Genomic DNA, 72089 nt, shown 5'->3' on the forward strand with positions numbered 1-72089 from the left:
CTAGCAGTGTTCTCCATGACAGAAAAATGTGTTTGATATCATCTACTGTTTTTTCTCTTGTTTGCAAAATGGCCCCAAAATCGTTTTTGAGTATGAGTGAATTTGGTTTGTGTGATGGCTGCAAGTAGTGACTGCTCATGACAGAAAATGATGCCTTTATCCTGCTGTCTTGTGGTGCTGAATCAAAGCCAAGAAAATGTGGATGTAATTGGTGAAAATTGTACTTGCATTTCCACACTTCAAGCCACTAGGGCATGGCCTCTTTTCTGTTGGTTATGGCTGCAAGATAAGGTCTCAAATGACAGAAAAAATGCTGCATAATTGCTGTTCTTTTGAGGTACAAGGCAAAGCATGGTGGATGGTATGGACAAGTATGGTGAGATTGTACTTTTCTTACAATTCAAGCAACCAAGCCATGGCCTCATGTACTGCATATTTTGACTTTGCAAACACATTCTAAATGACATTTCTGAGCTTTCCCAATTGGCCAAATGTTGAAAATATGCTTATACCAAAAAGTCAACTCTTGGTCAAACTTACATTTAAATGAGAAATGTCAAAATATGCCATTTTGATTGGTGAAGTTTTGGCTCATGAAATTTATATTTTTGGAAAGAGGGGATCAAATGTGACTTGTAGGAAAAAACCCCACCAAAATTGGCCAAACGGTTTGAGAGATATGGCCCTTTGAAGTTCAAGATTTTCTGAAATCGATTCGATCATAACTTGCCAACCACACATGGGAATTGAGAGTTCTAGGACTTTTTGGAAATGGGAGAACAAGATCTTCAACTTTCATGTTGGGCAAAAATTCATTTGAGGCTTGTATCAAGATGTAAGTTTGAGGATCAAGACTTTCCATTTATGGCAGGTTTCAGTTACAGGCCCAGTTTCCGTTTTGGGAAATTTTTGATCTGGCTTCAAATTCTTCCATGATGGTGTTTGGCATGATGTATGATGACTATTTGGACATGAATGAACTCTCACAAACCAATTCCAATCATCCAATCACTGATTAAATGGACAGTTGACCAACAGTTGACTTTTAGGGTTTTTGGCTGACTGTGCATTGACTGAGGACCTCCAAACCCTAATTCCTTGAGAACTTGACTTCAAATGATGTCCCAAGTTGTATGAACTCTTGATTATTGATCATGGTGCCCAAATTCCACAAGAATGACCACCATCCACTGCTTTGACTGACAGTTGACCTTTTTTTAGGGTTTTGACTGTCTGTGTGTGAACTGCTGACCTCTGAGCCCTCAACCCTTGACCAAAATACTTCAAATAGACCTCCAAGCCATGTGAACTTGTTGGACAAACCCTAAGGTCTTGGCTCAATGAAAAACACACTTGCTTGATTGGTTGACTGATCTCCTGATCAGTTTGACCTAATTCTTGATTGGCTTGCACTTGAGGCAAAGAAGGCAATGCAATGCTATGCAATGGATCATGATATGCAATGACCTAATATGAAAATGTATGTACAATGATAGGTGCAAATTTGAGGTGCTACAACCGTACCTTACGATGCTCCTTAATTATTCTATCTCTCATCAATCTGTCCTTTGTGTGTGACCCTATAGGTTTTCGCGGCGTTGGCAATTATATTAAATCACGCATTTAACATAATAAACAGTGAGCGGTATCTAGCAACACATCACTGATACCCAAGTCACGAAAATGTCATGTGATCTGACAAAACCTCCTGTGATAATAATTATGTGTATAATTACCCCTTTGCCCTTATGTCTATATTGAACACAAGGTATAGACCGTGTCATCCTTGTCCAGTTCAATATTGGGCCCATAGACATTTATCCTGTTACGCAGGATGGGCAAATTCCATCTAGGACACTCATGTCCCTCAGCATGCTTTGTGGAGTACCCATCAATTGTCTTTATGGTTATCCAGTTACAGACAACGTTGGATCAGCAATAAAGCACTCGACTCTACATCTAGGATCCATAGTGGTTTCAGGTCGAAGAGTGGTATACACTATTATCACCATGAGAATAACTTATGACACTTTGCATAACTTTCTATATAGTATTCTCATAGCGGGTCAATCCGGTATAAATATTACTCCTAATATTCATACCTATGTTTAAGACTTGATAACTCTTTATCCATGATCCATGAGATGTGATCATCAGTCTACAAACATAATAGTCTTAATGCTTTAATGTTATCCCACTTCACACTAAAGCTCGACTACGGATACTTTAAGAATAGTGTCCTTATGTTTAATGTGTTCTCATGATTAAGTCACACTTAATACATTAAACGGACTATCTATTCCAGGGACTTTATTAATCAACCATAATAAAGAAAATGCCTTTTATTATTAATAAATAATTCGATACAAGTACCAAAAGTATTGGCCTCTAGGGCTTACACCAACATATGAATCATATGAGACATGCAGATCTTGTTTAATTGGAAAGATGACAAAGTCTCCATTCACAGGAAAAGGTGAAAGAGCTAATGATTTTTTGGCCCTCATACATACTGATGTATGTGGACCACTGAACATACCAGCCAGAGGAGGTTTTCAATACTTCATCACATTTACTGATGATTTCAGTAGATTTGGTTATGTGTATTTAATGAAACACAAATCAGAGTCCTTTGAAAAGTTCAAGGAATTCAAGAATGAAGTACAAAACCAACTAGGTAAGAATATTAAAACTCTTCGATCAGATCGAGGTGGTGAGTATTTAAGCCTAGAGTTTGATGACCATCTGAAAGAGTGTGGGATCCTATCCCAACTTACTCCTCCTAGAACACCCCAATGGAATGGTGTATCTGAGAGAAGAAATCGAACCCTGTTAGACATTGTCCGATCCATGATGAGTCACGTCGATCTTCCAAACTCCTTTTGGGTACATGCACTATTGACAGCAGCTTACACACTTAATCGTGCTCCATCGAAAAAGGTTGAGAAGACACCATATGAGATATGGAGTGGTAAGAAACCACATATGTCTTACATGAAGATTTGGGGTTGCGAAGTTTATGTGAAACGATAAATTTCAACTAAGCTTGAGCCCAAATCTGACAAATGCTTATTTGTGGGGTATCCTAAAGAAACAAGAGGGTATTAGTTCTACAATCCTTCCGAGGGCAAAGTGTTTGTCGCTCGAACTGGAGTTTTCCTAGAAAAGGATTTTATTTCCAAAGGATTAAGTGGGAGGAAAGTAGAGCTTGAAGAAATTCAAGAATCACAAAGCATCGATACACCTATGGAGGAATTAGAGCAGGAAACACAAGGAGTTGTGGAAGAGAAACCTGCTCAAGTAGAACAAGACCAGCGTAGGTCAAGCAGGATACGTCACATACCTGAGAGATATGGATATCTCATAACTGATCAAGGTGATGTATTACTCATGGATCAAGATGAGCCTGTGACCTACCAAGAGGCCATAACTGGTCCCGAGTCTGAGAAATGGCTAGAAGCCATGAAATATGAAATGGATTCCATGTACACAAACCAAGTTTGGACCTTGGTAGAGCCTCCTGTAGGATTTAACCCTATAGGATGCAAGTGGGTCTTCAAAAAGAAGACTGGCATGGATGGTAAGGTACATACCTATAAGGCAAGACTGGTTGCAAAAGGATATAAACAAATTCATGGGGTTGACTATGATGAAACCTTTTCACCAGTTGTAATGCTTAAATCTGTTTGGATTTTACTTGCTATCGCTGCATATCATGATTATGAAATATGGAAGATGGATGTCAAAACTGCTTTCCTTAATGGGAATCTTCTTGAGGATGTGTATATGACACAGCCTAAAGGATTTGACATACCAGAAGAAGCCCAGAAGCTGGAATCTTCGTTTTGATGAAACGGTAAAACAATATGGATTCATCAAGAATAAAGATGAGCCTTGTGTCTACAAGAAGGTTAGTGGGAGCATGATCTTTTTCCTGGTATTATATGTAGATGACATATTACTCATTGGAAACGATGTCCCTACCCTGCAGCAAGTAAAGTCTTGGTTAGGAAAATGCTTTTCTATGAAGGACCTAGGTGAAGCAGCCTATATATTAGGAATCAGAATCTATAGAGATAGATCACAAAAACTGCTTGGCCTAAGTCAGAGTACGTACATAGATAAAATGTTGAGACGCTTTAATATGCATGATTCCAAGAAAGGATTCATACCTATGCAACATGGCCTGTGTCTATCAAAAACACAACCCCCTTCAACTAAAGAAGAAAGGGATCGCATGAATAAGATTCCATATGCATCTGCAATAGGATCTATCATGCATGACATGTTATGTACTCGACCAGATGTCTCGTATGCTTTAAGTGCAACGAGTGGGTACCAATCTGATCTTGGTGATGCTCATTAGGTAGCTGTCAAGAATATCCTTAAGTATTTGAGAAGGACTAAGGACCCATTCTTGATATATGAAGGTCATGAAGAGTTGGTTGTAATTGGATACACCGATGCTAGCTTCCAGACAGATAAGGATGACTTTAGATCGCAATCTGGTTATGTGATTTGCTTATTCTACAACCGAGGTCGAGTATATTGCTGCCTCAAGTGCAGCAAAGGAAGTTGTTTGGATCAAAAAGTTCATTAGTGAACTTGGCATAGTTCCTAGCATTGTGGATCCCATTGCTCTCTATTGTGATAACAAAACAAATAAATAAAACAAATAAATGGTTCTCTCCCCCACACTTAAAACATACATTATCCTCAATGAAAGAGCATAAATATAAAATAAGAGTTGTTTTCCCAAAGAGAGTTCTTCTACAGTCTCTTCTTCCAAAGTCGGGTTCTCATGTAGTAGCTTTGGGTAGTGTCCATTGACCTTGAAATTTTGGTTAGTGCATTCGCCTTGTATTCCAGGATCAAAGAAGAATCTTTGATAAGTAAAAGTGTTGAATGGGCGCGTGAAAGTGATCTCCTTTTTCACAACATCAAGAATCAAAGGATTACGGGGCTGCCTCACTACTTTTATTTCATCTTTAAGTAAGATCTTATGCATATATATGGATGGGCTAAGATCACGAGTGTCAGCCATGGTCCATCCAATTCCCTTCTTATGTTTCTGCTTAAGTTGAAGCTTTGATGAATAATATGAATCTTTGGGAAGTGGTTTAGGCTTTACAGAATGTGGTTGTTCAATGGATGGTATGTTTGGGGCAGCCGGGATGTCAAGAGCATCAACTGCAAAAACAGGTTTACTGGTAACAACTTCACCTGTAGGAAATGTATCAGCCTGCAAGGCAGCATCAATCTCATCATAGACAACACAAACGTTAGTGTCAGTACAATCAGAACATGAATAAATATCATCAAAACCAGAGAGAGATGGAAAATCAAGTGCAAATAGTTTAGAACTAGCGTCATTAACAACTTCAGAAACCAACTCTATTTGAAAAACAGAATGCTCTTCCTCGTCAATCTTCTTATTTTTTAGTACTCCTTGTGGGAAAGGGAATGGTGATACATACTTTTTTTCAACCTCAACAACAATAGAAGGTTCAGGTTTATTTTCAAGTGTTACACTAACAATGTTTTTATTTTTTTCTAGGGCTGGTTCTGCAACTTTTTCGGATCTCAAGGAAATTTCACTTACATTAGCATTAGAATCCTTTATATTGACAACTGTTTGGGCTGGAAGCTGGTTTGACCCTTGGGCTTGCATGTTATTTATTTGAGTAGTAAGTTGTCCCATTTGCGTTTGTAAAGTCTGAATACTAGAATCTGTTCGCTGCTGAAATTGGAGACTGTTTACAACCATTTGCTTGACAAGTTCCTCTAGTGAAGGTTCAGAAGGTAAAGAGGTGGTTACCTGTGGAGGGTTATATGGTGGTGGTGGTGGAATGGGTAGCATCAATTGTTTCACTAAAGAGGTAAGTTCATCAATTCTGGTTTCTAGAGCTTTGTTGGAAGAAGAAACCTGAATCTCATTCACACCTTTTGCTTGGACCAAAAAATTATTTCTTGTTGTGAACTGTTGGAAGTTAAGTGACATCTTCTTAATCAAGGATTTGGCCGCAGCTGGAGTCTTATCAATACACAAATCATTATAATCAAAATCAGGGGCAACAAGTTCTCTGAGAGTTCTTTGGTCATCCATGTTAAACTCAATAGAAAAGAAAAAAAAATCAACAAACAATGAGAAAACACAACTAATTCAACAATGCAGCAACAAATAGGAAAATATCGACAATGTCCTTATTAAGAACAAACAATTAAAATACGAAAAAAAATGATTAAAATAAAATACAAAAAATACAAAAACATGAAAATTAATCTAATTACGTCAATTAAGAATTTTGAGAATTTTTTCAGATTTTTTTAAAACTACCAAAACAGAAAATAAATCATAAAAAATAGAAAAATAAGGAATTTCGGTTTTTTAGGGCGGCATCCACTATTTATTCCATAAATAAAGGCTTTTGATTACTGATTTCTTCCTAATGAATCGACAAAAAATCGGAATAATCTGAGACAATTTGTTTAAAAATAGATTTTTTTTATCCTAAACCGCAAAAAGACCAAGACACAAGAAGTTTAGAGAAAAAAAAATACTAAAACACAATGCCTAAAATTATAATATTGGTTAAGATCTACAAGGGTCCCCGGCAACGGCGTCAATTTGATCCGCTGTCACACACGGGTCAAAACGAGTAATAATATATAGTAAACGGAAAGCGACACCTCGAGTATCGTATCGCAAGGACTCTTGACAAATTAACCAAGTATGAAAATAAAATATGAGGGTTTCAATTCGATTTAGAATAAGTGATTATGAAAAGTGATTAAAAAAAGTGATTATAGAATAAACTAATCTATTATATCGATTTCCGACTTATCATCGATTCTTATAATTTCAATTCCCTAGCGGATTCAATCCCATTCGATTACAATACCCACTGACAAGCGCAAATTGGTATTATATGATGTATGTTCCTAATTTCCGAATTAAGCAAACAGATTTAAGCAGACGCGAATTAAGCAAACACGACTTAATCAAACACGATAACGAAAAAGCTACGCTAACGTGATTATAGTTAAGGATCATACAAACAATCAAATTTAATCAATTCTATCCTATAAGAAACAATCGAATTAAGCAAACGAAAGTAATTGAATTAAGCAAACGAGTTTATAGGAAGAATTGAAAAGAAATCGAAATTAAAGTGAAATTATTAAAACCTCAAAGTGGAATTCGAATACAACAGATCAACTCTTTAGGAATTAGCTCTCCATGAAATCTTCTAAGCAATAATGTCTCATCAAAATTCAGAATTCCCATTTCTATAATAGTAAAAGACCTAATATAATAAAAGGTAAATTCGGGCCCTTATAGGATCCAACCCGAAAATTACAAAAACTGGCCCAATACACTAACCCAAACAAAATATAAAAATAATGCAGCAGCTTCAACGAAATTTCTGGCCCTACTACAGTTTGATTCAGCTCTCGACTTCTGAACAAAAGTTGTAGATCTTTTTCTTAGCTTTCCATCGACTGGTAGCACGTCTCAATCTGATACTCCTAGCTCAAGATATGATTTTTCTCGCGAAAGCTGCTAATGCTGAAAATTAAATACGAAAATTAAATAAGTGCAAAAATAAAATAAATTATGAAAACACATTAAAACATAAAAATAATCAAAGTAAACTGAAGAAATGCTTAAGTACAAACATGGAAGAACGTGCATCAAAATGCACTGATCACTCTCTATTGTGATAACAATGGTGCTATCGCACAAGCTAAGGAGTCTAGATCTCACCAACGATCCAAACACATACTTAGGCGTTATCACCTCATTCGAGAGATAATAGATAGAGGAGATGTGAAAATATGCAGAGTACCTACACTTAACAATATTGCTGACCCACTGACAAAACCTCTTGCACAGCAGAAGCACGATGGTCATACTAGATCTATGGGCATTAGGGGTATGCCAGATTGGCTCTAGTGCTAGTGGGAGATTGTTGGTGTAAGCCCTAGAGGCCAATACTTTTGGTACTTGTATCGAATTATTTATTAATAATAAAAGGCTTTTTCTTTATTATGTTTGTTTAATAAAGTCCCTAGAATAGATAGTCCGTTTAATGTATCAAGTATGACTTAATCATGAGATCACATTAAACATAAGGACATTATTCTTAAAGTATATGTAGTCGAGCTTTATTGTGAAGTGGGATAACATTAAAGCATTAATATTATTATGTATATAGACTGATGATCACATCTCATGGATCATGGATAAGGAGTTATCAAGTCTTAAACATAGGTATGAATATTAAGAGTAATATTTATACTGGATTGACCCGCTATGAGAATACTATATAGAATGTTATGCAAAGTGTCATAAGTTATTCTCATGGTGATAATGGTGTATACCATCCTTCGACCTGAAACCACTATGGACCCTAGATGTAGAGCCGAGTGTTTTATTGCTGATCAAACGTTGTCCGTAATTGGATGACCATAAAGACAGTTGATGGGTACTCCACGAAGCATACTAAGGGACATGAGTGACCTAGATGGAATTTGCCCATCCTGCGTAACAGGATAAATGTCTATGGGCCCAATATTGAACTAGACAAGGATGACACAGTTTATGCCTTGTGTTCAATATAGACACAAGGACAAAAGGGTAATTGTACACATAATTATTATCACAGAAGGATTTGTCAGATCACATGACATTTTCGTGTCTTGGATAGCAGTGATGTGTTGCTAGATACCGCTCACTGTTTATTATGTTAAATACGTGATTTAATATAATTGTCAATGCCGCGAAAACCTATAGGGTCACACACAAAGGACGGATTGATGAGAGATAGAGTAATTAAGGAATACTGTAATGTACGGTGCCCTTAAGTGAATTATAGAACATCGTAAGGTACGGTGTACTTAAGTAGAATACGAAATATGGTAAGGTATCACGCGCTTAAGTGATTTTGGCATATTATAAGATATGGGTCATATACACTTGAGTGGGCTTTTTAGCTTGCAGCCCACACAAGTGGTTCTATAAATAGAACCCTTGTGTAGAAGCATTGTTACACTTGCAATTTCGTTTCTCTCTCTCTCTCACTCAAAGCTTTCATTCGTAGCAGCTAACACTGAGATTGAAGGAATCCGTTCGTGTGGACTGAGTAGAGGCGTTGTCATCGTTGAACGTTCGTGATCACCACAAGAGGTAACGATTCTATCATTGATCATGCTCATTCGTAAGGATCATTAAAGGAGAAATTTTAAATTCCGCTGCGTTTTCGATCGCTATTCTCCTTCACTATGGTCATGGCAAATGAAGTTAGACATACAAAGTATTCATCATCTAAATGGAAATGGGAATTTCAATTTAATCAAAATGATCATAAACCAACGAATCGATTAAATGAACAATTAAAGTGAACATTAATTCTACGAATTAAAATCTACCTAAACATGGATTAGGATCACAATTAATCAAATGTGACATTCACAATCAAGAATTGAATTCTAACCTACATGACCATACAAATCACCATAGAAATCAAATCGACTGAAAATTAACTTAAGGTCTAATCATGATAAAATCGAAAATTAGCCATATTAATCCACACAAACTTTACAAGAGAAATATCAAAACCTAATGACTAAATTCTACCTATGGCATGGTTAAAAGCAATTGCACTAATTCTAGAAATAAAATCCTAAAATCAAGATTAACCTAATGTTTAACCAAATTAGAATCACAATTAATCATGAATTAACCTAATTACTAGAATTAATCCACTTAATCAGTACAACTATGTTAATCCTAATACTTCTAAAATTAGGAATTAATCCTAATCACAATCTGGATTAATGAAACAGCATCCATGTTAATCGAAGAAAAAACTACACTAAACCATAAATTAATTAGTATTATGGAAAAGATTATCACGAACACGGGCCTGGGGGGTTTATGAAGGAGTTGGGAGGATGTATGCAACGAAAGGCTTATTTGTTCACTTGTGCTAAGGGCCCAAGTCTTGCCCAAAAGGACCCAAGAACCAGCTTCATGAAAGAATTCCTGAACGTACCTTCAAACTGAACACAAATTGAATGCTCGTGAGAACTCACAGATCGAATGAAGCTGCTCGCGTAAACCTCGCGTCGTTGTCGTCGACGCGTCTTTGACGAGGAATGAGGATCAATTTAGCCGGTAACATATAGTCAACGACGGGTGAAGATCAACTTCAATCGGTAACGCGTAATCGACGGAGAATGAGGATTAACTTCGGTTGGAAACGCGCCGTCAACGAGGAGTGAGGATCAGCTTTGATCGGAAATGCACCGTCAACGAGGAGTGAGGATCAGCTTTGATTGGATGCGTCTCCAGGTAACGTATTCGCCCTTTTGATTTCTCTCCTTTTTCTCGCACTCTGTTCTAAACTTCTTCTTTTTCTTCTATTTTCTTTCTTTCTGCTTCGGTTCATCTTCTGTTGCCTTCCTTCTTCAATTTTCTGGTTTTTTGAGTTCGGTTCGTTGAAGTTCTCTTTGAAGTTTCTTTCAATGGCGTTTTGTGGTGAGTCTCTGTTTTTGAGAATTGGAGTGATTGAAGGTCTTGAAGGTGTTCTGTTATTGAGGTTCGGTTGGTTAGCAGGATTCTTTTGCAGGTTATGAGTTGGTTGGTTGAAGAAGAGGGTTCGATGGAGATGAGTTAAGGGTCAGAGTGGTTTTTCGTGAGGGTGAGGATGAGGGAAGAGGTTGAAGAGTTGATGGAAGCTATGGATGTGAAGTGGAGGATGAAGAGTGTTGAGTAGATTTATTGATTGTGCAGAAGTGGTTCAAGAGAGAAGTTGGAGGAGGTTGGTATTGTTAGAAGGTTGCAGTTGAAGGGAAGTTCTGTTCAGAAATTTTTGGGGAAGGAGAGTTGGTTGAAGGGGTTTTGTTCTATTTTTCTGAATTGGTTCCATTACGGAAGTTGTTACAGGAACTGTGAAGAATTTTTTAGAGGGTTTATGCTTTCTGTTGAATGCTGTTATTTTTGCATTCTGGTGTAGTATTGTGCATGTAAATTTACTGGTTTTTTGTGTGTAATATGCAGGTTCTTGGTATGGTAGTTTTTTTGAGGTCACTTTGAAGTTTGGAGGGTGATTGTCGGTGAACTTCCTTCAACAATTACCGTGATTGATCGGCTAGGCTCAACTAAAGAATTAATCCCATCAAGAACCGTGGGACTACATAAATTTGCATTCTCCAATGCCATCCATTTCCTTCTGTCTATATAGCCTTGATCAATAATCATGTAACCTATTCAAATTTGTGGAAGCTAACCTTTTTGATCATCTGCTTTGAATTTCCAAATTGTATGCTACTTATGATGTAATTACAAAATGAATCAACATTTGTATAGAATGATTTTTTATGGACATTTAACTAAAATTTCCCACCAAATTCAAGTTTGAATATGCATTATGAAACATGAATATTAATTGGTTTTAAAATTGGATTTAAAATATGGACAAATGGTTTATGGATATTTGGTTTTAAAATGTGGATATGGGTTATTAATTGGATACCTACATGGATGTGGATTAAAAATGGAAAATTGTTATGGATGTGGATATGACTGAAAAGCCCAATATTCTTAAATCAAATAAAACATGTCAACTCAAGACTCAAAATCCGATTTCAAAGCCAATCAAATGATACTTAATCAAGCAACCGATTGTAGCACCTTGAATGAATCTTAACCAATGAATCAGAGCCAAGAATCTTAAGCAAACAACTGAATCATTTATAATGAACCAAACGAATCAGATGCAACCTCCCTAAATCAGGGTTTCCTGATGAACACATGTAAGATGAAAAGTTCCAACACAACCATGTCCATCAGATAAACCCTAACCCGGTGACTTAACCTTCATTCCACGCCTTGTGGATAAAACCCTTGAACCCATGATTTTATGCTTTTTCAAATGTAAGTGGAATGTGCTATGATACAATGGATATGTAGATGAGATGAATGCTTATCAGGATATGCAGATGCTTAGGGTTAGTGACCTATATGAACTTGTGAATGGTAGGGTGAATTTTGGGGTATAACAGCGAGTGAGCGAGAATTTGCTTACCCCCTTTGAGCCTTGTGTCAGGATCAATTTTGATGTTAACTTTTGGAACTTTTACATAACTAATTAGTTCATTGTTGATTTTAGATTGGATTACGAACTTTTTCTTGAACCCTAAACCATAAATTGGGGTTTGAATATTTATCTTTTTCTTAGAAAGTTTGGGAGCATTCACATTACAATGATTGGTTGCATTCGAGTTGGGGAGAAAATGTTGGTTACTAAGAGGTCGAAAAAGAAAAAGAAAACTTTGAAAAAAGAAAGAGAAAAATGAAAAAAGAAAAGAAAAAAGAAAAAACCTTGAAAAAGAACAAAGAAAATAGAAAATAAATTGTGCTAATAAGTTGTGTGCAATGGTATAACAATTGGGAAAAGAGAAAAAGGTGAATGAATTTGTGAATACTTGAGAATTTGAGAAGTAGTCACTCTCATTTGTTTAGGCAATAGTTTTTTTTTCAATTACCTTGAAATATGACCCTCCTTTGTTAACCAAGCCACATTACAACCCTTGAAAGTCTTTTGTGACTTGTGCTTTTATGCTTTCAATCTGAAAATTTTTTAGATGAATGCATAATTTGTTCAAGATGTTAGCAATGTTAGTCAAGTCCCTCATGTTTATTCTTCATCCATTGATGAAGTTGTGTGTAAGTGTGATTCATCTTTGAAAATGCATTATTTTAGAATTTTTGACATGTGCTTTGTGCTTAAAGTTTGTTTCATAGTCATGGTGTCGTTGTAGTATAGTGGTAAGCATTACTTTACTTGTACTTTTGAAATTTGAACCATGCATTTGTTTCCGTTTTTAAAAACTTGTTGATCATGAAGAGGTGGCAAAATGGATGGATTGGATGGATATGGATTGGATCGTTAATGGATGGATCAAAACAATCCATTAGTCCATTAACAATCTACTAAAAGTTTTTAAAAATTATCCAATCCAATCCATCCATTAAGAATAAAATTCATTCAATCCATCCATTATCATATTTTTAGCAGATGGATATCCATCCAACCATTTTTTTGAAAAAATAGTTTTTTTAAATATATTATTTTTGTATTTTTGAAAATTTTCAATTTTTTTAGTTTTGAAAAAAATCACTTACTTTTTTGAAAAAATAATTTTTTGTATTTTAATAAAAAGAAATCAATTTTTTTTGATATTTTTTTTTTCGGGAAAAAAAACAAATTTTTATATTTCCGGAAAAAAATAATTTAAAAATTATTTTTTTTTCGATTTTTTTTTCTTTCTATATTCGTAAAAAAATAACTTCTTCGAAAGTAAAATCGAATTTTGGTATTTTCCAAAAAAAATGATTTAAATTTTTTTGGAAAAAAACAATTTTTTGTATTTAAAAAAAATAATTTTGTATTTTTCAAAAAAATAATTTTTTAATATTTGAAAAAATTCATTTTTTTAAAAAATTAGATAAAAAAATTCATTTGATCATTAAGATGTGTTGGATGGATTGGATCAATCAATGCTTATAAATGGATGAATTTAATCCAATTCATTAACTTAATTTTTATGTAGTGGATGGATTGGGTGGATGGATTGGATGGATTTTGTCTTAATGGATCTAATTGTCACCCCTAATCATGATTGCTTGGTGATTGCTTTTATTTTCTTTAGGGTGGTTGATTCTTGTTTGAGGACAAACAAGTTCTAAGTTGGGGAGTATTTGATAAGTGCTAAATTGGAGTAATTTTGTGTGTGAATAATTGGCACTTATTGATTTGTTTTAATTGATTTTTATGCATAAACCTCAACTTATGCGTATATATTGTATAGTTTGCATTATCATATAAATATCACTTAGTTTGATAGTTTTCATCTTTTTTTGGGAAGGAAATAAAGTTCCTTCTAAGGCTAAGCACGGTCCTAGCGCGCTTAGAAACAAAAGGCAGAGGGAAATTGCACTTTTCGTGTTAGGAACATGCTTTGAGCGCGCTTAGCACACTTATGCTAGGAGCGGGCTAAGCGCAGTCCAAGCACGATTTATGGTTGTTTGCTATTTTTTATTGTGGTCGCGCTAAGCGAGCTCTGCACGGGCTTAACGAGATTCCACTTTTCCATCCCCTATTTATTCATTTGTATATAGAATTTTAGGGTATGGTTTTCGGAACTTTTAACCCCAATTCCATCAGAACCATTTTTTAGTTAGCAGAGTTAGAGTAGCTTAGAAAACAACAAGAGAGGGTGCATCTTGAAGATCCAGAGTTAGAATTGCTTCTATCATTGGGAGATCACGGTGGATGTTTGTTCATCTTCATTCTTCTCCTTGTAATCTCTTTCTTGTTAGGTTTGTAAGTAAGTTCACTTTTATAGTATGTATTTTTATTAATTATAGCGTTATGATCTATGCACGAATTTATATCGATGTTATCCTTGTTTACTTGTTAATCTATTGATTTGAACCGTTATTGAGAAATACTCTTTGAATCTAGATCTAGGATAATCATTGGTTAGATTCTAAACTCTAGACATAGATTTAGGTTTAACAATTGTGTGGTTATCGAATCTTAATGCTCCATATTGTTTGATAGGCTGAGAGATCGTCGATTATACAATATGATAGAACTCTCGACGGAAGTTGCAGACATGAATTCTTTTATGAGTGATATGTGATGATATTGATAAGTGTTTAGAATGTGCATAATTGGTTGGTAAATTACATGTTCGTATGGTGGATGAAATACAATTATGTAAAGCTCTCAAATCTTTCCAATGTTTTATTTATTTATTCATTCGTTTTACTAAGTTTAGCTTTTAAATTAAAATTTTACAAACCCAAGCTTAGAAACATAGAGATCGTTGAATGGCTTTTGATGTCGCACTAATCTCTGTGGAAACGATAAAACAAAATTCTTACTTTTGCTTTTTGCTTTACTGCAACCAACAACGTCTAGAGGTCACCCTCGTATGGGTAGAAGAAAATGTCATCTGGTACCATATGGTCAAGAGAGAGTATGATGGTCGACCGAACTATTCCTCTAGTACGGAATAAATGCAGTTGCACATGGCCAATCCTCATCATAGACAGTCGCAGTTTCCCATCCAATGATGTGAGGGAAGTGGGAGATGATCAATCCCTGAAAATGGTTTGGATAAAATATTAATAACTAGTGTAACAAATGAATTATAAAAATATTTGTCATAACAAATTACCCTAAGCAACGTGCAACTCCCTGTCATCTGCTTTGTCTTCCAAAGACAACTTTGGCCCAACTTAGAGTACAGATAGACCAAATAGGCAGCCCCTCAGTTGCACTCCTGAATCGAAGTCATGTCGACAAAGTACTTAAGCTAGACCACATCGACATAGGTTGCATTTTTGTCCACAAACATGGACATGTCAACCATGAACAAGAGGTAGCACCTCAATGCGCAATGGCAATGGTACTCAACCTGTATATCATCGCTTACGGCATCCAGGGCCTACTGTAGATGTTATTTTATAAAGTTATTCCAAAAAACTAAACCTAGCATGAGTACCTCTAGTGTCATGTGCATCATGTGTGGCCTCAACTAGGTTAGCTCCCAAATGGGTGACCATCATGTCGACCCCTTCATCTCGCTCGATCCTCCCTAGTCCTGTAATCTCCTCCTAATGGGAAGATGGAGTAGGCATGAGATGTCATCCAAGGTGATGTTCATCTCTCCTATATGTAGATGGAAAGATGACGTCTCAGAATGCCACCTCTCAGCAAAATTCGCATGCATGTCGTGGTTTATTGTCATGTAAATAAAAGAACATGAGTCTGCAAACCTGGAATAGCGGATAACATCAATGAACCAAGCGACAGTGGGTTGTTCCAGCTCCAAAATCTTTTTATCGTGGTTAATCGATTTCAAACAATCATGCTCCTATAAAAAGAAAATATAACCATCAGTATGGATTTAATTAGTTGACAACATGTGTATTTCTAAAGAAAAAAATTATACCTCTCCATGCCAGACATGCCAAACAGCATGGTCTGCATAAAGATGAAGTAATTAGGTGTTAAATTTGCCTCATGGGTAACTCTCTAATGGGGCATCTGCATCGGCAACGACTTGTTCTTGGGCTTCGGGAACTTTAGGCTTTGCTGCATTATATGCTTGAGAGGCCTAAGAGAGTCGGCTACGAGAACCAGACGGGTAGGAACCTCGGGGTTGTGAAGTAGATGCATCGTCAAATGAGTTATCAACAACTCATCGCCTCGTGATTCTCGTTGCGGCCTTCTCACATCGTACCGACGCGGTTTGAGACACACGCTTAAGCCTAATTCGACCAGTGTTTTTTTAGCCATTGCACCTGCATTAGAAACAGAGACAAGTATAAACAGCATGTCAGGAGAAACTCACAAATTTCACAAAATCAACCAATTTTTTATCGTCAATTCGGGAGATGTTTCTTCGAAAACAATGCAGGCAAATCCAGAGATGCATCTTCGGACAAATCTGCGATTGTATCCCATCGTAGAAACCCTTTTTCTAGCCTACCAGTCCCAAAAAAACCTTAATGCATGTTCTTCTAGCCTACCAATTCGTTTACAATATTGTCTATCATGCTTAATACAACTAATGTAGCCTAAACAACTAAGTACAAATCAAAAAATAAAAAGAGATTAAATTTTGAAATACTTACCTAATAAAAATAAATGAGAAGTATTTTGAATGTTTGAGATGCTGGAAAGGAAGAGAAGTTTCAATGTTGCAGAGCTCCAATGAATGGTGTTTGAATTAATAGACGACAAGGTTGAATGTTGTAGAGCTCAAATGTTCGGTTTTGCGATTTTTTTTTAAAATGAAGAGGGAGAAAGAAGGGAGGTATGACGTGTGATATGAAATAAAAACGTCCGAAGATGAATCTCCGGACCACCCATACATTTTTGAATAAATGGTGTTTATGGAGATGCATCTTCGGAATAAATGGTGTTGTGGAGATACATTTTTTACATACTTGTTAGATATATAAAGATGCATCCCCGAATTAAATTTTAACATAGTAGGATGTCTCTTCAATTTGGTCTGAGAAATGACTAAAATAAATATGTTCGGAGACGCATCTTCGAACATTATAGATATTTTGAACTTTTCATGGTGGTGTAGGATAACACTTAAGGGTGGAAAGAGCAACCCTCTAAAGTATACACTTATGAAACCTAATATTTTGCATATGGCAGGGTAATATCAGCATAGGCAAAACCATTTGCACGCACACGTTTACTGCCTTCTTTTACTCCGTAAGCAACATTTATTTATATAAACTTTTCTCAAGTGAATAAATTAAATTTTATTAAAGAAATCAATTTTATGAAAGTCAAAATTGTAATTATTAAGTTGAGATTAAGTCTGCCGGTGTTTGGCTTATTGCGCCCACTTGCAGGTAAAAGGTTGTGTTACAAAAGTTCTCATTTAGTTCACATTTAGCTCTCTTTTAAAGGATTGTTATTACATTGTGATCATAATGCAGAGGGAGGATCTGGTTTTCTTAAATATTTTTTTAGTTTGTAATCGTCTAGTTTGTGGTTGCCAAGCCTGCTTTTTTTTTCTTTAAGTTACCACGGGTTATATGTTAAAAACATATATCATTAGTTTTAGTAATGCAACAATACTATCCCAAAAAAATGCAATAGCACCCTCATAATGAAAACATGCACACTCATACTATCGTGTGATTAATTGAAGTTAAAAAAAGAATATATTAACCTCAGTGTATCCTACCAAACGCTTCTAATAAAATCTAGCTTAAGGTTGTGAGAGCCCAACCTGAAAGAAGGAAGAACAAAAAATTGAAGATGTTGTTGCAACATTCAAAGAGTTCAGAAGAATGTGATACTATATTACAAAAGTATAACAAGCCAAATTAATGGGGAAGTCTATCCAACGGTTTCACTCCTGCTACAGCACTGAGTTCCTTTCTGGAATATTTTTCATAAGCCACTGTCAACTTTCCCTTCCCAGCAGCTTTATGGAATTTCAACATCATATCAGCACAATCCCTACATATATTGCAGTTAGCATAAACAGAAATCACAATTTTGAAACTGAAAAATAAAATGGTAGAACAAGTGCCTGATCTGTGAAACGTCATAACGCGCATGCTTTTGAAGTAGTGGTGTCCATGATGGGGTTATTTGCAGCGTACAACGTGCAAGATAGAGAGCTGATGCACATAGTAACGAAGGCTTGAATGCTAAAGCTTCATATTCAACCAAGCACAGGTCAATGAGAAAGAATGCCATGTGTTCAAGCTGTGAAAATAAATTAGAAACAAACAATATTAGATATCAAACATATTGTTGTCATGCATAAAAATTCAATTAAAATGAGCAATTTCTCATCCAAAATAACTGGTCATATGTATGTAGATTTTGCATTCTGAATTAAATACCTTCATATTTGATTGTGCGGCCTTGATAAACCTAACCATAAAAACGTAAGGAGTGGGAGCATTAAGACGGAACTTCAATTTTCTAAGAATAAGTTTTTCCTGAAAAGAAAAATCCATTTAACACATTAGCATTAGAATACAATCGTAAGAACCATGTTGAACCTTATACAAGTGCAAATTGAAACAGAAAATTGAACAAAACCAGAAGATTTTGGAACTTATCAACTGCATAAGACTCCCATGTACCAGGTAGAACTGGATCGGTTGTATCAAAATGGACCAGAGGTGGAAAATAATACACTATTCAAAAGACACTGACCCTCTCCCAACTAACCCAAACCAACTGCAAGCCTTTCAGACTTAGTTTCCCACTTTCTCTCCTACACTCAAGTGGGGGTTACCCTCTGCTCCTTGTCTATTTCTCTGGTTGTAGATCAATTCGTTTACTTCCCAATTTAAGGTGTTTGTTATTTTGGATAACATACCTCCTATGCATGAAATGTACCGAAATCATTCTCAAAGTTAAACATTACAAGTTAGAACTAAGAATTGCTTACCATTCCAAGCATTTGATCTCTAGTATAAGTTTCGGCCGAGATGCTAATCAAATCCTTTACCTGGAACAAAATGAGACAAAATAAAAATTAGAACCATCACAATGAATCACACACTCTTTTCTTCAAAATAAATGTTTGAAATGGCTTCTAACCCTTGGATGCCAAAAGTCTTCGTACTTCGAAGCCAGTAAAAGTGCTGTAAGACCAACTAACTGCATGTCACTCCTTTTTACAGTCACTTGAGAAAGATATTGATCCAACAATGTCACTGTGAGATATAGTGTTTCCGGCATCAAATCATATTTGAAGTGTACCTGTGAAAAATCCCAAGAAATAGGCAATAGGCAAGGATAAGGATAAAAGAAAATAAATCTTAAGGGTGACCAAGAAATTAATTATGTACCTCAATCAGCCAGTTGACCAATACTCCCCGCATATGAGGAGTAATCTCTGTCTGAATCGACATGTAATTTGACAGAGCTTGACTATGTGCCTGCCATTGAAAGCAATTTTTTTATAAAATAATACAAACAATAGCTGAAATTAAAGAACAATTTCGCCAATAGATTATATAAAATACTAAGGCTTTTTTTTGGGAGTTAAGAAAAGGGAGAGAAGGGCTTTGAAAAAAAGGGAAGGATGAAGTGAAAATAATGGAGGGGGATTTAGGTGGGAGAGGGTTTGGGGGGTTTGATTTTATTCATAATACAAAAATTCCCTAGTTTGGGGGAACTCAAATTGTATTAGAGGAGAGATTTGGAGGGTTTAGATTCTTCAATTATAAACTATGTTGCTATAATATTTGGAAAATTAAAATATATTAATAATAATCATTCATTTATCATTCTATATAAAATTATTCTTTCAAGAAATATTAAAGATTTCCTTATTTTCTCTTCAAGTCTCCTTTCTCCGAAGCCTTTCCTTCCCCTCCCCCTCCTAACCCGCAAACATCAAAATCATTATATAAAAGTTAGTGGCAGCGTTATGTTTATGCCAAGCATCAAAATCATTGAAACCATGGCACAACTAAAGAATTGCCTCACGATTTCTGATAAGAAAACCAAGTATCTAGTAATAACATATGGGATCAAAAGTTGCATCAAAATAAAATTTGTGCTTCATTCATGTTCACAATTTTGGAACTCCAACTCCAATACACATGGATAACAGATGTAGACATTGACTATAGTGACATTCACTAAAGGTCCAATTGTAAGCATTAGCTATGATAATTCCGGCTCGATTGGGATGACTTCCAGCCATAACCTTCAAGAGAAGAGAGACAAAACAAGCTAGCAAGTGACATTCACTAAAGGTCCAATTGTATGGTCTTTAAAAGCACACATCTCAAGATTCAGATTCTTTAATGTAAAATTATTGACCAATTCTATAATCAGTAAAATTAATTAAAAAAACAAAATGGGTGTCTTCTGTGGTAAACAATTTCAAAATTTTCAATATGTGAGTAAGTGAAATCAGAAACTTGATCAGTATTACCTCGGTGACCCAATAGTAATGATATATATCATCAATATATTCAGAAACTTCTAGATGATTACATTTATCATCTATATTTGGTAGGCTATCTTGCTTCCTGACTTCACCATTTTCCTTGAGAATCTGCAAATTAAGTCTTACTCTCATTTTTATTTTTAAAAAAAGTAGTTTAATGCATTGAGCAAGATTGATACCTTAGATTTTTCAATTAGTGAAGTTGTATAAGATTTCCGACGACTGGAACTTTTTCTTGGAATCAACTCTGACAAATCTGTTTTTAGACTACTATCTCCATCAGTTGGTTGAACCACTGAACTATTCTTAGGAAGAGAGAAAGAAACGCCTTCCTCGTCTTTAGGAAGAGACGAAGAAACGTTTTTCTCATCCTTAGGAAGTGAAGAAGAAACGTTTTCCTCATCCTTAGGAAGTGAAGAAGAAATCTTTTCTTCATCCTTGGATGCTACGGCAGTAGTTGATTTTGATTTGTTCTGATCTGCTATGGATTTGGATTTTAGAGTCCTCTGAGATGCACAAGCCTTGAATGTGGTCTTCACAATAGGCTAGGTACAAAATGGAAAAAAATTTAGCTTCCACTATTAGAAAGGTACTTTTAAAGTTAATAAACAAAAAAACATAAATGTGGTGGAAATTATTGACTGATGAAATAGCAGCTTAAAATCATAAACTGAACCAAGAAAAATATTGAGCACAACATCTTTAAGAGTATGTTAACCGAACTTTGGCAGCAAATTTTTCTTACATGCACACTAGACAATAGTACAAAATAGAAGCTTAAAAATCACAAATTGAAACAAGAAAAATATTGAGTACAACATCTTTAACGAGTATGTTAACCAAACATTAGGGGCAAATTGTTTTACATGCACACTAACAATAGTACAAAATAGAAGATTAAAATCACAAACTGAACCAAGAAAAATATTGAGTACAACATCTTTAACAAGTATGTTAACCGAACAATAGCAGCAAATTTTTCATACATGCACCCTGTACACTCTTATTACTTATAGGAGCAAAAGAAGGAAATTCCTAACGTAATACAAAATAAGCATAGACATAAAAATGACTTCAAAAATAAAAAACCAAATGGAATGAAATTCTGTAGAACAATTGCAACACCAATCAACCAACTAAATCAATTAGAGCAGACAACAAACTTTAAAGTACAGCCAAAATACCTTGGTGGAATTCCTTGAAGATGCTTGGTTAGCATTACTTGTAACCCTACACCCCAGATGAAATGACCAATTTAATAACAAATCACATCCAGCAATTAACACAACTATGATAAAATTTAAGCGTAGTAGTAGTTATCAATGCATAGCAAAGCGAAATAGTAGTTGTTGAAATAGACAAGCAGAGTTAGCTACAAACAGAGATGGTAGCTCAGAATTCCGAAAAATAAAAAATAATAAAATAATAAAATAATAATAAAATAAAATAACTATTCATTAAAATATTTTGTTAAAATATGAAATCATTAATATGCGAGTGCATTGCATGCATTGCATCTGTTAATATCTGATTATATATATATATATATATATATATATATATATATATATATATATATATATATATATATATATATATATATATATATATATATATATATATATATATATATATATATATATTTGTGTGTGTGTGTAATGTTGAGTATCATATGGTTCTAGCTCTCACTTAGAGTTAGTTGAAGTTAGTGCTTTTTGTTACACTGTTCGAGAAGAATCTGAATTGAGTGCACCAATATCTTTCATTAATGAGTCAAAATATGTCATTCCCTCTCTCGCTCTCTTTGCTTTGAAGCTTTTGTTTTCTCCCTTTATTTGTATCCTTAATATATCTAGAGTCATATTTTTAGGGCTTGAACCTCGCGCTCTCTCGCTCTCTTTGCTTTGAAGCTTTTGTTTTCTCCCTTTATTTGTATCCTTAATATATCATCTAGAGTCATGTAGTGACCTAGGCTTTTATGAATTTTGGGCTTGTTACATTTCTTATTGAAATATATACTCATATTCTTTGAGGAGATTTAGCCATCAGGACAGTTCAAGCCCTAACAAACTTGTCCAGATGGAACTACATTAAAAACTTTGATCTTAATGTTGTGTTTTTTTCAAAAAAATTGCAGACACTTTTCAAAGATCAGTTAGTGTTAGAAAAATGCTATAAAATGGTTATAAAACAAAGAATCTAATTCTAAAAGTTCAGTTTTTGATAAAGAAAAATATAGAAACATTATTTGCTAACGTATACTTTATTCTGATCATATATGTACTAAATGTGGTGAGTTAATTTTCTTCACTCCTCCAGTTTTACAAACTTGAAGACCAATCAAAAAGACAAAAAGTACTAAAAGTACGCAATTATCATAGGTGTAAAAATAACATGATTACTTGTTAATTATTAACTGTCACTTACGTTCTAACAAAGCCGTCACTAACTCGAGTCTTCATATGGCTCCTTGCATTGGTTAGTTGCGAACTAACCCTTCTGCCTGTTGTCAGCTTACCTGAAATGAACGGTAAATTAAGTTAAATCAAAATAGGTAAGTCAACTCATCAACATTTTCAGAGTTCTTATTTTATGTCATGGCTTCTTACTTGGTAGACCATTTTGGCTATTGGATGATTCAGAACTTCCAGCATTTTCCTAGAAGGAAGTAAAATAAGAGACAAGAAAAAGAAAAGTATTTCAGAAAAAACAATTAAAAAAGAAAGAAGATCTGGCAATCTTATTAAGCACAACTTTATGGAGGAAAGCCATAACCAGGAAAGATAAATTGTAAACAAAATCATGCTAACCTTTGTGTTATTCTTATCTACCCTGTTTACCCTCCTAGGAACTGGCAGAGACTTCCTTGAAGTGCTTGGAAAAGTCAAATAAACGTTCTGGTTTTAGTCGTGTGTTGTTCATAAGACTTACACAAATAACAATATGAAATTCACAAAACCTTGTAGTTGTAGGTAACATATGCTTCCTTGCAAACCTAAAAGGAAAAAACAAGTGTTGGTATAATTTCTAGAATAACATGCTTGGAATCATAAATAAACAAACATAACTTATTATCCAATTAAATTAGAGATAAAAAGAGACTAGATCTCAAGTACCTATCTTTTGTCGAAACTGATTGACCTTCATTTGAGCTATTCTTTTGATCACCTAAAGAAACTGGGAGAGACTTCCTTGAAGTTCTTGGAAAAGAAATAAAAATGTTTTGGTGTTAGTCGCATGTTGTTCATAAAACTTACACAAATCAATAAAATGAAATTCACAAAAAACCTTGTAGTTGTAGGTAATATAGGCTTCCTTCCAAACCTAAGAGAAAGAAAAAAAGTGTCAGGATAATTTATAAAATAACATGTTTGAAGTCACAAACAACTAACGTAAATAACTTAATATCCAATTAAATGTGAGATAAACAAGAGACGGGTACCTATCCTTTGAGGCAACAGACTGACCTCCATTTGAACTATTCTTCTGGTCACCTAAAGGAACCCTTAAACCTGTGCCTACTAATTATTAGATAATAGGAAGAAAAACAGCTAAAACTATTCAAACACAAAATGAAAAGACCTAGGGGGAAATTAATCACCTCTACCGGGAGCATCTAATTGAACTCCACTATGACTAGTATTTCTATGCTCTTTAACCTGATTTGAGCAAATATACTAATTAGTACTTCACATAGGCTATATTCTTATCATCACCGCCCCAGCAAAAAACAAAACATGCAAAGTTCCATAGTTAATGTTGCTGAATGTAGAAAACGGTTAAAAAAGGGTGAAAATAGAGAAGGCATCCAGTTAGTGGCCAGTTGAATCTACCAGCAACTACCTCCAGAAGTTTACCTTCTAAACATATGATTCAAGGCAGTGCAATCTGAAGTACTTGCACAGTACATTTATTTACTAAAAAAGGTCCAATCAGTCACAGTAAGGAGTATAGCTGCCAATAAAAATCTAGTCAGGCACATTAACTTCCTTTTGACATTGTTGTTAGATCTGGAGATCCATTTCATAGCTACTAATACATTAAATTAAAAATGCTATGCCGGATAACACTTGAACCTCTCTCAAAAGATAAAAAGGATCTGGGGCCAAGGGCCATTGAGAAAAGGGAAAAAACATAGATAAATGATTTATTGCAATAACAAATAGATCAAAAAATTATCTGCCCAATAAACAAGATGAATGGTTTCACAGGACTTTTTACATTTATGTTTCTATTATTATTTTCATAGGTGATTTTGTGGGTTATAGCCATGATTTCATCATTGGGGGCATCAAGCACATTACTAGTACAAGTAAAAAGGATTTTTTCTTTAGTTGAATAACTGATTGTGTACAAAAAAATAACGTAGAATTAGCATAAAATTGGAAGAGTGTGACTTTTCATACCGTGAAGGATTTCCTCAAAGAGATACCCACTTTTTTAGTGGTTGAACCTGCTGAAACCCTGGTAAGGCACAAAAGACATAAAGTTAGACATTAGGTTACAATTAAATAATCCATTGTACTATAAGAACCACAGACATAAAGGCAAGTAAATCTCCACACCTTTAGTATGAGAAATAATCTATAACCATATAAATGTTGGCAAGTTGCATTCCAACCGTAACTAGCAGTGATTTTACAAAAACAGCTTCCCTCCTAACTCTATCAAACCATAATAAATAAGATTCTTACTTGAAGATATTACTACGCTTAGCCGCTGCCGTAGAGTTTCCTTGATCATTGGTAACATCAGTCAATGCTTTTCTCGAGTTTATATTTGCTACAAAAACCAAAAAAATAATAATATGATAATGTGCTTTGCAACATTTTTACTAACCTTGTAATTTAAAATTAGTCCAATTAAAACTTACAAGTGTCATATGTTCCACTACTTTTCTCCACACCTTTGTCAACTGCTATAGCACTCTTTCTACATAAATTACAAAATGACAAGTGAGAAAAAATAGATCGACGTTGCTCTATGGTACCCAAGAAACTACATCTACAGGGAATATATGACATTCTGCTGTTGGTTTCCAAACATCAATTCTGCACATCCAATTACAACAATGAACAAAACAAGGAAGCAGACCTAAATGATATAATGATGGGCCAACCCTACAATTAAAACCAAGAGAATCTAAATAAATAATATAAATAATAATAGTAATAGTAATAATAATAATAATAATAATAATAATAATAATAATAATAATAGTAAAGGCAAGTAAAGTAAAATTGTCAATGCCAGCACAAGCTAAACTAAATTCCCCTCCCCTGCAGCAGAATAGCTAGAGGGTGTCATTGTTCATCTCAAAAAAAAAACAGAAGATGATGAAAACAATGCAGTTAGCTTTTTTTTCAGTAATAAATGCACCCAATCAGATATGAGAAAATTATTTTTTTAAAACTTGTTCTTCAGAAGTCAGTAAAGGTAATGATACCTTGAAGCTGCAGCAACTTCTTTTGCAGATGTCCTACAGAAAGAATTAGAATTAGGTCTGAAAATTTTCATGCCCATATACTCAATTTGATATATAAAGGAAAAGAAAGAAAAAAACACCTACTTGGAGGCATCACCAACTTTAATCCGATCATTATCCGAAAAAAACTTGATATTCTTGGCACCCACTGTTCCATGAATATTAAAAACACCAAAACGAAACAAGAGATGAAATAAATTATATGAAAATAATCAATCTGGTGGATAACACTTGAAAACTCATAAAAATAAAAATAAAATATCATACCACTTGGACGCGACTGTCCACCTACAGAGGGTCGCGTTGAACCAAGTCGCGATTTTCCCTGGAACATGCAAGAAAGAAGAACGTGACAAAAAAGAAAAGATAACCCTAATCATTGGTTGTTGTCATACAAGGATTTGTGCGAAGTTAGAAGATTGGAGGGGTTAGGGTTTGATCTGAGATGATTAAAAGATTGAGGTAATAGAAAATGGAGTTGAAAATTACCTTGATAGTAACCATTGAGGTTTTTTCTGGCTTCGATTTGGAAGAGAGATACAAGATGCACTTGGCAGAGAAGAGAAGAGAAAGGGAAATAGTATACCGTTGCAGTATGTAGAAATTGAATGTGAAGTAAAGAGGACCGCGTTGAGGCTTTTCATTTTGAATTCACGTCATTTTACTTTAATAGCCCTCCTATAGCTTTAGAGAGTTGAGAAGGAAAAAAACTTTCAAGGTCAACAAAAATATCACCTTGTGTTAACACTTTTTCTTATTTTCAGTTTTATTCATAAAAAAAAAGTATTTAAAAAAATTATTTGTTCTTGTTATTTTGGCTATCAATATTTTTTTTATTTATATTCTCTAAATAATATTTTTAATTTATTATTTTTTTATTTCACATCAATACTAATTTGAATATATCAATAATTAATAAAAATAATTTAATAAAATTATTAAATTCCCCTTTTTTTTTAAAAATTATCAAAGTGTTTGGTGTGACACTACGGATGGATTATACTTTTGTTTAAGTAAGGTTATATTGGATAATTTAAAACTAACTAGCTCAATGACATATAACTAATATAAGACTAACGTTAGACAAAAACATTATAATTTTTTATTCAATTTTATTCATTATTTTTAAAAATATTAATATGATTAATATTTATTTATTTCAAATTTTAACGTGCTTAATTATAATTTTGTTCTCCTATTTTACTTTATTCACTAAAATTAATTATTTTATTTTAAATTTAAACAGTTTTGATCCTCTTACTTTAAATATTTTTACACTTAAAATTAACAACGTTTTTATTTTTTAATTGACTAATTTCTTGTAAAACCATCGTATATAAAACTATTGTTGAACTTTATAGATAAAAGATAAGTTACAAAATGAAATTTTCATCGATTTTCTACGAAAAAATGTGATAGTGGGGACTAAAATTATTTGAATTTAAAATAGGAGGCACAATTGTTTGAATTTAAAATAGAATGATTAATTTTGTGAATCAGACAAAATAGGGAGACGAAAACTATAATTTAGTCTTTTAACTATCAAAATTGAATTATTACAAAATTAATATTTTTCATGTGCCAAATACTCCTTAAGTATTATTATAAGATATAATTGTTTAAAAAAAGACAATATAGTATCTATCTAATAAAATGTTAGGCTATGAAATTTTCATAATCAGTTTTTCTAAATTGATTGATTTTCCATAATTAATATTTCTTTAACATTAGACTAGCACTATTTATCTTTCATTTTTACTATTGATAATTATTAATTTTTCAGAACTTTGTGCATATTTTAAAAGGTCATGTTTCATTTTCTATTTTAAATAAGTTTTGCACTATACTCTATTTATTGATTGAGAATTCAACTTTCAAAATCAATGATGAAACTGAAATACACTAACTCTCGTATTTAAACACTCTCCTAAAATCATCAATTACTTTTTATGTGCATCATTTGTAGGAACTTAAACGAGCAGAGGAGGGAAGGTCACGTTGCACCATTTGCACAAAATTGAAGCATACTCGGTATTAAAGCTTTCCTTCTTTCTTTCATATCAACTCGATGTTTTGCGTTCTTCGTCATAATATGTTTTGTATCACGCATGTGAATCAATGTTCTGCTATTTGTAATTGCTTTCATGTGTTATTTTTTTCATATGTTTGTTGTTCGCTTTCAATCATTTCTTTGTCCATATTGTTGTTCATTTTGAATCAAGTTGGAAATGTTGTGAAATCGTTGTTGTTGATACAGCTAATGGCACGTCCAATTGAAAATATTAGGGATATCAATGACTCAAAAGATTTGTAGAAGATTGTTGTTAGGATTAGAGATATGTGGTCTGTAAAAAGCATGTCTAACAAATAGTACTTGGAAATGGTTATAATTAATGCAAAGGTATTTGTTTTATTTCTCTTTACAATTACTAATTGTATCTGATTTCAAACAATAAGCTTCTTCATATCTCATGTCGTGTATTATATTTTTTTGAACTTTTAAGCTTTTAAATTCTCCAAACATAAAAAATGAAAAAAATATCAACTTGACAATTCATGCCATTAAAAAAATTAAAAGTATTAATAAAATGTTTGTCATGTTATTGATTTTAGAGGGGGTTTTCAAAAGTCGTCCATGTGACATGGTTATTATAACCTAAATGAAACATCCAATGCAAACATGGTTATTATAACCTGAATGAAACATCCAATGCAAACATGATTTTAGAGGGGATTTTATAGGGACAAAATAGCTATTAAACCTAAATGAAACATGGTTATTATAACCTGAAACTACAAACATCCAATGCACAATTTTGATCACGCCATACTTAGTGATCATAGCAATTCATAAATAAAATCAATAGCTAAAATTAAAAGATAAATATAGGTCAGTTGTAGAAAACAATAAAATCTTGCTAAAAAAACAAATACATATATATATTATTGATAGTTCTTCCAAAAAAACCTATAAAAGTGCATAAAATAAATTACTCAAAATTCCATTTGATAAAGATAAAAAAAATGCATAAAAGTGTTAATAAATATGTTACTATTATAGTCTAGAACAATGAGATGTAATATTTTCTTGCACTTATAAATTGGAATTCCGTTAAAAGCTTTCAATCTGTCAACATTCTTAACAAACTAACATGTATACAAGAGGCAAAGAACTTGGTTCAATGCCAATACCGCCAATTCAATCTAAACATATCCATCATTAGCATTCTTACTCTGTTTAACCAACTCCATTGTATTCATTTCAAACACATCAATCATTTTTTTTTAAGTTTTAGAAATTTCAACCATGTTTATGTCATCTTCAATAACCTTCTTTACTCGTTTTTTAGTCCTAGACGATGATACATCTTGAGAATTGGTAACATAATATCTTTTTGGAGAATTGTTTGATTAATATTCCTCATCATAAAATTCCTCCAAAATAACTTTGTTGGTTTTAACTAAGTGATATATTTCTTCAATGGTTGTGTTATAATTTTTTTCAACATTTACAACATTCATTTTAGCAGTTGTATCTTCATAACTTTTTTCAACATTTACAACATTCATTTTAGCAGTTGTATCTTCATGTTATCCTATTGCTTCATCTCTTCCAAAACATTTTGCCAATTTATCATAAAATAATATTGGCTTATTTTTTCATTCAACATCTTCAAGTTTTGCCTACACCAAACTAAACAAAATAATGCATCACATAAAAAGTTTTTAACGAGGGAACTCAAATAAAAATGATCTGATAAAGGTATAAAATAATTATAGTAAATAATATCTCAATCATCTTATTTCAAACTTCATCTTCATTCGTCAACATATTTTTTTGTTGAATCTCATCCAAATCCACTTAAGTCATTCACTACGCCAAAAACTGGAATAGAGAGCGCACCTTAGAGGGCGCTTTATTACAAAAGCGCTCTCTAAAGTGAAGCGAAAAATAAGGAGCAATAGACAGCGCACTTTAGAGGGCGCTTTTGTAACAAAGCGCCCTCTAAGGTGAAGCGAAAAAATAAGGAGGAGATAGAGGGACAACAATACATGGCGCTTTTTAGAAAGCGCCCTCTAAGGTTACCCTTAGAGGGCGCTTTTAATAAAGCGCTGTTATAAGTCCATGTGCATTTCCAGCTTATAAAGCGCTTCTGGAAAGCCTTAGAGAGCGCTTTCATAAGCGCCCTCTTAGGCCCCCTTTAGAGGGTGCTTTGTTTCCACAAGCGCCTTCTAAGGTGAAACGAAAAAATAAGGAGGAGATAGAGGGACAACAATACATGGCGCTTTTTAGAAAGCGCCCTCTAAGGTTACCCTTAGAGGGCGCTTTTAATAAAGCGCTGTTATAAGTCCATGTGCATTTCCAGCTTATAAAGCGCTTCTGGAAAGCCTTAGAGAGCGCTTTCATAAGCGCCCTCTTAGGCCCCCTTTAGAGGGCGCTTTTTTTCCACAAGCGCCCTCTAATGTCCCCTTTAGTAAACATTAAAATTATAACATACTGCGCGTTTTGTTATTTTCGTTCTTTTTCACGTTAGGGTTCTAAGGCGTTTTCCTTCCACATCTGTTAGATCTACATTATTACTGCGTGTTTCCTCCTTCTACCAATCAAAGGTACACGCTTTTCCCAATTTCTGTTTTATGTTATTGCTTTGTTTTAGCTTTGCCCAATTTATGTTTTACATTATTACTGCGTGTTTCCTCCTTCTACGTTTGTTTCGACCATGATAGCGCATGCAATAGGAAATTGACGGTTGGTTTTTAGTGACCATGATAGCGCATGCAATGGGACTACATTACCCAGTAGTTAGGGTTATACGACCTATGAACATATGATTTTGTGTCAATACCAGTATCATTAGAAACCTAGGTCCGAATGTGTTTGAACTCTTCTGAAATTGTTTTTTGTTTATTCTAATTAGTAATGGATAATACATGGATGTCTTCCAATCGATTGTCGAGAGAGTACGAGAATGGGGTATCAGAATTCGTTAAGTTTGCCGTTGCGCACGCCGAAGACCCCAGTAGAATGATATGTCCTTGCTTGGGTTGTTGTTATGGGAAACGGGTTGACGCAATTCAGTTGACATCGCATCTAATGAGGCATGGAATTGATCGAAGTTATACATGTCGGAATTTGCATGGTGAGAAAAGTAACGAGAATGTTGAACCGGGGGATAGTACGACCTATGCCTCAAACTATAGTGGCGCAGATACATACGATTGTGATCGAGTTGAAGAGATTGCAGAAGCACTTGAAGGAGATCTTAAGGATTGTCCCGAAATGTTTGAGAGGTTGGTAAGTGATGCAGAGAAACCTTTGTATGATGGTTGCACTAAATTCACAAGATTGTCTGCGGTATTAAAGTTGTACAACTTAAAGGCGGGCAATGGGTGGTCGGATAAAAGTTTCACAGAGTTATTAGCCCTTTTGAAAGATATGCTTCCTAAGGATAATGTTCTTCCCAATCGAACATATGAGACCAAAAAGATGTTGTGCTCTATTGGCATGAGCTATGATAAGATACATGCATGTCCAAACGATTGCGTTTTGTTTCGAAATGAGTATGCATCGTTAAATGAGTGTCCTAAATGCGGTGTCTCGCGATATAAGAACAAGTTGTCTCCAACAAAAGTCTTGTGGTATTTTCCTGTTATTCCGAGATTTAGACGCATGTTTCGTAGTGAAACCGATTCAAGACACTTGACCTGGCATGCAGATGAAAGAATTATAGATGGAAAGTATCGACATCCGGCAGATTCACCACAGTGGTTGAAAATTGATAATGATTATCCTGAATTTGGAGAAGAATCAAGAAACCTTCGCTTGGCATTATCTACTGATGGAATGAACCCACACGGTATCCAGAGTATCTCACACAGTACATGGCATGTGATTATTATGATTTATAACCTACCTCCATGGCTATGTATGAAGCGTAAGTACATGATGTTGTCTATGTTGATTTCTGGACCTAAACAACCAGGGAATGACATAGACGTGTACTTGAAGCCCTTAATCGAAGATTTAAAGATTTTGTGGGAGACCGGTGTGGAGGTTTATGATGGATATAGGAAAGAAAGTTTCAACTTGAGGGCGATGTTGTTTGGCACAATTAATATTTTCCAGCATACGGAAATCTATCAGGGTATAGCATAAAAGGTCAATGTGCGTGTCCTATTTGTGAAGATAAAACAGATTGGAAGCGCTTGGAGTTTGGTCAGAAGAATGTCTTTCTCGGTCATCGGAGATTCTTAAATTCAAATCATCACTACCGTGGATGGAGAAAGGCGTTCAATGGAGAGACAGAACAAGGCAGAGCTCCACCTGTATTGACGGGTGATCAAATTTTTGAAAAGGTGAAAGATTTGGATACTCAGTTTGGCAAGCCTTTTGCCCACACACTTGTCAAAAGTGGGTGGAAGAAGAGGTCAGTTTTTTTTGAATTGCCGTATTGGAAGTCCTTGTATGTGAGACATTTTCTTGATGTTATGCATATTGAAAAAAATGTATTTGAAAGTGTTATTGGCACGTTACTCAATATACAAGGAAAGTCTAAGGATGGCCTTAAGGCAAGAAAGGACTTGATAGCGATGGGAATAAGAACTGAATTAGGACCCTTGAAGAAAGGAAAACGAACATATCTACCTCCTGCTGCTTATACTCTATCTAGAAAGGAGAAAAAAACATTGTGTAAGTTTCTAAGTGAAGTTAAAGTTCCAGAAGGGTACTCTTCAGATATTAGAAGACTTGTGTCTATGAAAGACCTCAAGTTAAAGAGTTTAAAGACCCATGATTGCCATGTTATAATGGAACATTTTCTCCCAATAGGTATACGTTCTATTCTTCCAGAAAAAGTAAGAAGCTCTATAACTAAGTTGTGTTCTTTCTTCAAGTCAATTTGCAGTAAGGTGATCAATCCTGCGATCTTACCAATGTTGCAAAAAGAAATCGTTATTACTTTGTGTGAGCTTGAAATGTTTTTTCCTCCATCATTTTTTGACATAATGGTACATCTAGTTGTTCATCTTGTGAAAGAGACACAATTGTGTGGACCAGCTTATATGAGATGGATGTACCCTGTTGAACGTTATATGAAAATATTAAAAGGGTACGTGAAGAACCGAAGTCGACCAGAAGGTTGTATGGTTGAAAGATACATTGTTGAAGAAGCGATTGAGTTTTGTACTGAATATTTGTCTAATGTTCAGTCAATCGGACTCCCCAAGTCTCAGCTTGTCGAAAAGAAAGAAGGAAAAAATCTAATTGGAAATAAAATCGTGGCAGTATCAAGGGTCGAACGGGATCAAGTGCATTTGTATGTTCTGCACAATGAGAATGAGGTTGAGCCGTATGTTGAAATTCACAAGGATGTTCTTCGAGGTTTAAATCCCAATAGAAATGAAAATTGGATAGTACGAGAGCACAATCGATGTTTTATACCTTGGTTTAAGGATCATATTTATTCAAAGTATTATTCAGATCCCGCTTCAATAACAGAAAGGTTGAGATGCTTAGCATATGGTCCAAGTTTCCATGTTTTTTCTTATAGCGCATACGCGATTAATGGATACACATTTTATACCAAAGAACAAGATGATAAAAGTACTATGCAGAATAGTGGTGTCACCGTGGTAGCTGAAGCAATGCACATATCAAGTGTGAAGGACTTAAACCCCAAATTTGCAAATTTGTCGTATTTTGGTGTTATCGAGCGCATTTGGGTGTTTGATTATGAGAAGTTTCAGATTCCTATATTTGGTTGCAAGTGGGTTGAAAATAATAACGGCATTCGAATGGATAAGTCAGGATTTTTGCAAGTGGATCTTAATAGGGTGGGATACAAAGATGAGTCTTTTATTCTAGCCTCTCAAGCTAGACAAGTGTTCTATGTCAATGATCCGAAAAGTACGAAATGGTCTATAGTTCTTTTTTCCAACAAAGTAATTGATGAAAACACTGGAGATCAAGGTGATATTGATGTTGAGATTGAATCGTTTACCAGAAATGATCAAGATGAGAATATTATATCAAATGATTCATATATTAGAAATGATCATAATGAGGGTATTTGGATCAATCCAACCGTCCGTGTTGTTAAGAGACATGTAGAACATATTCCAACCAAGAAAAGAAAGAGAACTTAGTGAAAAAGGTACAGGTCAAATGATTTTAATTGTTTTCTTTATTACAGGTAAAGTGACTTTTATGACTTTAATTGTTTTTACATTTGTCATCTGATTTTAATTGTTTTCTTTATGACAGGTAAAATGGCTATTATGAAGTCAATCATTCGTGCAAGAGACAAGGGTGTAAAATTTGAAGTACATTGGAGTGCTGAAGACCAACTAATTTTTTTTCATCAGGCTTGTGTCTCAATAGAGGATGGGTATCTACCTAAAGTTACTTTTGTAGTGGTCCAAAAGAGACATCACACCCGTCTCTTTCCTGTCAACCCCAAAGAGACCGATAGAAGTGGAAATATTATGCCAGGTTTTTTCAATATATTTCTCAACGCAGCTGGTATATATTATCATTTGAATTTATCACTTTTTGCTGATTTTGTTGTTCTAAATTGTCAAAGGAACCGTGGTAGACACCAGCATTTGTCACCCTAGGGAATTTGATTTTTACCTTAACAGCCATGCAGGAATTCAGGTAATATTAGCTATGTCATTTAACTTTATGCCATTGTTTACTATTTGTTGCTCAATCGCCTTTTGACAGTTCTGTGTTATTTGCATTTGGACGTGTTCTTTTTGCAGGGGACTAGTCGACCAACGCATTATCATGTGCTGTATGATGAAAATAAATTCACTGCAGACCAGCTACAGAGTTTGACCAATAACTTGTGCTACACGTAATGATATGATTTGCTTTTTTAATCTTAATTAATGTTTTCTAAACTTGTACTGTTTTCATTTAATTTTAGAAGCCTTCTGATACTATTTTTTTCCATTCAGTTATGCGAGGTGTACTCGATCTGTCTCAATAGGTTTGTTACTCGATTCCCTTTGCTTGTTTTTGTTTTAGGCTATACAAAACTTTAGTTTAACAAAAATGTTATCTTGTATGCAGTTCCTCCTGCCTATTATGCACACTTGCTATTATTCACCATGGGTGGATGGGCGTTATTTTGTTTAGTATTGGTTAGAACTACTAGACAGCTTTTGGATATAGTGGTCACTGGGTGTTGGTTGCTATGGATCTTTCGAGACTAATAGTGTATTATCTCGATTCGTTATTGGGTGATTGGAGTAAATATCCGAGTATGAAGAAGACGGTTGACGCGTAAGTGAAATTCCCCTAAATATTCGTGTGTATTTGTATATTTAATTATGTCTGTCAGATATTTCATCTAATTTGTTACTAAATCATGAATATGTTTTATTCTCTTAATTGTAGTACTTTGAGGAATACAAATCTTACTCAAGAGCTCATTTGGATGAAATGAAGGATGAATTGTGTCAATTCATTGTTGATCAAAGAATCATATAGCTAGGTTGTATATTGTTGTACATATATGTATGGAATGTTGTTGTTGTATGCTGTTGTTGTATATATGTTGTATATTGTTGTTGTACTTTTACTAAATCATGAATATGTTGTTGTATATTGTTGATCAAAGAATCATATATTAATGTTGTATATATGAAGGATTAATGTTGTATATAAATGGATTCATGTTGTATATATCAATGGATTAATGGTGTATAACATTGGATTAAAGGATGAAATCAATATGCATTTTACACTTTTGCAGCATGCGAACAGGTTACCAATTAAATATCCACTGTTTTTCAAACAAATTTTTTTAAAATAACTAACACTTTAGAGGGCGCTTTGTCCAGAAAGCGCCCTTTAAACACTTTACATTGACAACTTTAGAGGGCGCTTTTTCCTGAAAGCGCCCTCTAAACACTTTACATTGACAACTTTAGAGGGCGCTTTTTCCTGAAAGCGCCCTCTAAACACTTTACATTGACAACTTTAGAGGGCGCTTTTTCCAGAAAGCGCCCTCTAAGGTGTCCCTTTATGGACCACTCCAGAGGGCGTTTTTTTCTGAAAGCGCACTATAATGTGGCCACTTTAGACAGCGCTTTCTCCAGGAAAACAAAGCGCTGTCTTTACCTATGCCAGCGCCACTTTAGAGGGCGCTTAAAAGCGCTGTTATAGGCCAAAATAAGCGCTCTCTTTTCCCTTATTTGGCGTAGTGATTCTGGAAAAGGTTGTAACAAGAATTGAACTTTGTTTAGATGTGTTTTATGTTATCTTTTATCCTTTCTTTGGAAATTGGTTTGTTTGAAAAGTGAATATTATATTCTTTAATAATGATATTCATAGAGCATGTTTTCACATTATTACCATTTTTATATCCCAATGTTTGTTTATGCAAATATGCATCAAGCAAACTTCATCCTTAACAACTATCCAATTGCAATTTTTTAGATTTTGTTTTCATGTCTATTATTAAAAAATATAGTGAAAAATATAGTAACTTGTGCACAAATTCAAATGTATACAATCAAAACACTAAACTTCAGTCCACAAATGACAAATAAAAAAATCCAATTCAAAAATTTCAAATTCAAATCGAACAAAAATTTATTAAGAATAATTTAATAATCTAGCCACATAGAACTAGGAACATTATCTCTAATTGACTCTTCGCTAATTGTATCGTCATTTTCTTCTCTTTAATCCTGATGACCCTCTTAAAAATATCTTTCATTTGCAAGCTCATCATGCACTCCATCTATTAGAGTTTGATTGGGTCTTTACCCATCAAATAATTGTGTAAAATACAGCAAACAATGATGATTTTATTTTGAATTTTAATACCAAATGTAGGTTTTGTTAAAGTTTGTAAAATTGAAAATCTTTTCTTCAACACTTCAAATGAACATTCAATCAACATTTGTAATGACGAATGTCGATGGTTGAATAACTCGTGAGGGTTTCGGAGTGGATTTGTAGAATATTCTTATAAGTGGTATCATTCTCACTTATGTGGTGTGAAGAGACATGTTTTTAAAGGAAACCCTGCATCACCTGGATAATGTTTTTTCTAAAAAAAACAATGAGTTCATTAGTTTAGATAATCTAAATGCTCATATAAATATTATTTTTATTATTTTTCATTACCTTATGGAACTTTAAAAGGGTATGCATGTGCTAACACACTCTTGATTATTCTTGAGTCAGATGTTGTTCCTTCCCATCCAACTAAGACATATGTAAATTACAAGTTAAATGAGCATGTAACCAATACATTTTGTGTGAGATAATATTTTATACCACGGTATATAGGTGTGAGTTTTATTGGAACTTTAACACATACATGTGTATAATAAATTATACCAATACAGTTGTACAAGATAAAAGTATAATGAACGTAACAACCCCAAATAAATTAAGGCTATCAGAGGCTTATGGTTTTTTAGGGTTATAGCGAGCTCACATGCGACAATATGAGAAACCTCATGTGGTGGTTTTTCTCTGTGTGTTTGAGATTGTCGACCTATGTAATATCATGGCCCTCCTTTTTCTATAGCCCCTAAGAGTCATTCATCCAGTGATTCTAGACAAGATATTGATTGTTGACTCCATACGCGCACGTCGTGGATGGTGAATGGAAAGTTAGGAAACTGTTATAGGCAAGTGACAATCAAACCCCATAAAGGGTGCTCGAACTGATGATTGTCCATACGTCTTTCGCCCTCGCCTTAAAGCCCTCCTCAACTATCGCACTATATAATCCCTCAAGCACGAGGGCGTGTAGAGGCTGAAGTATTTTAACCCTTCATCTTCGAACTTTTCGAGGAGCCCAATAGAAGTACTCTCCCCCACCTTTAGGGGAGAATTGGTCGTAACTTTCCAACTAAGGTCTCGTAGGACCCTTCGAATGGTACATGTCGAGTCTCTCAAGTGAGACTATGTTGTGTTCCTTAGGATATGTTAGTTAGTAAGATTATATGATGCTAACTATGAGATGCTAAATTCATGCATGACTAAGTCTGTGAATGATTGCATGATTGTTTGTTTGGTTTGGAGCAATCTGAATTGACTATGTGTAAACATCTAAATATTTATGCTTCTGACTTCTGCTGCTCCTAGTGCTTAACTCTAATACATGGAAGTTGTTGTTGCTTAAATGCTTTGAAGATCTAATAGTTTTACTGGCTATCACTTATTCCCATGGAAGAAGTGTTAATTATATTGAAGAGTTGTTTTGACACAATTTGTCAAATGGAGAGATTGTTGTTCCTATGGGATTGGTCCTTTGGATTGACTTCATTTTAGCAAAACAATAACTTGGAGAAATGTCCAAGTGTTCAAGATTAGTCTAGCTTGCTAAAACTGTATGAAGCTGCAAAAAGGACACATGTTGGATGCAATGCTCTAGCATGTTGGTACGACATATGAGCATTGTACAATATGCGCCAAAATGTTGCATTTTGGAGTGTGTTCTGTAGAAGATTTGTTAAAGATTTTATTCTTATTTATTTAACAATATGATAAGATGATTTGTTAAAGATCATTGAAGTCTGATATCATTTTCTCCACAAAAAGTTCAAGTCTTTATATAGGTTTAAAATACACCTTATAATGAGTACATGTGGATTAGAGAGATGTTACAGAGATTTAGCCTTTAAATCTGAAAATTTCTTTTAAAATTTGTATTAAATAATTCGAAAATATATTTATAAAAAAAAAACTGAAAATATATTATGTAAAAAAATATTAAATTATAAATTATCTAGTCATAATTGACAACTCATTAAAAATATATATTTTTCCTAATCATCATTATCACATATACAAAATTAAAAGAAATCAATAAAATTTTAAGAGAGATCAAGTTAAAAAATCAAAAACCTCATTTTATTAAAACTTAAAAATCATCAAATGAATTGGTTCTTTTCGATTTTTTTATTAGAACCAGTCAGCCATACCCCCAATCCTAATTTTACCGCATTTTCACTCTTCTTCCTCGACTTCTTTTTGTTTAGGTATGACTTATTTTTTATTCTAGATTATCTCTTATTAATCTATTATGCTCTTATTCCAAAGTTAAATATAGATGTGAGATGTTGTAATGATACTAAAGGTGAACAATTACTACCTTACTAATAGAGTTCAATTTTGACGGATTTAGCAAAAGTGTGTCCAATGTTGTTATGTTTTTTGACTTGGACTACATGTCACCTATGAAAAAAATTAGATACAATTGTGATTTATATGATACTTATAAGTGCATTTAGTCATAGATTTGTTACTATACTTTTTATGAGTGTAATATATATTTTTTTCAAATTAGTTATAGGTGTTGTAACGAGACTAAAGAAAAGCAGTGACTTCCCTAAAAATTGATTGATATAAAATAATGAGATTTGAATTTTTTAATTACTTCGTAATATTTATTTATATAAGAGAAAAGGGATGATGCACTGATGAAAATTTTAAAATATTAATATAAAATGACGAAATGATATATTCTAATTAGATGACACTGTAAAAAAAATTTACACCGTCAATGTATCACCATTAAACCCTTTATATAATGCCTACATGAGTTTTAATTTAGAAATAAATTAATATCTACTATTAAATTTGGATATTTTTAATCAATTACTAAATTCAAAATTGACTATATGGTAAATGAGTATATGATTAATAAAAAATATTTTTCATTTTTTTATTAAAATTATTTTAAGTATTCCCTTTTTCATCTCTATTTTTTTATTTTTTTTATTTTTTAAAATAAATCAACCCCTTATCTAAAATGAATGTTTTTGCATTGAGTTTAATGATAGTGCATTGTTGGCGGGATACATGGTTGTCATTGGTTGACCGTGTAAAAATAATTTACATTGCATCATCTTTTTCTCTTTTGCATTTTATATAATTTAAAAGTAATTAAAACAAATTTATTTTATTCACTTGATTTTTTTGAATTTGATATACTTATTTTGTAACAATATTAATATGTTTTTGTATAGTGTACATTTAGTGAAATAGTGTTTTTGATTAAACGTACTTAATTAACTTAATTCTTTGCTTTCTTACCGTACTTATTTATCATACATAAATTATTACATTCATGTATTTTTTAGGTTTCAATTTCAATTTTTTGTATTCTTAGATCTGATTTTCGATTTTCCTACTAATAACTACAATAATAATAATTACATTATTATTAATGTTGTAATTGACGACGGATACTACTATTTGTTACTCCTTTCATTTCACAATGAATAGCACTCTTAAAAAGAAATAAAAAAAATTGATGTTTTTACATTCTCAAAATATGACGATGGATACAAATTTATTGATATAGAATAATTAAAGATTCTTACTCAAAATAAAAGATATTTTGCAATTTTTTAAGATTGGTAGGAGCAAATTAATAAAAATATAGAACACAATTAAATTAATGGATCATTTTATAAATTATGGTTGATGTCGATTAATTTATGTATCTTTAAATATATATTTATTAACCATTATTATATTATATTTATTTATTATTTATAACAAGTGTGACTCGTGCGAAAACAGATAGATGACTACTTAATTATTTTATTTTTTTTACTAAAATATACATTTTCGACAGAGCAAAACTACTTAATTTGTATATCTTTATATACATTTCTTAATCATCATTATATTATATTATATTTATTTACTATTTATAACAACATTGTATTACCCGTGCAAACTCGCAGATAGATTTATTTACTACAACTATTTATAACTGTTTAATTATTTCATTTATTTTTCTATTAAAATATACATTTTGACGGACCGAGACTAAATTTATCTTTTATATACATTTCTTAACCATCATTATACTATATTTATTTATTATTTATAATGACATTGCGTGATTCGTGCAAAAGCACGGGTAAATGACTACTTAATTATTTCATTTATTTTTATACTAAAATATATATTTTTGATTGATTGAGACTAACTAATTTGTATATTTTTTTCTATACATTTATTAACTATCACTTTAAATATTTTTTTAACTTTTTTTATAATACATATTTCTCAAACATAATTGTATAATTTTCATTTTATATTTATTTCATATTTTGTTGATTTTGCTCGACTCGTGCAAACCCACGAGTCTCTTACTAGTTTTTCACTATAAGAAAAACATAGACTGAGAAATTACAAATATATGATTATTCAACTTTTTACACTTATTATTCAATTTGGTATTTATTATAATACAAGTTTATTTTACAACATTAAAAATTTTAAAAAATTATATTTTTGTTATTATTTTAAAATACATACTCAATTAAAAATAATATTTATTTTAATCTGTATCATGCGTAGCATTAAGACCGGTGCATACATTCTTATTAAGTTTTAACAAGTCTTAAAGTCTTAATGTTTGACTTTTGTTTGGAATGTGGATTTAAATAAATAAATGTAGATTTTTTAATTTGAGTCATGTTGTTATTTTTGAAAAAAAAAATCATAAAAAAGGTTTGCAAGTTGATATTTTACTTTCACTTTGATTTTTAATGCATCTTTATGTTTGACATATTTTTTTATCACTCATATGATTCATATTAATTTCTAAGGACACACATTCTTTTTCACTTTTGTCATCCACTTGGTCTCACATTCATTCATGTTGTTATAATACTTAATTGATGGTATTTATAATATGTACATTAGTTCACTTGATTTTGAATCATTGCATTTCCTTGTATTCAAGAATGTTTTGTATAAACTTTAATTTTAAATCCAAGCATAACACATTTTTTCCTTTACATTCATTTTGCATTGTCTAAGATTTGAAGAAAATTCTATTATGCTCTAAATTGATGTTCATTTGAATTTACACATTAAAAAAAAAAACATTTAAGTCATCAAAGTTTTCCATCAAACTTCAATTCAAGTCTCGCCCAAAACCACCACCATTCTTCTAGTCCTGTGTCTTCATCTTCAAGTCATTTCCACCTTAATGAATCTACAAAACAAAACAATCCAGTTATAAATAATGCCTAAAATAATAAGAAAAAACAAATAGAATTAAAAAGAATGAAAGTAGGACAAACTTGTTGCAAATAAAGCATAACCAAGAAATTTACAAAGAAAAGGGATCGGAAATTACTGTTGCAGTAAAGTACTAAGAAATGCAGCAAACTTTGGTCACAACAAGACAAAATATGCAAAAAATACAGCAAGGATAGCATTCATCAAAGTAGAAAAACATACATCAAACACCATTGATCCCTCTGCATTATACATTCTTATCAACAACATCAGATACAACAGCATAAAAAAACATAATTTTCCCCATATAAAATCAGTAAGCAGCAAGGAGAAGATGGTACCAGTTGACAATAGAGAAGAAGTAAGAGAAGTGTATACTGAGCATACCAAAGAGAATCAGAGTCACAGAAGGAAGAGGGTAAAAAATCGCACCTGAAGTAGCGTCATTGTCGTTGCAGTGTTGTTTCACTTAGGTTGATAATTTTATTCACTCTTCTTTGCATTTTCTTCCAGATTTGTGTTGAATATTGTATCTATGTGTGTTCATGATCAAAGAGCATGTTTAATTTAGGTTTATTTTGAAATTTGTATGTTAGAATTTAGAATACTGTGGGTTTCGATTCGGACACATCACTGAGAATCTGTGTAAACTAACCCTAAATTTAGATTCAGCACGTGGTTTAAAGTAGATTTGATGTTGAAGGTTTGTTGATTCGAGTAGGATTTAGGGAACTGGATTGTTGTTTGTTCTCCATGTTTTTTCTTGATGTTCATAGTGTTTTTTCTCTTTGAGGAAGAAGAGAACTTTTCTCTTCCTTTTTTATCATGTTTTTATTCTTCCCTTTTTGTCTGCTTTCTTTTTTAATGGAAATAAAGTAATAATAAAAGAGAGATCAAGTTTATTAATTGAAATTTATTTATTTTTTTATAAAAAAGAAAGAAGAAGGAAACAAATCCTTTCGTGGTGAAGGCAATAAGATTTGTTTATTTTTATGTAGTGTTGCTTTTTGCACTCCTGAATTTTTATCTTGTCTTTTTTTGTATTTTCTCTATTTATTTTGTTTTGTTTATATGTGTTTTGCTATAAAAATACTAATGATAATAAAAAACTATTCTCTAAAAAATGAAATAGAGAGATTAGATTTTTTTTATAGTTTTTTTAATATAATAACATAAAATGATAAAAAAAAAACTTTATTTTTTCTGTTATTACATAAATAATTAAAGGGGAGAATTAAGAGATTTTTTTTCTTTTCTTTTAAAAATAGAAAGAGTTCTTTTTTTTTATTTTTTTATTTTCATTTTTAAATTTTTTTATTTAAAAAAAATGTGTTTAGGCTTATATTTTTCTTATATAAAAATAATAAATAAATACCCCTAATATTTAAAAATCAAAAAATAAATAGTAATAAGTTTCGATATTGTGGTCATTAATTTATTTTAATTGTGTTACAAAAATAATAAAAATAAAAAAATAGAAAGAAAGGAAACAAATCCTATGAGGTGGTTTAATTGTTTTCTTTATTTGTTATGGTTTTTTGTCCATATTTCCTTTTAGTTCTAAAAAATATGATTACAAAAATGCTAATAAAAATATAACAAAGTGATAAAAAAAATTGTTAGTTTTTTTTAAAAGGATCTAAAAAAGAGATATACATTTATCCTTATGTTTAGATTTATTTATGTTTAGATTTTTTTTTACAAAAATATAAAAAAAAATCATTAAAAAAAGTGATAAAAAATATTAGTTTTGATTTTCATATATTTATTTAGATATGCTATTTAGTTAAATATTTATATATTTTTTGTTGTTGTTGTTTCTTCCTTTCATCAAAATAAAAAAAATAATTTTTTTATAAAATATAAAAAATGGTAAAGAATTTTTCTTTTCTTTAATAAGCATATTATCTTAATGTTTGTGATATTTTTCCTTTTACTATGTTTATATTATTTATGTTGGTTGTCTAATTTTATTTTATTATATATTTATTTTATTACATTTTTTATATTTCTCATTTGACAAGTGTGTCCCCCACCATTGTTTGTAATTGCTTAATTGTTTTTATTGTTTTTATTTTTTATTAGCTAGAATAAAATAATTAATTAAATAGTAGACAAAGACGAAATATAAAATCAACTTCTTTTTTTTAAAATGAAAAAAATAATAAGCATTTGATTTGATGTCAAGCCATTTTTCTCTAGTTAAACCATCAACCATTTCCACTCCACTTCACTAACACCTCTAATCAATATCAAAACAATTTCAAATCATTTTCATCACTTCAAACCATTCTCAATTCAAATCTCTTCAAACCATTTTCTAAAATAAAATTGAAAGAAAAAGACTACCTGAATGAAAGGTCCAGATGTAGTCCTGAATGTTAGGCCTAAGTTGTAAGAGCTTGCAAGCCATAAGTGTTCGTCTTCCTCTCTAAAACACTTGTAAATATTCAAACTTTGAATTCCCCATCTACCAAGTGGAAGAGGATACTGAGGAAGATTATGACTTCCCCGAAGAAATGACAAGGTTGCTCGAGCATGAGTCAAATGCCCTTCAGCCACATCAAGAGTCGGTGGAGACAATCAACCTTGGCACAGAAGAAGAGAAGAATGAGGTAAAAGTTGGGACCATACTTGGGGCGAGCATCCAAGGTAGATTGATCAAGCTGCTACAAGAATATGTAGATGTATTTGCATGGTCATACAAGGATATGCCAGGTTTGGATACTGATATTGTTGTCCACAAGATGCCACTACAACCAGATTGCCCGCCGGTGAAGCAGAAGCTCCGAAGAGCAAGACCCGACACGACTCTAAAGATTTGTGACGAGGTGAAACGCCAATTTGTTGTCGGTTTTCTAGCAGTTACGAAGTACCCTCAATGGGTAGCTAATATCGTACCAGTACCCAAAAAGTATGGTAAAGTTAGAATGTGTGTTGATTACAAGGATCTAAACAAAGCTAGTCCAAAGGACGATTTTCCCTTGTCGTATATTGACACTCTGGTATACAACACTGCTAAGTTTGCAGTCTTCTCCTTCATCGATGGATTCTCAGGTTATAATCAAATTAAGATGGCTCCAGAAGATATGGAAAAGACCATGTTCATCACCCCTTGGAGGACGTTTTGCTACAAGGTAATGCCATTCAGTCTCAAAAATATCGAGACAACTTACCAAAGAGCAATGGACAGGTAGATGACTACTTAATTATTTCATTTATTTTTATACTAAAATATATATTTTTGATTGGCCGAAACTACCTAATTTGTATATTTTTTTCTATACATTTATTAATCATCACTTTAAATATTTTTTAAATATTTTTTATAATATATATTTCTCAAACATAATTGTATAATTTTCATTTTATATGTATTTTATATTTATTTTATATTTATTTCATATTTTGTTGATTTTGCTCGGCTCGTGCAAACGCACGGATCTTTTACTAGTTTTTCACGATAAGAAAAAAACATACTAAGAAATTACAAATATATGATTATTCAACTTTTTACACTTATTGTTTAGTTTGGTATTTATTATAATACAAGTTTATTTTACAACATTAAAAAGTTTAAAAAATTGTATTTTTGTTATTATTTTAAAATACATACTTAATTAACAATAATATTTATTTTAAATTGACATATACATTTTACCATTAATGTTATTGTCACACCTTAAATTTTGCCCCACCTAAGATCATTCATATGTATTTCAATTATCTGCATTCATTCGATTGCATCCATTCATTTGCATAAATTTATCTATATGTGAAGCTAGCGGAAATATACCCGAACGTATCGCACGCTCGAACATACAATAGAATCGCCATCGAAATTTATTTATCCCCAAAGGGAAGGGAAAACATCGATAAAACCCGGGGGAAAGAGATATACTGGGTAAGGAAGTCGGTTATGCAATGGGAAGGTATTAGCACCCCAAATATCCATGGTACTCAATGGGAACCGTTTTGATTGTTCTTGCTCGAATATGTGTGATATCTAAGATTATTCACAAAAGAATGGGAAAGGAAGAGAAATAGATAAAATAATCGGTAAGGATTGGGGCCCTCATGCCTACGTATCCTCATAGTGCAATGAGGAATTCAGAGCTCCGTAGTTCAAAGAACTAGAGGCGGGAGATGAAAAGAAGTGTGATAAAGGTATGGCCTGAACCAAAGAATTAATGTTTTAAACTCCAACAAGGGTGAAGAGATGAACCCATGAGTAAAGTGGATATTAGCAATACGTGGACTAGTAGGCCGCCACTATAAGGTAAAACCGAAAATGAAGGAATCACGTGTTTGAGGTTGTAGCCCAAACGTCTCTTGGTTCACAAGGTGACGCAAGAAGGAGCGCAAAGAGGTAGTGTATTTGGATCAAAGATAATTGGTATATCACATGGAGTGAAAGAAGGTAGAATAATGAATGTATCACAGAGATGAATGGAACGAAGTGACCAAAGTCATAGAATTGGATATTTGGTGATAAGTGACTGAATACGTATTGTTTGAAATGGAAAGGTGAAAGTGTATTGGAATCTATAAGAGAAGTGTCATACGGTGAACTGACTTCGTGTGTTTTTTGCTTTGGAAAGCAAATGTCGCGGTTAGCAAGAGTCGCCACCGACTTTTCTTTCATCCAATAAGGAAAGGCGGAAAAGAACAGGAAAGACCTTAATTTAGATTTTGGGTTCGGGAGGTACATTATACAAAGGGAAGGTGTTAGCACCCTTTGTATCCATGGTTATCCATGGGCTCTTAATTGCTTGATCACTTATGTTATTTTTCTTGCCTGAAAAAGTGTTTGTGAACGACTTAGAAAATGTTTTAAAAAAAGAGTTTAACTTTGTAATGATTCTTGCATGAATGTATACAAAGTATTTATCTCGTTTAATTTTGAAAAGCGGTTTGGAAAAATATAACTTGGTAATGATTCTAGTGTGAATGTATACCAAGTAGTTATTTTCTAGTAAATGTTTTGCAAAGGGTGATGTAGGAAAAATGTTTTAGGTTGTGAATCAGCAATTAAGAGTTATACCTACCCCAAGGTCTTTATGGGTATTTCCTATCCTTAGGAGGGTAGAACTGTCCTTACTATTGAGAAGTAAGTAGTTTTATCCTTTGGATGTAAAAGGGTCATCGTAGGGTCATCGATTGGTCATTGAAGGCAACATTTGTAAGGATACCTTAGCATTCGAAGGGACGATCATCATTTAACCGTAGGCTACACCGAAGGGTCATCGAGGGACGAAATCATATATTCGAAGGCAACATCCGAGGGACTATGATTTATTTTGTAGGGACATGATGATTTAACCGAAGGATCCTTGCTAAGTGTATCCCTATATTCGCGGGACATGACCATAATACCGTAATACTGTAATACCATAGGGTAACAAAGAGAGGTCCAAGATCACATATTCAAAGGCCATATTTTACAATCAATTATGTAATTAGGATGAATCTCCATATTAAAATTAATACATTAAAATCAATTAAGTAATTAGGTCCACATTAAAATCGATTAAGTAATCGGGATGAATCTCCACAAGGGTATCCCACAAATAAAGTGGAATACCTAGCCAGCTACCCTCTTCGGGAGTATGTGAGTCCTTACAATATTCAGCAAACAGGTCAGAATACCAAATCAGGGTGCAATCGAGGATTACACCGCAAAAGAAACACAGCAGTATGAATGTCAGGCAAAATAACGCATGATTAACATAGAACAGATCAGATAAGCATAGGACATAACAACCAAAATATTAGCGACTGTCACGTTCGCCTCCGCCTCGCCTAGAGAAGGCTTAGCGAATGCTCGCTACCTGCTCGCTTAGCGATGTGCTAGCGAGCGACTGCGGGTTTCGAATTTCAGAACAATACAATCTCAGCCTGCTGCACGCCCTATGGCATTCAATTACAGAAATAACATGGTCAAATATTCAGGATATTCAGGCATACTTAAACTCATATGCAAAATCTAATTACATATCCAAAAATTCAATCATGATGCATTATGTATTTAGAGATTACAGATTGGAAGCATAAAACAGTAGTGATGCGCAAACCTGTTTGCAATTGAATTGCAACGTTGAATTGACAGATCACTTTTGGTATCGGATTGAGTTGGGCGGAGATAATCTCTGTGCAGATGAATTGCCTTCAGGGTTTCCTTTAGGGTTGCTCTGAATTCTCTTGGTTAACCTCCAAGGTTTGATTGCTAGGGTTCCGATTCGTTCCCTCCTCTCCCTTTCTGACTGGAATGTTGGTATTTATAATGGTCTGTTGTGACCTAATGGGCTCAGAATGAAGCCCGGAATTTTCTGATATTCGCAAGCTTCGCTAGGCGAGTGGCATAGCGAAGGGTTCGCTAGGCGAAGGATTTGCTCGCCTAGCGAGCATGCCAGTTTGAGCCATTTTCTGAATTTGGCCACCTGTGAGCTGGGTCTTTGTTCCAATGCTTTGAAAAATAAGCTGGAGTACCTTAGGAATGCCTTGTAATATTAGCGGGCAAATTTTGGGGTATGATAGCTGCCCCTGTTCAATATTCTTGAACCGAGAGAGTTAGAATGGTATGCACGCCATTCGTGGTCTGGAGGTGGAAGATTATTGAACACTAGAATGCCCCAAAAAATTTGCACTTGTTAATCAGAAGTTATTCCTGATGGAGATGGGCTTAAAGATGCCATCCAGGAGGTTTGATGACGAAAGATCAAAATGGATCATACGCTGCTGGGGATAAAGGATCAGAATGGACCATATGCTAGATCGTATCTGAGTAGCCGAATGAGTTATCCATTAGGCGGGTGACTTCGCTGGGGATGAAAGATCAGAATGGATCGTACGCTAGATCGCATCTGAGTTGAAGGTCCAAATGGGTCGTACGTTAGACCGTGTTGGGGTTGCAAAATGAGCCGTACGTTAGGCTGTATCTGAGGAAGAAGGTAGTCGTACGCTAGACTACACCCCGGAATGTACCGTACGCTAGGCAGTATCTGAGGATTTGAAGATCCAAATGGGTCGTACGTTAGACCGTATTGGAGTTGCAGAATGAGCCGTACGTTAGGCTGTATCTGAAGAAGAAAGTAGTCGTACGCTAGACTACACCCCGGAATGTACCGTACGCTAGGCAGTATCTGAGGATTTGAAGATCCAAATGGGTCGTACGTTAGACCGTATTGGAGTTGCTGAAGGTCAGAATGGATCGTACGTTAGATCGCATCTGAGTTGAAGGAGTCATATGTTGAGCTGAATCAGAATGAACCGTACGTTAGGCTGTATCTGATAATATTTGTTGTATTTGCAGTAAATGTCTGGGATAGGCTTAAAGATGCCACCATTAGGAGGATATCAGAATGCTTGTCAGAATGAATGTTCATATAGACTACATCTGAGGGATGTATTTGAATCTTGAACGTAGTCGATAAAGATATCCGTCTGAATGGATCTTTCTTTTGACTGTATCAGGAGGATAATTAACCTGAAAAATAAAGTTAGTTTCATGCAATGTCATGATGCATGAGATGTTTTATGCTTGCGAACATGGTATGCATGTGTATGTTATGAAGTGATGTAATGAATGAATTATGCGCCTGAAAATAAATGCGAACATTGCATGCATGTATATGATGTGGAATGATGTATGAATGAGTTCTGTATCCGAAAAGTTTGGCCAGGGGAAAATAAATCCCCATATTCTGGTTGGAGATATTTGTATTGATGACCTTTTCTCAGTCGGGGTATTGGATTTCTGTCTGATGGTAGAAATGTTCGACAGAAGCCTGGCTGGGGGTGGAAGAGATGACCAATTTGTCTAGTAATGCCAATTCCTTCTGGGGAATAACTGGCTTTGCTGGGGAATAGAATTAGCAATGGATTCATTGGAAAGCATGGTTAGACCTTCTCCTCGATCCTGAAGTCTTGTAGTAATCGCTATTTCTATTTCATGCATGCATTTTTGGTAAACATCAATCATATTCAAATGCATATATTAATTCAAACTAAATCAATGGACGTTTACGCAAACAAAACAGAAAAAGTAAAACAAAAGCATCTTTTTGGAAATAAAATTGTATTGATTTTGAAAGAGGGCCTATAAACAGGCAATTTGTGTACAAAGAGACAGAAATCCTAGTAAGAGGAAATTGTCAAGAAAACAAAGAGGAAACTATGCAGAAAAAGTCCTATCGATTTTAATTCCACTACTGTCATTATGTCTTCAAGCCTCTCATCTCCTGCGGTCGGATAAAAGTGATTAGCTTGTTCAGTCCTTGGAACTTGGGTGAAGCTGACTGAGAACGGGACATAGTCATACACTTTAATCCCTAATTTTTGCCTGGACCGCCTTTTCAGGTTTTCAGTCCACCAGGATACCCTTTTTTGCCCAAGTCGCCTTTTCAGGTTTTCGACTTGCCGGGTGTACATTTTTATATGTTTATCCCTAATTTTGCCTGAACCCTTTTGGTTCGCCGGGATGCCCTTACTTTTGCCTAGATACGTCGACCTAGCGGGTCTCTTTTATGCGTAGTATTTTTTGACTATGTCTGCGTTCACGGGATGCGGGAAGTCTTCGCCATCCATTGTAGTAAGCATCATGGCTCCACCAGAGAACGCCTTCTTAACTACAAATGACCCTTCGTATGTGGGAGTCCATTTGCCTCTGGGGTCACCTTGTGGTAGAATGATACGCTTGATCACCAAGTCGCCAATTTGATACACCTGTCTCTTGACTCTTTTGTTAAATGCCTGGGTCATGCGCTTCTGATATATCTGCCCATGACAAATAGCCGCGAGTCTCTTTTCATCAATCAAATTTATGTGATCGAGTCGAGTCTGAATCCATTCATCTTCATCTAAGCCTGCATCTTTCATAATTCTTAGAGAGGGAATCTGGACTTCCACTGGTAAAACGGCTTCCATTCCGTAGACTAAAGAGAAAGGAGTTGCCCCTGTCGAAGTGCGCACTGAAGTGCGATAACCATGAAGAGCGAAGGGTAACATCTCATGCCAGTCTTTGTACGTTACTGTCATCTTTTGTATGATCTTCTTAATATTCTTATTAGCAGCTTCTACAACGCCATTCATCTTTGGTCGGTACGGAGAAGAGTTATGGTGTTTTATGTTGAATTGCGTGCAGAGTTCAGTAATCATCTTGTTGTTCAAATTAGTACCATTGTCAGTGATAATTCTTTCAGGGATGCCATACCGACAAATAAGACTATTCTTGATGAACCGTGCCACCACATTTTTGGTAACAGAAGCAAATGAGGTTGCCTCTACCCACTTTGTAAAGTAATCAATAGCAACAAGAATGAGATGTCCGTTAGAAGCAGTAGGTTTAATCTCCCCAATCATATCAATGCCCCACATTGCAAAGGGCCAAGGGGTTGTCAACACGTTTAAAGGAGCAGGAGGCACATGTACTTTATCCGCATAGATCTGGCACTTGTGACAAGTTCTGGAGTGATGGTGGCAATCAGCTTCCATGGTAGACCAATAATACCCTGATCTCAGAATCTTCTTGGCCATCGTATGTCCACTAGAATGAGTCCCAAAAATACCGTCGTGCATGTCTTCCATAATCTTTTCTGCTTCCTTTTTATCCACACAACGAAGCAAAGTCGAATCATGATTACGTTTGTATAATACTTCATTACTCAAAAAGAATTTAGTGGAGAACTTCCTCAGGAATTTTCTGTCATTGATGGATGCCCCTTCAGGGTATTCCTGGGTTTCTAAATATCTTTTTACTTCGTGGAACCAAGGTTTCTCTTCTACTTCATCAGCGTTAAGTTCATAACAATATGTTGGTTCATCTAATCGTTCAATGGTGATCTTGGGAGCTTCATTGTCCCATCTGACTCTGAACATAGATGACATGGTAGCCAATGCGTCTGCCAATTGATTCTCTTCTCGTGGAATATGTTCGAATGTAACCTCTTCAAAGTATGGGATTAACGTTAACACCCGCTCTCGATAAGGGATGAGATTCAGATGTTTAGTGTCCCATTCTCCCTTGATCTGACTGATTACTAAGGCTGAGTCTCCGTACACACTCAAAGACTTGATTCTTAGGTCTATAGCAGCCCTGAGTCCCAAAATACATGCTTCATACTCAGCCATATTATTGGTACAATCAAAACATAGTCTAGCAGTGAAAGGCGTATGGCAACCCCTGGGAGAAATAATTACAACACCAACACCATTGCCCAATGCATTAGAAGATCCGTCAAAAACCATAGTCCATCGGGATCCCAGTTCGGGTCCTTCATCCGGTCCAGGTTCTTCATAATCAGTAACAAGCATGACATCCTCCTCTGGGAACTCAAAACTCATAGATTGATAATCATCCACTGCTTGATGAGCCAAATGATCAGCTAGCACGCTTCCTTTGATTGCTTTCTGGGTAGTATACTGGATATCATACTCTGTTAAAATCATCTGCCATCTTGCTATTCTTCCGGAGAGGGAAGGTTTCTCAAATATGTATTTGATATGGTCCATCTTAGAAATCAATAAAGTGGTATGATTCAACATATACTGTCTTAGTCGGCGAGCAGCCCAGGCCAAAACACAGCAAGTTCTCTCGAGCAGTGAGTATCTTGTTTCACAGTCGGTAAACTTTTTGCTAAGGTAGTATATGGCATGCTCTTTTCGACCAGACTCGTCATGTTGCCCCAACACACACCCCATTGAATTTTCTAACACGGTTAAATACATAATTAGAGGTCTTCCTTCAACTGGTGGCATCAGAATCGGAGGTTCTTAGAGGTACTTCTTGATTTTGTCAAAAGCTTCTTGACATTCATCATTCCATATCATCTCTTGATTTTTCCTCAGTAACTTGAAGATGGGTTTGCAGGTAGCGGTCAAATGGGAGATAAACCGGGCAATGTAATTCAAACGTCCCAAGAAACCTCTGACTTCTTTATCTGTACGAGGAACTGGCATTTCTTGGATAGCTCTCACCTTAGCCGGGTCAACCTCGATTCCTCTGCCACTGACAATAAATCCCAAGAGTTTACCGGATCTTACCCCAAAGGTGCATTTGTTCGGCTTCAATCTCAGCTTGTATTTCTTCAACCTCTCAAACAATTTGTACAAATGGTCGAGATGTTCTTCTTCAGTATGAGATCTGTCGCATCTCGAAAAATACGATTCCTCGCGATGGCCGCGGAAAAATTAGTTCGAACAGAGTCGCCACCGAACTTTATTTATCCCAATGAAGGAATAGGAAAATATCGATAAAACCTTTTAGAAAATAGAATAATGGTCGTCGCAACCATATTCGGGTTCGGAAGTCGATTACGCAAGGGGAAGGTATTAGCACCCCTCACATCCGTTGTACTCAACGGGAACCTTTTAGTCCAATTTGCTATTTGAATGTTAGTTAAATGTTATTTGCTTTCTTCGAGTGATTAGAATTGGTAATAGAGATGGATGAAGACCTCAGAATGGAAAAACGGAGGTTTTTTATTAGTGTGCTCGCGAAGATACAGCAATCTTCTGCCTACGTATCCTTATGGTGCAATAAGGAAATCAGAGCAATCGTAGTTCGGGCAACTACGGTTTTGGTGTGTTTTGTTTGATGAACGACTGTGTAGGTCGGCGTTCTAAAGGCTAAACGCTGGCTTGTCTACTCTCGGCGGAGGCTTAAGCACTGGTTTGTTGTGCGCATTAGAAAGGATTGACAGTGTTCTCTTGAAAGGTTTTGGTCACGCGGGGGTGACGAGTTGAATTGATGTATTTGGGTTTGATTGGTTTCGATCGCTCGGGGCGAGAAGTTAGTTTGATTTGTTTGAGGTGTTTTTGGAGAACGACGAAAGATTGAGCAATGTGGTGTTCACCAATCGTCCAATTCTTTCGAGGAGTAATAAGGCGTCCGCCTTCTACTCCTTTTTCGTTCGAATTATTTTGAAAGTTTGTTTGTGGATGTTGAATATGCACGGTAGTGAGGCGTACGCCTCCTACTTGCTTATTCAAAGGATAATGAGGCGTACGCCACTTATTCCTTTATCCAAGTTTATTTAGCGTATTTTAGTCGGAAGTCGATAATTTGTGCAATATGGCGTACGCCAATTATTCAAATAATCGAGAGATGGCGAGGTGTACGCCTCTCATCTTTTATCATCCGAGGTTTAAATTGTAAAAGATATGTTTGGATGTTTGTATTCGATTGCGTTTATAGTTTGAATTTATTCGATTGTGTTTTAATTTGATGACGAAGATTCGAGCAATGTGGCGTACGCCAATTATTCGAATAATCGAGAGATAATGAAGCGGATGCTCACTATTCTCTTTTTCATCTGAAATATGGAGTTAAAAGGATTTGGAATTTGTAGAAATGATTTGGAATGGTATGATTATGGTTTTGATTTGGATGACGAAAATCCGAGCAATATGGCGTACGCCAATTATTCGAATAATCGAGAGATAATGAAGCGGATGCTCACTATTCTCCTTTTCATTCAAAGATTAATTATTATAAGGTTTTGAGGAGTGTATTGATTGAAAGGGTTTGATTTGAATGACGAAAATCCGAGCAATATGGCGCACGCCAATTATTCGAATAGTCGAGAGATAATGAAGCGGAAGCTTACTATTCTCCTTTTCATCCCAAGTTATATTTAAAAGAGAAAAATCTTTTAGAAGTTGAATGGTTTGAACGATTTGAATTTGGAAATTAGACTTGATTTTGAAAAGTGATTTGAATATTTGTGATTTAAGATTTAATCGGATGACAAGGACTCGTGTAATATGGCGTACGCCAATTATTCGAGTAATTGAGAAATAGTGAAGTGTACGCTTCCTATCTCCTTTTCACCCCGAGTTATATGAAAATATCTTTTGGAAGTTATATTGGCTTAGAACTATGATTTGGATTTGAATTTATAAAAAATGGTGTTGGATCAAAATAATCACATTATTATAGGATAAATAGGATATTGAATGAATCAATTGCTAACATTACTAAATTGTATAGCATGATAACCAAACATGATTTATATTTATTTTACAAACTGTGACAAACCATATGTACCCACACTCCATCATGTATCAGCATGTTAACTATCCCTTTGCACACATATTAACTCAATTGAATTTTAAAACAAACAACCCCATTAAATGCAGCATATTCTATTTTTTCAATTGAAAACCAATTAATAACGAAAATGATTTCTATAAGAACTTAAAGATTAATAGTCATTACACTTGGTGGATTCAACCGTTGCGATTTTGAATCAAATTGTATTTACTTTTAAAAATTATCATCCCAATAGTTACATCCAAACATTTCCTTCCATGAATACATTTCATTAAAATAAAATTCAAGTGAATTGGAAAAAAACTAAACTTAAGAACAAAAAAGATCAACTCGGGAAAAAAAATGCAAAGATAGTTTGTCAACAATATTGAAGCTTATTTTTTTTATGGCACTCAAACAACAACCAGTAGCAGTGACTCCTGCAAGTGATCCAGAACTTAAACTTTAAATCTAATGTTACTCTATCTTAAGCTGCCGATTCATTATAACCACAATATACAAATTGTTATCACAATACAACAGCAACATAAATCGTTACATATTAACATTGCAATCAATTCGGCATATGCAACGCATAATCAAAGCAACGCAGGGTCGAATCTCACCGAATCGGAACTAAATCAAACCAACAAATCTCATAAATTCGACAGCACAATGAAATTGAAGTAAAACATAATCCAACTCGAAATCATAGATGGCAAATGAAATTAAAGAGAAAAAATTAAGCAGCAAGTCATCCTTTTCTTACAGAACTCATTGACAGCACAATCAGCCATATTAATAACAACACAATTCAGCTCAGATTTGAACAATGAATTCGGCGGTCCTAAATATAAAATCATGAACCATTGACTGATAGCTTAACCACACAATTTCCTGTTTTTTCTACTTAAACTGTACAGAAACTAATTAACCCAAAAGTTGGAATAAGCCTGTCAAAAAACTTCAAACTACGAATCATAACAACAACCAGCAATTACTACACACAATACATCATTGGTTTAACTGAAAAAAATACAGAATGCTGTAAACAGGCAAAACTTTTGATGAGTTCAGATTATTACCAACATAAATGACGATAACCAACCGCTGCTTTTGAGTTATGATGGAATTTGAACCGAAAATGGGTCGGTTTGAAAGCAGGACCAAAAGAGTACCCCTCGTTTACATCCGAACAGCAGATTTTGTTGTTTGTCTGTCAGCGGCTTGCTCGAACTTCCTGCTAATCTTTTAAATCGACTTCGGCATCCAAAAGCTTCCTTAGTCAGATTTACCGCTACCGATACCGATTTCAAAACCCCACTTCAGTAGTCTTAACTCCAGATTGTGACGGCGAGGGTTTTGTGGATTGCGGAGGGAGAGAACAATGGTGGAGATAATGATGATGAGGGTTTCGGATGGTGGTGGCTGGAATCGAGTGAGGTTTGAGGGACGGTGAGGCGAGTTTTGAAGATGAAATGAACGGCGGAGTGAGCAATTTGGGGGTTTAGTTGTTGAATGGGTGGCGGAGAGAAAGGTGAAGAGATTGAGATGGCGTGAATAGTGAATGAGAGGATGAAGGTGAGGGTCTTTGAGAGAGAGAGCGATTTTCTTCTCTTTCTCTGGGTTGTTTTTCAGTAGAGAGTGAGCGAGAGAGTTGGAGTGAGGGGATTTATGTGTGAGGTGTGAGGACTGAGGGAAGAGAATGAGGCATGTGAGAGAGAAAAGAGATATTGAAGAGAGAAGATAGGAAAACGTGAGAGAAAGAGAGTGTCTATGATGGAGAGTGATTTTGGGAGTGGGCTCTAGGTAGCAGGGAAATAGAGTCTATGTATGTGAGTGCAGAGAAAACGTGTGATGAGGGAAGAAAAAGATATATTTTTGATATCCTTTTGTGGGTTGTCAAAGAATCCAATGTAGAATATATATATATATATTTTATACACTTATTCATTTAAATAACAAATCATAAAAAAACTAACTAATATTTAATTTAAACAAATTTTAATTATTTTAATTAAATAACTAAACAAAAATGTTGACCACTTAGAAATAGAAAAATGAGTACCAATTTGTTCGGAAAATTAAACCGGTCACACTAAAATTGTCAGGACAAAACATACTCATTAAAAAATACAGTCTTTCCTCGAATTTTAACGATTCAACCGATTTGTCTGTATTCTCAAATAAATTCATTCTGACTGACATTTTAGGTGTTTATTCATGATGCAATGTATGTCATGCTATGCATATGATGCGAAAATGAAAATGAAAACGATTTTATGAAAATTTAAATATGCCCGGACAAAATTGGGGTATGACAGCTGCCCCTATTTAATTATCTTGAACTAGAAGGTAATAATGACGATAGTCTTCGTACATTCATGGTGGAAGGTAATTAAATACGAAAAGACCCAAATTTTGTCCTTTGAAATGCAATGGGGAAATGTAGAAAGAAAATGCAACGAGTTCTGGATTTTTATAGGTTTTTTTTTTTGAATTATTGGGGAATATCATCATCAAAGAGTTGATGGAAAGGTGACTGTCATCGTCAAAGGGTTGACGGAAAGGTAACTGTCATCATCAGAGGGCTGATGGAAAAGATCATCATCAGAGGGCTGATGGACAAGATCATCATCAGAGGGATGATGGAAAGGTAGTTGTCATCGTCAATGGGTTGACGGAAAGAAACTTCACTATAGAGTGGCATCACCAAAGGGTTGGTGGAAAAGATTGTATATGTAGTATCATCGTCAAAGGGTTAACGGAAAGAAACTTCACTATGGAGTGGCATCATCAAAGGGTTGATGGAAAATAATTCGTCATCGTCAAAGGGTTGACAGAAAGAAGTAAAGGATGACATCACCAAAGGATTGGTGGAACAGGAATTATATATGTAGTATCATCATCAAAGGGTTGACGGAAAGAGACTTTACTAGGGAATGACATCATCAAAGGGTTGATGGAAAAGATCATCATCAGAGGGCTGATGGAAAGAAACTGTATATGTGATATCATCGTCAAAGGGTTAACGGAAAGAAACTGAAGGATGTCGTCACCAAAGGGTTGGTGTAAAAGAAACCTCACTATGGAGTGGCATCACCAAAGGGTTGGTGGAAAAGAAACCTCACTATAGAGTGGCATCACCAAAGGGTTAGTGGAAAAGGAATTTTGTAAAATATCGTCATCAGAGGGCTGATGGAAGAGAGACTTCACTATGGAGTGGTATCACCAAAGGGTTGGTGGAAAGGATGATCATCATCAAAGGGCTGATGGAAAAGAGACTTCACTATGGAGTGGCATCACCAAAGGGTTGGTGGAAAGGATACTTCACTATAGAGTGGCATCACCAAAGGGTTGGTGGAAAAATTTGTTGTGAAATGTCATCATCAGAGGGCTGATGGAAAAGAGGGATCAGGTTATGTCCTCATCAAAGGGTTGATGGGAAAGAATTATGATGTTGTGCATGCGTATGATGCATGTTAATGAAAATTTCTCATTTTTGTGTAAGAGATTTTTGATATGCAACTTCCTTATTTGGAAGGAAAGTCATGTGCGTTTATTGTATGCAGTGCATGTGGCAATGTAAGATGAATATTGGTTATTTCTGGATTGATCTCCCTTTTGAAGGTGAGACTTTCTGGGTACCAATGTTGATTGGATTTGAGTTTATGAAGATGCCAGCAAAGTGGACTTTCAGTGGTTGCCAATATGGATTGGACTTTGGTTTTGGAGATGCCAATAGGGATTGGACTTTGGTTTTGGAGATGCCAATAGGGATTGGACTTTGGTTTTGGAGATGCCAATAGGGATTGGACTTTGGTTTTGGAGATGCCAATAAAGTGGACTTTTATTTTTGGTAGCTGCCAATATGGATTGGACTTTTTTGTTGTAATTGCCAATTTGGTTTGGACTTTGGTTTGTGAAAGGTTTTGACTTCCCGACACTCGATCTTTTGAAGATGTGATGATTGAAGACAGATGTGGATACTCTTGGTGCCCCAAGTTTGATCCTTTGTTGATAGATTTTGTGTTTGTTCTTGAGAGAACCTTAACTTCTTTGCCTGATATGCCTTATAGATGATTTAATGAGCATAGCGACGTAATCAATGCATGATGATTGTGATCTTGCTCTGCCCCAAGGCTCTTCGGAACTTGTCTGCCCGAGCCTGTAGGGTCTTTGAAGGAATTAGCCTTTGAAAGGAAACCCTGGGAATGATTAAACCATGGACTGAACCAAATTTTGCCCCAGTGTATGAGTCCTGTAGTGTTTTGCCCCTGATTGAAAGGCGTGCCCCAGTGTATGAGTCTTGTTATAATAATTTGCCTCCTTGATCCACTGATGCTTGGGGATTTTTTTTGACTGACCAATTCATAGTCATTGGATGCCATGCCCCTGATCCATAAGGTTAGGAAGTAGTCTTGATTCGGGTCAGCACCGACGAATGATCAAGTTCTTCTCCGATTGCTTCTTTGAAGTTCCTTGATGTCAAATGCTTACTTGCAGTTAAAATTGTTTATTTAATCAATGGTAATTTTAATGCGACATTCATGCAGGTTTGAAAAATCATTTATTGAGGTGATGTGATAGTGTGTGACGAATGAACCATTAGTTCGAACGCATTGTTGATTTAGCTAGTGTGTGAAAGATACAGCGGGATATGCTGCCCATACAGGTGATTAGCAAATATTTAGGAGTCAGTTTACGCAACCTTGTTGTAGTATGCTTTCAGAATAAACCTTACTTCAATTAGGTCTTTTAAGGGTTGTAACGTGGCCTGGTTCATGGTTATTGAAACAAAAGATGTAAGGCTCAAATTTTGTTTTAACCCACCCCTTCTTCATGATGATCTCCAACCCTACGCTCAGTTAATTCAACATACACATTTGTCCTTTTGAAGGTGTAAGGATAAAGATGAGGGTTCAAGATTCACTTGAAATGGCAGTCACCTTATTTTGCTCTTCATGGATGTTGGTGACCCTTTGATTTTGGTATGATGGTCACTGAATCTTGTTTTATTTTGTTGAGGTTTTTTCATGACCTCTTTTGATTTTGCTTTGATCCCTAACTTTTGCCTAGACCGCTTTTTGAAGCTTTTTAGTCCACCGGGATTGCCCTAATTTTTGCCTAAGTCTCCTTTTTGGGTGTTCGACTTAGCGGGCTCTTTCTTTGATTTTTTTTGGAAGATTATGACTGCCAAGTCATTGGTTATTGAAGAATAACCGACATAAGTTTGGTATTTTTCAAGGTTCCTTCGACAGTTCAAGATGTGTGCGAAGAATGACATGTGGTTGATCCTCATACGGGATGTCTTATCTTGTAATTTGAATGCGTAGTCAAATTAACTGAACACTACCTTGCCCCAAGTTAAATGTAAGGGTTTGTAAATCCGAAAGAAACTCCTACTTCTATGCTCGAAGTGGTTGACTAGGGATTAACTCCTTATCTCTCCAGTGTTTGGGGATTTGAAACAATGCCTGTACATCATCAGCAAGGTTTTATCCGAAAGCATACAATCAGCAATTATGGGTATTTTGTTTTCGTCATTCTCCCTTCAATTTTTGCTAAAACAACAGTTTGATAAGTGAATGGGAGAAATATTTTTTATATCAATAGAAAAAACGAGTGAATACGAAAGGATTCGTTCAAAACATGCATAATCATTTCATTAATATTACCATTAAAGGAAATCAACAATACTTGAAAGCAGATAAGTACTTAACATGCAAAGAAAAATACAAATGAAATGCGAGGAGTAGCCAAATGGTTGCCAGTGTAGAGGAAACTCTCTCGTGTTTGGTTCACTGTTGGGCTATCCTTCTTCATAGTGGTGGTAGTTCTGCTTGTCGAGACTAGTATGACAATCATCTTCAGACATATTCTCGGAAATCTCTTCCACGGTTTGGACTGATGGACCCGCATAGCTAGGCGAAGAAGTATTATTGATTTGCAAGCTTCGAGGCGCAAATGAGAACATCTTGGAATCAAGCAGGGTTTGTACCTTACTCTTGAGCACCTTGCAGTCTTCAGTTGAATGCCCTTGTGCCCCAGCATGGAAGTCACATCGAGCATTGGCGTCAAAGCCTGGTGGATATGGAGGACTGACTGGTTTTAGCTCCTTTGTCACTATCAATCCCCTCTTAATCAAATATGGAAGTGCTTGACTGTATGGCATTGGAAGCGGATCAATATGTCTCTCTGGCTTCCTTGGCCTTTGTTGAGCATGTTGGCGCTGCTGATGTGGAGTGTTATGTCGTTTGTATGGCTGTTGAGGTGGAATCCATCGTTGATATTGAAGAGGTCCTTGAGTTGTAGGATACTGACCATGTGGAGAGAATGATGTCTGGTGTGAAGCTTGTGGAGCTTCCTAGACTGCATTAATTTCAGCTTCTTCTTCCTTTTGGGAACTAGGAATAGATTCACTCTCCATGCTCTGGCTATTTGAGGCGCATTGGATTTTTCCACTTTTGAGGCCATTCTCAATGCGTTCTCCAATTGACACCAAGTGAGCGAAGTCTGATGCTGCACTGCTAATCATCCTTTCGAAGTAAGGACTTTGCAAGGTATCCCTGAATAATTCCATCACTTCTTTGTCTAAGAGTGGTGGTTCAACACAAGCTGCTAACTCTTTCCATCTTTGGGCATACCCTCTGAAGGATTCGTTGCTTTCCTGAGATAAGGCTCTCAACTGCATGCGATTGGGAGCCATGTCCAAATTGTATTTGTATTGATTCAAAAAGGCGTTAGCTAGGTCCATCCAGGACTGAACATGATTCCTTTCTAACTTCATATACCAATTCAATGATGCCCCAGTCAAGCTGTCCTGAAAATAGTGAATCATTAACTTATCATTGTGGGCATGAGAGGTCATTTTACGGCAAAACATCACCAAATGGTGCTTTGGACAACTATCCCCTTTGTATTTTTCAAATTTTGGTACTTTGAATTTTGCAGGTATAACTAGGCCAGGTACCAAACACATGTCTAAGGCACTCTGTTCAACAGTATCTTGTCCTTCTATGTCCTTGAGTCTTTTCTCTAGCACGCAACATCTTTTAACAATCTCATCATCTTGTGGTTGTTCAGTATTAACCGCAAGGCTTGTCCCATGGGAATCTGGCATAGAGAATGCAAAGCTATGATACTCAACATCATCATGATATGAGGAACCCTTATTTCGAACAATATGACGTTCTTGTACAACAGAGTTATCAACTGGGGTTTGCACAGGCCGAGGTTGGGTAAGATCATTTACTGGAGGCGGAACTACATTCTCAATAACTGCAATCTGTTGAATGTTGTCCTCCCTCTTTGCTAAAGCTATCATAGCCTCTACAAGTTGGTCTACCTGGTTTTTCATCGAGTCAACATCTCCTCTCAATGCAATATGACTTTGCTCCAATGAATCCATGGTCTTTCAAGAACTACTTCAAGTCCGATACGAGTGTCGGGAATTCAACTGCGGGTTATGGACAAAGGATGGGATGAGTTTTTTTTTTGTTTATGGAAATGATATGCAATTCATGCTGATGAGATGAGAATGCGTGAAATTTTGTATTTAGGTATGCAAAGGAAATGTACTTCAGGTATAGTTAGGATCCAGGATATTACGAGTATCATATGCTACACCCTATAAGGAGGTTCTATGTTCTCTACCCCACACACAAAGGATGACCCCTAAGGTTGTTTCTTTTTATGATAAGAACTTAGAGTCACGGATCGAGCTCAGTCCTCCATCGCAATAATGGGCTAGCCATATCGAAATGGAAGTTCTGAATCGATCTACTCTAAGTGGGATCCTCGTATTGTTCGAACAGGGTGTAAACCCTTCGGTTCAATACTACACGATCGCCAATCCTGAAGACGGACTTCGGTTTAAGGCGAGGTTCCTAGAGTCATGGACCATGTTCAACGTTTCCTCGCAATAATGGGCTAGCCATATTATGATGGAAATTCTGAACAGGTCTACTCTAGGTGGAGTTCTCGTATTGTCCCAATGAGGTGTACACCCCTCGGTTCAATACTACACAACTCCGGGTTCTAAGTTCTTCTCAAAGCTCGGGTACGGAGCTTATCTCACAACATGTGTCAGAAACCATAGATCACCCAACATAATGGCAGAATAAATCACATAGCATAAATAATACAACAAGATATAAAGAAGTAATAAGGAAGAAAACAATGTTTTAACATTCATAGCAATTTGAACTAAATTAGGCCTGACTCTCTCTAGCATGGAGCTATATTCCCCAGCAGAGTCGCCATCTGTCGCATCTCGAAAAATACGATTCCTCGCGATGGCCGCGGAAAAATTAGTTCGAACAGAGTCGCCACCGAACTTTATTTATCCCAATGAAGGAATAGGAAAATATCGATAAAACCTTTTAGAAAATAGAATAATGGTCGTCGCAACCATATTCGGGTTCGGGAGTCGATTACGCAAGGGGAAGGTATTAGCACCCCTCACATCCGTTGTACTCAACGGGAACCTTTAATCCAATTTGCTATTTGAATGTTAGTTAAATGTTATTTGCTTTCTTCGAGTGATTAGAATTGGTAATAGAGATGGATGAAGACCTCAGAATGGAAAAATGGAGGTTTTTTATTAGTGTGCTCGCGAAGATACATCAATCTTCTGCCTACGTATCCTTATGGTGCAATAAGGAAATCAGAGCAATCGTAGTTCGGGCAACTACGGTTTTGGTGTGTTTTGTTTGATGAACGACTGTGTAGATCGGCGTTCTAAAGGCTAAACGCTGGCTTGTCTACTCTCGGCGGAGGCTTAAGCACTGGTTTGTTGTGCGCATTAGAAAGGATTGACAGTGTTCTTTTGAAAGGTTTTGGTCACGCGGGGGTGACGAGTTGAATTGATGTATTTGGGTTTGATTGGTTTCGATCGCTCGGGGCGAGAAGTTAGTTTGATTTGTTTGAGGTGTTTTTGGAGAACGACGAAAGATTGAGCAATGTGGTGTTCACCAATCGTCCAATTCTTTCGAGGAGTAATAAGGCGTCCGCCTTCTACTCCTTTTTCGTTCGAATTATTTTGAAAGTTTGTTTGTGGATGTTGAATATGCACGGTAGTGAGGCGTACGCCTCCTACTTGCTTATTCAAAGGATAATGAGGCGTACGCCACTTATTCCTTTATCCAAGTTTATTTAGCGTATTTTAGTCGGAAGTCGATAATTTGTGCAATATGGCGTACGCCAATTATTCAAATAATCGAGAGATGGCGAGGTGTACGCCTCTCATCTTTTATCATCCGAGGTTTAAATTGTAAAAGATATGTTTGGATGTTTGTATTCGATTGCGTTTATAGTTTGAATTTATTCGATTGTGTTTTAATTTGATGACGAAGATTCGAGCAATGTGGCGTACGCCAATTATTCGAATAATCGAGAGATAATGAAGCGGATGCTCACTATTCTCTTTTTCATCTGAAATATGGAGTTAAAAGGATTTGGAATTTGTAGAAATGATTTGGAATGGTATGATTATGGTTTTGATTTGGATGACGAAAATCCGAGCAATATGGCGTACGCCAATTATTCGAATAATCGAGAGATAATGAAGCGGATGCTCACTATTCTCCTTTTCATTCAAAGATTAATTATTATAAGGTTTTGAGGAGTGTATTGATTGAAAGGGTTTGATTTGAATGACGAAAATCCGAGCAATATGGCGCACGCCAATTATTCGAATAGTCGAGAGATAATGAAGCGGAAGCTTACTATTCTCCTTTTCATCCCAAGTTATATTTAAAAGAGAAAAATCTTTTAGAAGTTGAATGGTTTGAACGATTTGAATTTGGAAATTAGACTTGATTTTGAAAAGTGATTTGAATATTTGTGATTTAAGATTTAATCGGATGACAAGGACTCGTGTAATATGGCGTACGCCAATTATTCGAGTAATTGAGAAATAGTGAAGCGTACGCTTCCTATCTCCTTTTCACCCCGAGTTATATGAAAATATCTTTTGGAAGTTATATTGGCTTAGAACTATGATTTGGATTTGAATTTATAAAAAATGGTGTTGGATCAAAATAATCACATTATTATAGGATAAATAGGATATTGAATGAATCAATTGCTAACATTACTAAATTGTATAGCATGATAACCAAACATGATTTATATTTATTTTACAAACTGTGACAAACCATATGTACCCACACTCCACCATGTATCAGCATGTTAACTATCCCTTTGCACACATATTAACTCAATTGAATTTTAAAACAAACAACCCCATTAAATGCAGCATATTCTATTTTTTCAATTGAAAACCAATTAATAACGAAAATGATTTCTATAAGAACTTAAAGATTAATAGTCATTACACTTGGTGGATTCAACCGTTGCGATTTTGAATCAAATTGTATTTACTTTTAAAAATTATCATCCCAATAGTTACATCCAAACATTTCCTTCCATGAATACATTTCATTAAAATAAAATTCAAGTGAATTGGAATAAAACTAAACTTAAGAACAAAAAAGATCAACTCGGGAAAAAAAAATGCAAAGATAGTTTGTCAACAATATTGAAGCTTATTTTTTTTATGGCACTCAAACAACAACCAGTAGCAGTGACTCCTACAAGTGATCCAAAACTTAAACTTTAAATCTAATGTTACTCTATCTTAAGCTGCCGATTCATTATAACCACAATATACAAATTGTTATCACAATACAACAGCAACATAAATCGTTACATATTAACATTGCAATCAATTCGGCATATGCAACGCATAATCAAAGCAACGCAGGGTCGAATCTCACCGAATCGGAACTAAATCAAACCAACAAATCTCATAAATTCGACAGCACAATGAAATTGAAGTAAAACATAATCCAACTCGAAATCATAGATGGCAAATGAAATTAAAGAGAAAAAATTAAGCAGCAAGTCATCCTTTTCTTACAGAACTCATTGACAGCACAATCAGCCATATTAATAACAACACAATTCAGCTCAGATTTGAACAATGAATTCGGCGGTCCTAAATATAAAATCATGAACCATTGACTGATAGCTTAACCACACAATTTCCTGTTTTTTCTACTTAAACTGTACAGAAACTAATTAACCCAAAAGTTGGAATAAGCCTGTCAAAAAACTTCAAACTACGAATCATAACAACAGCCAGCAATTACTACACACAATACATCATTGGTTTAATTGAAAAAAATACAGAATGCTGTAAACAGGCAAAACTTTTGATGAGTTCAGATTATTACCAACATAAATGACGATAACCAACCGCTGCTTTTGAGGTATGACGGAATTTGAACCGAAAATGGGTCGGTTTGAAAGCAGGACCAAAAGAGTACCCCTCGTTTACATCCGAACAGCAGATTTTGTTGTTTGTCTGTCAGCGGCTTGCTCGAACTTCCTGCTAATCTTTTAAATTGACTTCGGCATCCAAAAGCTTCCTTAGTCAGATTTACCGCTACCGATACCGATTTCAAAACCCCACTTCAGTAGTCTTAACTCCAGATTGTGACGGCGAGGTTTTGTGGATTGCGGAGGGAGAGAACAATGGTGGAGATAATGATGATGAGGGTTTCGGATGGTGGTGGCCGGAATCGAGTGAGGTTTGAGGGACAGTGAGGCGAGTTTTGAAGATGAAATGAACGGCGGAGTGAGCAATTTGGGGGTTTAGTTGTTGAATGGGTGGCGGAGAGAAAGGTGAAGAGATTGAGATGGCGTGAATAGTGAATGAGAGGATGAAGGTGAGGGTCTTTGAGAGAGAGAGCGATTTTCTTCTCTTTCTCTGGGTTGTTTTTCAGTAGAGAGTGAGCGAGAGAGTTGGAGTGAGGGGATTTATGTGTGAGGTGTGAGGACTGAGGGAAGAGAATGAGGCATGTGAGAGAGAAAAGAGATATTGGAGAGAGAAGATAGGAAAACGTGAGAGAAAGAGAGTGTCTATGATGGAGAGTGATTTTGGGAGTGGGCTCTAGGTAGCAGGGAAATAGAGTCTATGTATGTGAGTGCAGAGAAAACGTGTGATGAGGGAAGAATAAGATATATTTTTGATATCCTTTTGTGGGTTGTCAAAGAATCCAATGTAGAATATATATATATATTTTATACACTTATTCATTTAAATAACAAATCATAAAAAAACTAACTAATATTTAATTTAAACAAATTTTAATTATTTTAATTAAATAACTAAACAAAAATGTTGACCACTTAGAAATAGAAAAATGAGTACCAATTTGTTCGGAAAATTAAACCGGTCACACTAAAATTGTCAGGACAAAACATACTCATTAAAAAATACAGTCTTTCCTCGAATTTTAACGATTCAACCGATTTGTCTGTATTCTCAAATAAATTCATTCTGACTGACATTTTAGGTGTTTATTCATGATGCAATGTATGTCATGCTATGCATATGATGCGAAAATGAAAATGAAAACGATTTTATGAAAATTTAAATATGCCCGGACAAAATTGGGGTATGACAAGATCTGGCTATCATGTCATCCACATATACTTCTATTTCATGATGAATCATATCATGGAACAAAACCACCATAACACGCTGGTACGTTGCCCCGGCGTTCTTTAAACCGAATGGCATTACTTTATAACAGAGCGTGCCCCATTGCGTCACAAACGTAGTTTTCTCCATGTCTTCAGGTGCCATCTTAATCTGGTTATAACCCGAGAATCCATCCATGAAGGAGAATACTTTGTGTTGAGCGGTGTTGTCTACCAGAACATCAATGTGCGGGAGTGGAAAGTCGTCTTTGGGACTCGCTTTATTCAGATCTCTGTAATCTACACACATTCGTACCTTACCATCCTTCTTTGGCACCGGTACCACATTAGCAACCCATTGCGGATAAGAAGTAACGGCCAGAAAACCTGCATTAAATTGTTTCATAACCTCGGCTTTGATTTTCTCAGACATTTCAGGACGCATGCGCCGAACCTTTTGCTTAACGGGACGACAATCTTCCTTCGTTGGCAAACGATGCACTACTATGTCAGTATCCAGTCCTGGCATGTCTTCGTAGGACCAAGCAAAAATCTCTATATAGTCCTGTAACATCTGAATCAATCTTCCTTTGACACTGTTTTCCAAGCCTGCTCCTATTTTGACTTCTTTCTTGTCCACTTCAGTACCCAGGTTTACAATTTCGATTGACTCTTCATGCGGCTGTATAGTTCTCTCTTCTTGCAGTAACAGTCTGACAAGTTCTCCAGGTACTTCACAATCTTCCTCACTTCCATCCTCGGCTTGGTAGATCGGATTTTCAAAGCCATAATGAACAGTAGTAGAATTATTATCAACAGGATCCAGAGTGGGTATGAATCTGCAATTCGTTACGTGAGCGTGTGTAAGAAAACATAGCCTCTTTGGAAGATGACAAGAAAGATAAAGAGCGCAATATTTGAATGCAAAAAGTCCATTGATTTATTGAATGTGAATATGCTTATGAAAATGACAAAACCCTTAACAAATTAGCTATTGTGCCCCGGGCTTAGACACAATGCTTTTAAGAAGTTCGATTGTAAAAAACTAAAAAAGTTGCAACACTAAAATAGACAATAACAATTACTCCTGACTAAAGGAAATCGAGATAGTGTCTTCAGCCTTCCAGTTATTGAGTCTGTCACCAATTGTTGGGGAAACCCAGCTATCCAGGTCGCAGTCGCTGTCAGCATCTTCTATAGCATTAATCTGATCTTTGACCATCCTTTCAGAGTTAACTGAATTGAAGAGTCAGTTGGAAGATCTGTTGGATAAGAAATTTATTCGTCCGAGTGTGTCACCGTGGGGTGCACCAGTGTTATTGGTTAAGAAGAAAGAAGGTACTATGAGGTTGTGTGTGGACTACAGGCAACTGAATAAAGTGACGATCAAGAATCGGTATCCTTTGCCGAGGATTGATGATTTGATGGATCAGTTGGTTGGTGCGAGTGTGTTCAGCAAAATAGATTTGAGATCTGGGTATCATCAGATACGTGTGAAAACTGAGGATATTCAGAAGACTGCTTTCAGAACAAGGTATGGACATTATGAGTATTCTGTAATGCCTTTTGGTGTGACTAATGCGCCTGGAGTGTTTATGGAGTATATGAATAGGATTTTCCATCCGTACCTAGATCAGTTTGTTGTGGTGTTTATTGACGATATTTTGGTGTATTCGAAATCTGAAGAAGAGCATGCTGAGCATTTGAGAGTGGTTTTAAGAATTCTACGAGAAAAGAAGTTATTTGCTAAACCGTCCAAGTGTGAATTTTGGTTAGAAGAGGTTAGTTTTCTTGGTCATGTGATTTCAAGAGGTGGTGTTGCTGTTGATCCTTCTAAGATAGAAGCGGTATCTAAGTGGGAAGCTCCGAAGTCAGTTTCTGAGATAAGGAGTTTTCTTGGACTTGCAGGATATTATAGGAAGTTCATTGAGGGATTTTCTAAGTTAGCGTTACCGTTAACGATGTTGACTAGAAAGGGGCAAGCGTTTGTTTGGGACCCAAAATGTGAAGAAGGTTTCCAAGAGTTAAAGAGAAGGTTAACTACTGCTCCTATTATGATATTACCAAGTCCGTCGGAACTATTTGAGGTTTTCTGTGATGCTTCATTGTTGGGTTTGGGTGGTGTGTTGATGCAGAACAAGCAGGTTATAGCTTATGCTTCGAGACAATTGAGGGTTCATGAGAGGAACTATCCGACACACGATTTAGAGTTGGCAGCCGTGGTTTTTGTTCTGAAGTTGTGGAGGCATTACTTGTACGGATCAAGATTTGAGGTTTTCAGTGACCATAAAAGTTTAAAGTATTTATTTGATCAGAAAGAGCTGAATATGAGACAGAGGAGATGGTTAGAGTTTCTGAAGGATTATGACTTTGGTTTGAATTACCATCCGGGTAAAGCAAACGTAGTGGCTGATGTATTGAGTCGGAAATCATTGCATATGTCTATGTTAATGGTTAAAGAATTGGATTTAATTGAGCAGTTTAGAGACTTGAGTTTGGTGTGTGAGAGTACTCACAATAGTGTTAAATTGGGAATGTTGAAGTTAACGAGTAGTATTCTGGATGAGATCAGAGAGGGTCAGAAATCCGATGTGCTTTTGGTTGATAAGTTGACTCTAGTGAATCAAGGTCAAGGTGGTGAATTCAGAGTTGATGAGAATGGTGTTTTGAAATTTGGTAATCGGGTGTGTATTCCGGATGTTACCGAGCTTAAGAAGAGTATTCTTGAGGAAGGACATCGTAGTGGCCTGAGTATTCATCCTGGAGCTACGAAGATGTATCATGATTTGAAAAAGTTATTTTGGTGGCCGGGGATGAAAAGAGAAATTGCGAGTTTTGTTTATTCCTGTTTGACTTGTCAGAAGTCAAAGGTTGAGCATCAGAAGCCGTCTGGGCTAATGCAACCGTTGGCTATTCCAGAGTGGAAGTGGGATAGTATCAGTATGGATTTTGTTTCTGGTTTACCGAGGACAAGTAAGAATTTTGAAGCTATTTGGGTGATTGTTGACAGATTGACAAAATCGGCTCATTTCATTCCGATCAGAATGGACTATTCGTTAGAGAGATTAGCTGAGTTGTATATTGAGAAAATTATAAGTTTGCATGGTATTCCGTCGAGTATTGTTTCGGACAGAGATCCTAGATTTACATCGAAGTTTTGGGAAGGTTTGCAGAGGGCTTTGGGAACTAAGCTGAGATTGAGTTCTGCATATCATCCGCAGACTGATGGTCAGACTGAGAGGACGATTCAGTCACTAGAGGATCTGTTGAGGGCGTGTGTTTTGGAAAAAGGAGGTGTTTGGGATTGTTATTTACCTTTGATTGAGTTTACCTACAACAATAGTTTTCATTCGAGCATTGGTATGGCACCGTTTGAAGCTTTGTATGGTAGGAGATGTCGGACGCCTTTATGTTGGTACAAGTCCGGTGAGAGTGCTGTGATTGGACCGGAGATTGTTCAACAAACTACGGAAAAGATTAAGATGATTCAGGAGAAGATGAGAATTGCTCAGAGTCGTCAGAAGAGTTATCACGACAAGAGAAGGAAGTCACTTGAGTTTCAAGAGGGAGATCATGTGTTCCTCCGTGTTACTCCGATAACTGGGGTTGGTCGAGCTTTGAAGTCGAAGAAGTTGACACCTCGATTTATTGGTCCTTATCAGATTTTGGAGAGGATAGGGGAGGTAGCCTATCGTATCGCTTTACCGCCGTCGCTTGCGAATTTGCATGAGGTTTTTCATGTGTCTCAGTTGAGGAGGTACATTCATGATCCGTCGCATGTGGTCCAAGTAGATGATGTACAGGTGAGAGATAACCTGACTGTTGAAACATCACCTATGAGGATTGAGGATCGAGAGTTGAAGCAGTTGCGGGGTAAAGAGATTGCTTTGGTGAAGGTAGCTTGGGGAGGACCAGCAGGTGGCAATGTGACTTGGGAACTTGAGAGTCAGATGAAGGAGTCTTATCCAGAGTTATTCGCCTGAGGTATGTTTTCGAGGACGAAAACTCTTTTAGTGGGGGAGAGTTGTAACACCCCGATAAAATAAGATAATTATTTAAATTGAGTTAATAATATATTTATTAATTTACTTAAATAATTGGAATTATTATTATTATTGGAATAATAATTATTGGAATATTATTGGGATTATTATTATTGGATTATTTTTATTATTGGAATAAAAGTAGAAATCAGTAAAAAGGTTCCATTTGGTAAAAAGAGTTTTTCACGTGAAAAGGGAAAAGAGACAGAAAAGTGGAGAAGGGCAAAGCGAACCAGAGAACAAGGGTTGAAGAGAGGAAGAACTTGAAGCTGAAGGATTTGTCGGATTAACTCAGGTAAGGGGGGTTTATCATCGTTTAATGGGTATTATGGGATAATATGTAATGGGTAGTGATAAACCATTGATTTACCTCTGATTGGAATAATTGTGCTGAAAATTGTGAACTTTTGGGATGAACGAATCTGGATTAAAATTGAGGGAAATCCGTAGGAATTAGATGCAATAGTGTTAGGATTTGTGAGA

General features: G+C 35.1%; 2 protein-coding genes and 1 long non-coding RNA gene across 9 annotated transcripts; 1 reads left to right on the forward strand and 2 right to left on the reverse strand.

Annotated features, from left to right (window-relative positions):
* The first annotated feature begins 9847 nt into the window (after positions 1-9847).
* Positions 9848-11415, forward strand: LOC127075482 (uncharacterized). The gene is made up of 2 exons (XR_007786465.1): positions 9848-10357; positions 11066-11415. It is a non-coding gene; the product is annotated as an uncharacterized LOC127075482 (long non-coding RNA).
* Positions 11416-17716: 6301 nt separating this feature from the next.
* LOC127075483 (putative cyclin-B3-1) lies at positions 17717-26690 on the reverse strand. Of its 7 annotated transcripts, none has more exons than XM_051016955.1 (24): positions 26513-26690; positions 26291-26348; positions 26108-26171; positions 25985-26017; positions 25412-25470; positions 25233-25320; positions 24945-25002; positions 24140-24197; positions 23981-24050; positions 23827-23862; positions 23655-23729; positions 23498-23533; positions 23349-23412; positions 23148-23196; positions 22966-23056; positions 21723-21768; positions 20718-21083; positions 20524-20646; positions 19427-19516; positions 19176-19337; positions 19024-19083; positions 18467-18565; positions 18148-18326; positions 17717-18074 (listed from the first exon to the last, which is right to left on the reverse strand). In XM_051016955.1, the coding sequence occupies exons 1-24, from the start codon at positions 26525-26527 to the stop codon at positions 17939-17941; spliced, it is 2115 nt and encodes a 704-aa protein (XP_050872912.1). In that variant the 5' UTR covers positions 26528-26690; the 3' UTR covers positions 17717-17938. The 7 variants fall into 7 exon arrangements, with proteins under 7 accessions (XP_050872912.1, XP_050872908.1, XP_050872907.1 ...); XM_051016951.1 differs by having other exon boundaries at positions 23655-23738; XM_051016950.1 differs by having other exon boundaries at positions 23655-23738; positions 23981-24056.
* A 34748-nt stretch (positions 26691-61438) lies between these two features.
* Positions 61439-62482, reverse strand: LOC127137448 (uncharacterized). Its single transcript, XM_051063908.1, has 2 exons — positions 62012-62482; positions 61439-61894 (listed from the first exon to the last, which is right to left on the reverse strand). The coding sequence occupies exons 1-2, from the start codon at positions 62480-62482 to the stop codon at positions 61439-61441; spliced, it is 927 nt and encodes a 308-aa protein (XP_050919865.1).
* Positions 62483-72089: the final 9607 nt, after the last annotated feature.

The sequence above is a fragment of the Lathyrus oleraceus genome, chromosome 4 (genome assembly GCF_024323335.1).
Source record: "Lathyrus oleraceus cultivar Zhongwan6 chromosome 4, CAAS_Psat_ZW6_1.0, whole genome shotgun sequence".
Taxonomy (NCBI): Eukaryota; Viridiplantae; Streptophyta; class Magnoliopsida; order Fabales; family Fabaceae; genus Lathyrus; species Lathyrus oleraceus.

Excerpts from the sequence above, each read along its gene's own strand:
- LOC127075483 (XM_051016949.1), bottom strand. Across the intron at positions 26,018-26,107 it reads AAAGTTGGTGATGCCTCCAA|GACATCTGCAAAAGAAGTTG; the intron begins GTAGGTGTTTTT and ends TTCTTTCTGTAG. Across the intron at positions 18,327-18,466 it reads CCGCACAATCAAATATGAAG|CTTGAACACATGGCATTCTT; the intron begins GTATTTAATTCA and ends TTATTTTCACAG.
- LOC127137448 (XM_051063908.1), bottom strand. The coding sequence starts at position 62,482 with ATGGATTCATTGGAGCAAAGTCATATTGCATTGAGAGGAGATGTTGAC. Across the intron at positions 61,895-62,011 it reads TTATACCTGCAAAATTCAAA|GACAGCTTGACTGGGGCATC; the intron begins GTACCAAAATTT and ends CACTATTTTCAG.